General features: G+C 45.7%; 1 protein-coding gene across 1 annotated transcript; it reads left to right on the forward strand.

Moving 5' to 3' along the window:
* Positions 1–4,027: 4,027 nt before the first annotated feature.
* Positions 4,028–58,317, forward strand: LOC142254385 (5-hydroxytryptamine receptor 3C-like). The gene is made up of 9 exons (XM_075325428.1): positions 4,028–4,076; positions 7,540–7,562; positions 18,398–18,441; positions 26,127–26,299; positions 31,390–31,544; positions 37,333–37,540; positions 47,135–47,329; positions 54,502–54,774; positions 58,205–58,317. Exons 1-9 carry the CDS (start codon positions 4,028–4,030, stop codon positions 58,315–58,317), a joined length of 1,233 nt encoding a protein of 410 aa, XP_075181543.1.
* The last annotated feature ends 13,772 nt before the right edge of the window (positions 58,318–72,089 follow it).

Below are 72,089 nucleotides of genomic sequence, written 5' to 3' on the forward strand. Positions count from 1 at the left end.
GCCTTGCTCATTTTGGGCATCAAATCTTGAAAAATGGCCAGAGCTCGCCACTTACGCCTTGGAGATCTTGTCGTGTCCAGCTGCCAGCGTTGTCTCTGAACGTATCTTCAGTGCTGCTGGGTGTGTGCTGACAGATAAGCGCACGCGTCTGTCCAGTGACAATGTGGACAGACTAAAATTCATCAAAATGAACAAGTCATGGATCCGCAAGGACTTTACTACCCCTGTGTCATCCTGGAAAGAGTAAATGCTTGTGTATTTGGAATGTGCTTGATGCAAATGTACCTGTCAAGTTTGCAACTGGGGCACAAGTGCTGCCACCGAAGTGGTGTCTGTGGCCCAATTTTTGGAAAAAAGGGAGACTCCACTTGGAGTAACCCTTGCTGTGTTTTAAAAAATGAGCCAAGATGAACAAGTCATGGTTCAGCAAAGACTTTGCTACCCACCCCGGTGTCATCCTGGGGACAGTTAAGGCTTGCGTATTTTTGAATGTCCTTGATGCAAATCTACCTGTCAAGTTTGCAACTGGGGCACAAGTGCTGCCACTGAAGGGGTGTCTGTGTGGCTCAATTTTTGGAAAAAAAGGGAGACTCTGCTTGGAGTAACCCTTGCGTTGTTTTTAAAAATGATCCAAGATGACCAGATCTGGGATCCGCAAAGACTTTGCTAGACCTTCCCCGGTGTCATCCGGGCGACAGCTAAGGCTAGCGTATTTTGGAATGTGCTTGATGCAAATCTAAACATCCTGTTTGCAACTGGGGCACAAGTGCTGCCACTGAAGTGGTGTCTGTGGCCCAATTTTGGAAAAAAGGGAGACTCCGCTTGGAGTAACTCTTGATGTGTTTTCAAAAATGAGCCAAGATGAACAAGTCATGGTTCAGCAAAGACTTTGCTACCCACCCCGGTGTCATCCTGGGGACAGTTAAGGATGGCGTATTTTTGAATGTGCTTGATGCAAATCAACACATCCAGTTTGCAACTGCGGCACAAGTGCTGCCACTGAAGTGGTGTCTGTGGCAAAATTTTTGGAAAAAAGGGAGACTCCGCTTGGAGTAACCCTAGCTGTGTTTTTAAAAATTAGCCAAGATGACCAAGTCATGGTTCAGCAAAGACTTTGTTACCCACCCCGGTGTCATCCTGGGGACAGTTAAGGCTTGCGTATTTTTGAATGTGCTTGATGCAAATCAACACATCCAGTTTGCAACTGGGGCACAAGTGCTGCCACTGAAGGGGTGTCTGTGTGGCCCAATTTTTGGAAAAAAGGGAGACTCTGCTTGGAGTAACCCTTGTGGTGTTTTTAAAAATGATCCAAGATGAACAGATCTGGGATCAGCAAAGACTTTGCTAGACCTTCCCCGGTGTCATCCGGGCGACAGCTAAGGCTGGCGTATTTTGGAATGTGCTTGATGCAAATCAAAACATCCTGTTTTCAACTAGGGCACAAGTGCTGCTGTCGCGGGCGGGGAGGATGCCGTCGCTGCTCCGCTCTCGCTAACGCTCGGGTCCGGCGCTGCTGCGACTGCTGCTGCTGCTCGGTGGCTCGAGCGGTGGGCCGGATCTGGGGACTCGAGCGGCGCTCCTCGCCCATGAGTGAAAGGGGTGGTTGGTTTGGGGGATTTAGTCCGTGACGCCACCCATGGGTCGTGGTGAAGATAGGCACCACCGCTGCTGATGACGGGGATCCCGGGAGCGATGGTAAGGCGCAGCTGGGATGTTGTTTTCTCCCTCTGTGGGTAGGGGTCGGTGGTCCTGGGGCCCGGTGATGTTGTGACGGGGAGGCAGGGTCGGTGAGGTGCAGGGTTGCAGGGACAGCGCGGCGCGGTGCCGGATGGCACGGATGTACTCACTCAGCAAGAAAGGTACAAAGTCCTCGGTAAACCAAACGGCTGGATGGACGGGTCCCGCAGCCAGCCAGCAGTGCTTCTCCCCGGACAGGTGATGGCGGCTGTCTTTCCCTGCACCTTGATGTTCTCTTTCTGACTACTATGGATTCCCAATGGTAGTCCGCTCCCCGGTGTATGGGTACCGGAGGAGCCCGTTTGCCCGCAGACGCTGGCCCTTGGGTCTCTAGCCTTAGGCGGTAGCTGTATACCCTCACGGTGTGGGCGGTTGCTTTCAATCGTGACTTTTGCTGTTGTGAAACCCCTGGGGTTCCAGTCACATTCGGATCTGACTATTGTCGGCGGCTCCAAGCCTGGTCGGGGTCCGATGGCCCTGCCTGTGTGTGCTGGCTTCACATCGCTCCCCGGTCGGTACCGGCGGGCCGTCGCCCGTCCCCAGTCCTACGGTTCCGCGTTGCTCCACCACTCCTGCAGACGGCCACCACCGTCTGCCAACCTTGCTGTCAGTGCCTGGGCCACAACCCAGACACCCAAGTGCTTGCTCCTCACTCCTCAAACTCCAACACTCAACTACTACCTGACACTTTTCCTACCTCCAGGCTTGTGAACTCCTCGGTGGGTGGAGCCAACCGCTTAGCTCCGCCCCACCTGGTGTGGACATCAGACACTGGAGGGAGGCAACAAGGATTTTGTGTTTGGCTGGTGTCCCTGTCTAATGGGGGTGGGGGTGTTTGGGTGTTATCTGTGACGACCTGGCTAGGCCAGGGCGCCACACTGCCACTGAAGTGGTGTCTGTGGGGCCCAAATTTTGGAAAAAAGGGAGAGTCTGCTTGGAGTCCCCTTGCTGTGTTTTACATGATTTTAGAAGGGCATGCCATGCCTATATCTGTGTCTCCTCCTCTTTTTCCTCATCCAGCTGTTTAGTTTTCGCATGAGTATTTGTCCTTGTCACTTTCCCATGTGTTTGTGTTGTCTTGGGAGTTGTTTGGCACCTTTTGGACAACTTTGAGGGTTTTTTCCAGGTGTTTTTAGATGTTTGTAATTGCCTCCCATTGTTCAATGGGGTTCGAGAGGTTCGTCGAACGGTTCGTCGAATGATGCACCGTTCGACGAACCAAACCGAACTCGAACTCCAGTGGGGTGGCTCATCTCTAATATTAGGGCTGTATGCACCATGCTGTTAGGGCAGCACTAGGCTGTATTAGGGCAGTCTAAACCATACTGCATTAGGGCATTCTGCCCCAGGCTGTATTAGGGCAATATGCTCCAGGCTGTTGGGACAGTCTGTACCAGGCTGTATGAGGGCAGTCTGCACCAGCCTGTATTAGAGCAGTCTGCACCAGTTTGTATTAGGGCAGTCTGCATCAGCCTGTATTTTAGAGCAGTATGCACCAGGCTGGATTAGGGCAGTCTGCACCATACTCAGAACTTACCAGCATGGCAGCACAGCGTATGATCCAGCCTTAATACTTTTGCATGGTGTGCTTGCCAATCACTACCATGCCAATACTTAGCATATCTGCAATGGGTTCGGAAGTGCCCAGAACCGAATTGTTTGTTGATTGGCTGAGCTGCAGCTTTTCGAACAAGCTTTATTTGGCTAAGTTATTTGAACAGTAGCATGGACTTCTGCTTAGAAGTCCGTGTTCGAAGTTCGGCACTGGACATTAGGTGTGTCGTACAAACCCCGAACTTCATCTCTTTTGGCTTTGCTTATGCCTAATTACCAACTCAAAACAGCAAAAATACCAATATTTTTTATAAATACCCCTGACAAACAGGAGATGATCAATTTTCCCCAATTATTTTATACAACTTGTCTATATCTTGTTTACACTGATGACAGAGAGAGACAACACATAGCTTTATAGTTTTATAATCTCCCCATACACAATCTGACGAGAAACAGATTGCTAGAAGACCCAACTTTACATTTAATTTTGGTACTGAGAACCATACGGCATTGAAAAATCTTGATTTTCTCTCTCCTTCAATCTCTCACATTCTATAAATACTTATTTTTTGTGTAAATATTTCCAGCTTTGTTTCAGCTCAGAATTTTTCTTGTGAATTGGCCAAAAATATCTTTTAAACTAGTTTATCCACCTAAAACCTTCTCTCACTAATACTCCCATAAACGCCCTAAAGCACAATACACAAATCGAGAGTAACAGGTTTAGTTGACCATGTCGCTACAAGGAGCTTGCTGCTTATATCTTGCTCTATTCTTATTAGGTAAGTTGTTGTGTTAAATATTTCATGTTTTATATTTTAACTTTTGAATTGTTATATAGCTGATATGTACAGTTCTACAAAAAAAAACATTAGCCCTCCTGGTTTCTAAAATGCCTCCTAAGAATATGCATTGGTTGACATTGACGTTGATCTTTTTGTACTCGGTATTTGTACATCTTCCGCCAGTGTCAGGTTTTGGCTCCTGGGTCCCATTGGAAGTGATACTTTGGAGGATCCATCCTCTGTCTCGATTTGAAAAAATAAAATTGTGAAGTATTTTGTAAAATAGTAGTAAAGTTTTTGAAAAGTTTTTCCCCATATTTATCTAGTTTTTTTGCCTGTCTTTTAGTACAATTTATATCTAAATAGAGTCTGATCTTTGGTTTGCCAGATTTAGTACACATTCAAGAATTTAGAGCCATTTCCGTCATACTCGTCGACTTATAAAAGTGGAGTGAAAAGTGGTCAATACTTGACATTTTTGAACTGTGGCTTCTTCGCACAAACTCTGGCGTAGATGTCATTTTAGCTACTGTAAAACGATAAATGACAGTGTGTGGTTACAGATTTATTCTGTAAGGGCACATGTAGCAAAATCTAAATTTTTAATTCATTATCTAGGCTTTATTGGGAACTTGTAAATCGAAATAAGACAAGAAAAAATGTAGATCCAAATTTATTTAGAAAAGTTGCATATAAAAATACAGGACAGTCATGACTACCCCCTTGTAGGACTAAATGGTCAGTGGGGACAACGCGTTTCGGCCAATCTCTTAGCCTTAATTATGTACATTTCTATTATGACCAAAAAAACAGATATAATAGATACTGACACACTAATGAATAACATGCGAAAAAACTTTAATGTGTTAGAAACTTCCCTATGCCCTATATGAACCGCAAATATTCCACATATATATATTGATTACATTATAAATGGAATTCATAATATTTACATAAAAAATGATAACTATTTAATTTAATATCATCTATAAAGATGTTCTATAATATTACAAAAGTTAGTGTTCAATATTTCCAAGGATACAAAAAAAACACAAAAAAAATAAATAAATATGAAACAAATATAATCTTAATATACACTGTATAATGATTATATTGTAAATGCGAATTCATATTATTTACATAAAAATTATTAACTATTTAATTTAATATTCTCTATAAAAATTGTTAACTATTTAAGTTAATATTATCTATAAAGATGTTCTATAATATTACAAAAGTTAGTGTTCAATATTTCCAAGGATACAAAAAACACAAAAAATAAAAATAAATATAAAACAAATATAATCTCAATATACACTGTATAATGATTACATTGTAAATGCGAATTCATATTATTTACATAAAAATTATTAACTATTTAATTTAATATTTTCTATAAAAATGTTCTATCATATTACAAAAGTTAATGTTCAATATTTCCAAGGATACAAAAAAAACACAAAAAATAAATATGAAACAAATATAATCTCAATATACACCTAACTCACAATATACATAGTTACATAGTTACTAAGGTTGAAAAAAGACCTAGGTCCATCTAGTTCAACCTTCCTCCACCAGTTCTACAGTTGGTCACAAAGTCATTTATAACTAACAATGTTGTGTGTACTGAGGAAATCATCCAGCCCTTTTTTTAAAGCTGTTATAGTATCTGCCATTACTACCTCTTGTGGTCGGCATTCCACAGTCTGACCGCTCTAACTGTAAAGAACCCTTTCCTATTTAGCTGCCGGAATCACTTTTCTTCCACTCGCAGTGAGTGCCCCCTGGTCCTTAGTATTGTCTTTTGAAGAAATAAATCATGTGCCAGTCCTTTATATTGACCACACATGTATTTATACATATAAATGAGATCTCCTCTGAGACCTCTATATTAAATAGATTTTATATTTTTACCAAAGTCCAACTAAATTTTAATTTTGTGCTTGTTTTATTTTTATTTTATATTTTTTTATTATATATTTATATATTGTTGTTTATATTTTGTATTCATATTCATCTATACTCCTCGTCCCAATTCTCCGACTTCACATTGCATCACCATCCAAAAAATGACATTTTAATGTTTGTTCCACGCAAACCTGTTAATGTCCAACATAGTCGTAAATAAATCAAAATCGGTAGTTGGGGAAAAACTCAATCCTCTGGATAACACTTTGATATGAGCATTATTTAAAATATGCGCTGATAAATTCCATACTGGACTGGAAGTAGTTACAATTTCTTCTTGGTGTCTTTTTTAGATTTGTGTTTATGTTTAGATCCTGCCCTTTTTCCCTGTTTTTTGCAACACCATATTTTCTGTATTTTTTGCTGGTATTGGAGGTTCTTGGTGGGCTTTCCGGATCTGTATGCAAAGACATGTCAGTAGTGATGGATGATGCTGATCCCACATATGTATCAGGATATGAAAAATGTACTTTTTTGTTCGTTTTTTTTCAAAATAGACTTATTCTTCTTCCATATATAGGTAGATTGTATTGTTTTCATAATCTTTATTGTCTCGGATAAATGTGCATTTTTTTGGTATCCAATACTTGATTTTCCAAAGATTCAACTTGAGCATTTAATTTTTTCATAAGTCCCAGGTGATTATTTCCCAGGTTGAATCTTTGGAAAATCAAATGTTGGATACCAAAAAATGGAAATTTATCCAAGACAATAAAGATCAAAAACAATACAATCTATACATGGAAGAAGAGTAAGTCTATTTTGAAAAAAACAAACAAAAAAGTAAATTTTTCATATCCGATACATATGTGCATCATCCATCACTACTGACATGTCTTTGTATACAGATCCGGAAAGCCCACCAAGAACCTCCATCTATCTAACATATCTTTCATAGGGAAAGAGATAGAGAGACAGACAGGGAAAGAGACAGAGACAGACAGGGAAAGACAGACAGACAAAGAGAGACAGACAAAGAGACAGAGAGAGAGAGAGACAGAGAGAGAGACAGACAGAGAGGTTACTAACCTCGGGCTTAATGACAGCCATGATTTTTTGACAATTCGAAGCTGTCATTAACCCTTTATATTACCCCAAATGCCACTGCACCAGGGCAAATGGGATGAGCCCATGTAAAGTGCTGGAATTGGCACATCTAATAGATGGGCCAAATTTTGGGCACTACAGGCTGCTACTTTTAGGCCGGGGGGGCCAATAACCATGGACCTCCCCAGTTTGAGAATACCAGCTCCAGCTGTACTCTTTATCTTGGCTGGGTATCAAAATTGGGGTTAACCTCACAATTTTTTTAAAATTATTTAAATAATTAAAAAAAACAATGCATGGGGTCCCTTATATTTTGATACACAGCCAAGATGATGCTCACAGATGGGGGCTGCAGTCTGTAGCTGTCTGCATTATCTGCACTGGGTATCAAAATCCGGGAGACCTGTTCCATTTTTTTTTCCAATTATTAATTTATTTTTAGACTTCACTCTGGGGACCCAGAAAGTTAGTGTGAGGGCAACCAATCATAGACACCTGTGCAGAGGGTGGACGGGGAAGCAGGACTGCAACCAGTCACATACACTGAGAGAGATTGGGCAGGGGAAGCAGTCCATTTTCATTAACTTGCACATGCTATATCGTGTGATCGCTGCCGCAGCGAACATTATCGCTACGGCAGCGTCACACGAACTTACCCAGTCGGCGCCGTCGCTGTGACTTATGAACAATCCCTCCCTCAAGGGGGAGGGACGTTCGGCGTCACCGCGACGTCACCGCGACGTCACTAACTGGCCGGCCAATCAAAGCAGAGGGGCGGAGATGAGCGGGACATAACATCACGCCCACCTCCTTCCTTCCGCATTGTGGCCAGCGGCAGGTAAGGAGACGTTCCTCGCTTCTGCGGTGTCACACACAGCGATGTGTGCTGCCGCATGAGCGATGAACAACATGGATTAACAACCCTTACCGATTTTTGAGTTTGGGATGACCTCTCCATGGTGAACGATTTTCACCATTTTTGAGGTCGCTTAAGGACGCTGGTAAGTGTCACAAGCTGCGATATCATTAATGACGCCAGATGTGCGTCACTGACAACGTGACCCCAACGATAAACATTAACGATATCGTAGCGTGTAAAGCCCCCTTAAGGCTCGTTTGAAATGATTGCTTAGTTTGGCTTGATGGGCAGGTCTAGGAAGAGCTCGGTGGTCCCAAACTTCTTCCATTTAAGGATTATGGAGACCCCTATGCTTTTAGGAACCTTGAGTACTACAGAAATTCTTTTGTAACCTTCCTGGCGTCGCAAACAGGATTGAAATGGACCCAGTCAAACCGGGTGACGTGTACCTTAAAAGCTGTGTTATATGGACTGAACTTTATTGTTTAAAAAAAAGGCCGCCATTTTTGCTGTGAAAAATAACTGTGCCACAGCAGGCTAAAAGGCGCGAACAGAAAACCCCGCCTACGACTCCTGTAAACGCTGGAGGAAGGGGGCAGTAACCTGATCGGGAAGTTCCCGAGGTGCTCGAGTCCCGCATGGTGGTGAAGGAAAACCAGCGGGGCTGCTGCAGAATGCTTCCAGGATGGCAACAAGCAACATGTCTGCACCAGGGGATCGTGCCAGTGTCCCAGTTCCCCCAGGGACCTGGACCGCAGAGAGGCTAGAGGCGGAGGTCCAGCGGCTGTGCTGCACTCTGCGAGCAGAGAACTTGCAGCGAGTCGAGGAGTGGAAGGCGGAGATGATGGAGGTAGTGGCGGCCATGCGGACCCTAGAGAGAGGAGCGCCGCTTGATCAGGCTACACCGATCAAGCTACCGGGATCCATCCTCGACCAGCCATGTCACCACCAGAGAGACCAGAAGCGGTCGCATCACCTTCTCCGTTGGAGAAGGACACAGTGTTTCCAGCTTCCCCATGCCAGACCAGAAGTGGTCACACCACCTTCTCCGTTGGAGAAGGAACAAGCACCATCTTCACCAGTGATGATCACCCAGCCTGCTGAGTCTTCAGGAGCAGCGGAGGAGGCCGCCGAGGGTGGTTGCGATCATCCTCAGGTACCGTGTCCGGTAGTTGCGGTGGACCCGGCTGGCCCGCTCCCCGCATTGGAGTGGATTTCTGCTGCAGATGGCGAAGCTGTTAGCATCGTGCTGAGGAGCTACTGGGTGTCTGGACCCCGGGCGCTAAGGCTGGAGAACATGGGCTAAGGCTGGAGAACATGGTGCGCCAATATGCTGTCATTCCGTACTCGGCTTGGCACGAGGTTACTGCTCAGCTGCCAACAGGAGGCAGTGCAGGTGCACGGAACCAGTGCACACAGACTCTGAGTGCTGATTTGGCCCAGGAGGCCAAATGAACCAGATGGCCCCTACCCAGCACCATGGTAGCTAAAACCTGCTATGCTACCAGTTAAACTGTTTATTGTTGTTAAACTTTTGAACTGTTCCTGAAAAAGTTTAAAAATGCTTTGAAAAATTGAAAAAGTTACCAGTTTTTAAAATGCTTTGATATATAAATGGACCACAGGCTGCAGGACTGGCAGCAGCCAACACAAACTTGTATATTGTACATAGTTGCACCAGTTGTGCCCCACCAGGGTACACCCATCCAGCGGACATTGCTGAGTGCACCGTCACCAGGAGAGGCCGTGTGCAGGAAAGGTCTGCGGCAGAGGCGTCCGAGACCTGGTCACCAGAGAAACCGGTGACCTGCCTCCTGACAAGGTTTCTGCGACCAGAATCTTTGGGTGATGGGTGCAGGGAGGGATACCCAGATAGAAACGTTTAAGTGATGCACCTCCCCTGCGTGGGATGGACCTGTTATGCCTTACTTGTTGAAAATAAAGAAAAAAAATGTGCAACCAGTTTACCTTGCAGCTCGAGGATGTGCTGGAATTAACCAGGGGGGAATGTAGCACCCCTGAGACCATCAGGGTGATACAAGGTTCTGCATCCCCACTAGGATGCGGGACCTACCCCCTTAGGTACCCAGAACCTCAGTGCCGGTACCACCAAAAACCCAGTTAATCCCAATTTTCCCAAACAATCCCCCATACAATGGTACCCAGCTAGGGTGGGAACATGGATGGCCGCCTTGAGTAGAGGTGCAGCCAGTCCACTAGTTGGCCAGGTGGGAGGGGCAGACTGTGGAGAGCAGTCGGAAACACAGAACACAGAATTAATTTTATTTCTCATAGTCTGGGTGTCCTTCATGTGTTTTTTTTGCAAACTCTATGTGGGCTTTTGTGATGCCCTGGACTATCCAGGTCGTCCCAGGTAGACACAACAACACTACACCCCCCCTTCCCAGTTAGGTAACATCAGTCAAACTTAAAAGCCTTGTCACCACCCTCCAGGTTTGATGTCTACACCAGGGGGGTGGAGCCAGGTGGTTGGCTCCACCCACCAAGGAGTTCACAGGCCTGGAGGCGGGATAACAGAGGAGTTGAAGTCTAGCTCAGGCTCTGGAAGAGTCAAGTTCAAGTCCAGAAGCAGACCTGTGCTCAGGCCTGCCAAAGACTACTCCGGTGGCTGGGTTGGAGCCCAGTCACCATTGGCAAGGAGGCAGACGGTAGTGGCCGCCTGCAGGAGACCGGGAATACGACCGGTGGAACCGTAAAGGACCGGGACAGGGTAGTGGCCCGCCGGAACCGAACCGGGGAGCCAACTGGATACCGGAGCACCAGGCAGGGTACTCAGACCCCGAACTAGGCTAGAAGCCACCACCATAGTCAAATTAACTGATTGCTGTCTGGACCTCAGGGGTTCATTCCCACCTAAGTCCCGATTGAAGGCAACAGCCCAAACATTCCGGATAAGTGCCACCGCCAAGGGCCAGAGATCCAAAGGGCCAGCGTCTGCGGGCAAACGAGCTCCTACGACAGATACACGTCGGGGAGCGGACTACCAGTGCCTAGGCACAGGAGTCAAGATTCACATACAGAGGTGCAGGAGAAAGGCGGACATTACCAACCTAATCTGGCAAAAGCTGCAGCCGGCTGCGGGCCCCGTTCATCACTCCGTTTGGTTTACCAGCGACTCCAGTGTCTTGTGTCCGAGTGAGTACACCAGTGGCATCCGGCACCGCACTGCACTGCAACACTGCACCCTGCACCCGGGCCTGGGCCCATTGGACCCCGGGACCAACATCCCCTACCCACGGAGGGGTCAACACCTAGCTGCGCCACTACAACGCTCCCGGGGGCCCCCACACCTTCACCGCAGCGGTGGTGTCTATAATCACCACAAACATGGGTGGCGTCACGAACTATCACTTCAAACCAAACACCCCCAATCCCCGCGTGTAGCGCCAACTCCCTTGCAGAGTGACGTGACCCCTGGGTCCATGAGAGGCTCGAGCCACTACTCGCAGTACGAGCACGGATCCGAGTGGCTCGGCGGTCGCAGCCGAGGACGCGGAGAGGTACACTTTCATATGTCTTACACTGAGGAGGGGCTTCCTTCAGGCCACTCTGCTATAAAGAAACAATCTATAGTATGACATATAGTCACGGGAATATTAGTATAGAAATTAGTTAAAAAGAGGATATTCCCAAAGTGCAAATTTTTATTAATAAATAGCAAACAAGTGCCGAACCCAGCAATTCCAACCATAGAGGTAATCTAAATAGATCTTACATATATAGTATACTCCCTCCAACTGCTCTTGGATACCAGGAGCAGAATGGAGAGCCCTAGATAAGATCTATAACAATAATGTTTCACACAGGTTACCGTTTGATACAAACAAATATATACATAGAACTCGAATAGCCAATACTCAGCAATATTTAGCCAGAGAACAGTAGTCCTGAACAGACTTAAAGGGGGCTTTACACGCTGCGATATCGCTAATGATTTATCGTTGGGGTCACGTTGTTTGTGACGCACATCCAGCGTCATTAGCGACATCGCAGCGTGTGACACATACGAGAGATGACAAACATACGAGCGATCCTTAAACGATCGCCAAAACATACAAATATACGTTGTTTTGGACCCGAGCCCGCCTCTCCAAAAACCAATCCTATCGTTGTCTGCTTTGCCCCCCCTCTGCTTGTAACCGATGTTGTTCTCGTTCCTGTGGCATCACACATCGCTATGTGTGACACCGCAGGAGTGACGAACATCTCCTTACCTCCGTCCATCGGCAATGCGGAAGGAAGGAGGTGGGCGGGATGTTACATCCCGCTCATCTCCGCTCCTCTGCTTCTATTGGACGGCCGCTTAGTGACATCGCTGTGACGCTGATCGCACCTCCACCTTGAAGGAGGGATTGTTCGGCGGTCACAGCGGCGTCGCTGCACAGGTATGTGCGTGTGACACTGCCGTAGCAATAATGTTCGCTATGGCAGCGATCACCACATATCGGCCGTACGACGGGGGCGGGTGCTATCGCACTCGACATCGCCAGCAAATGCTAGCGATGTCGCAGCGTGTAAAGTACCCTTTAGACTCCACTTCTGTGGACAGATGAACATGCTGTTTGGCAAAGATATAACAGTCCTCAGTATGTTGTAAAACCGTGGTGCCTCCCTGACTGCTGCAGGTGGAATCTTTACAATGACTGTGCCGAATGCAGGACTATCCAGGATCTTTACACCATTGAAATGCATCTCTGATGTAGATTATCTTACATTCATCTTCGATTCAGGCCTCCTGAGGAACCATTATATATGGGGAAACGCGTCGAGGCAAAATCACCAGGCTTATCGTCCATTCACCACGGTTTTACAACATACTGAGGACTATTATATCTTTGCCAAACAGCATTTTCATCTGTCCACAGAAGTGGAGTCTAAAGGCCGCTTTACACGCCCCCATCGGTTGTGCAACACGGGCAAATCTCTGCCCGTGTCGCACAACATCGCCCGGACCCGTCACACTACTTACCTTCCCTGCGACGTCGCTGTGACCGGCGAACTGCCTCCTTTCTAAGGGGGCGGTTCGTTCAGCGTCACAGCGACGTCACAGCAGCGTCACCCAATAGAAGCGGAGGGGCGGAGATGAGTGGGACGAACATCCCGCCCACCTCCTTTCTTCCGCATTGTGGCCGGAGGCAGGTAAGGAGAGCTTCCTCGTTCCTGCGGTGTCACACGGAGCGATGTGTGCTGCCACAGGAACGAGAAACAACTTCGTTACTGCCGCAGTAACGATATTTGAGAATGGACCCCCATGTCGCCGATGAGCGATTTTGCACGTTGAGCTGATGTTTTTAATTATATCATATTTGGGTAGAGGCGATGTTTTAATCACCTGTTATTGCATTTTATTGCAATGTTACGGTGACAAAAAAAACGTAACTTTGGTGTTTTGATTTTCTCTTCTCGCTACGCCGTGTACCTATCAGATTCATGTATTTTATACTTTGATAGATCGGATGTTTCTGAACACGGTGATATCAAATATTTGTATTTTTTCAATAATTTTATTTTTAATGGGGCAAAAGGGGGTATATGAACTTTTGTGTTTTGTTTTTTTTTTCTTCATATTTTTAAAAACTTTGTTTTGTAGTTTTTATTGATTTTACTTGAAGCTGGCACTGTCCAATTACTTCTGCATCCTTCTAAACAGCTGAAATACTGTTCTCCTATGAGTGCCAATGCTCAGCCGGCATTCACAGGAAGTGAGTCATGACAGCTGACTCCCGGCTGTCATGACAACACTTTAGCACCCCGTGATCTCGGGATTGACAGCAGGATTTATCTAATTAACAGGCGTGGGTGGATCATCGGCTGATCAGATCAGCCAACATGTGTGGGGAAAAATGCAGGCTCGCTGAGGGAGCCCGCATTAAAGGGACAGATATGGCCTTGGACGTACAGGCACGTAAAAGGTTGTGAAGGGGTTAATGGGTTAAGAGGGGTGCTCTAGGGACATCTTGTGAATTGTCTATGGCATCACATTCTGTATGTATGCTCATAATATATTGCTAACTTTTTTGACATTGTTCTTGAGAGTGTATATTTGCATATATATGTCCCATTAATGTAGTACTTCCTACAAAGGGTTTTTCCCAGTGACTATCCTCATTGTTATCTGTTTTTGTCATGATTGACTCCTGGCTCAGCTGGAGCTGAGCCTTTTTTTTAGTTTCACTTCTGATGCAAGTCACGTTAGGGGTTAATCCTTTCTGCCTCGTTCTGGAGGTCAGGCTGCTTTATTAGGGCACTGTTTCTCTTGGACTTCGCCAGTGATATTTCTGGCTCTGCTGTGTTCTGCTCTTGAGTGACCTGTTGTCTGCCCTGCCCCCTCCTGACCTCCGTGTTCACCTGACCTGTTAGCCTCCTCTGTTGTCTGTTTCCATCAGTGTCTCTCCCGCTGTCTCCCTGTTCGTTCCTTATCTGTTTACCTTAATTCTGTCTTGTCTTCCCACTCCCCCTCGCTTCTAGGCTCTGATTTCCCGGCTACTGACTATTTGCTTCCCTCTGACTACGTTTAGACTTTGCCCTTGTGTACTTACAAGACCTCATGTTGTGACACGGCTTTCTGACGATTCTACTGCCACCTGTTGGGCTTGACTAGTATTACCTCTGCTAGGGAATTCCCTGCTCATACGTTTCCTCCACCTTTACGCCCCCTAGTGGTTTACCAGCTAACTACCTTCTCAGATAGTTTCAGGAATCCTCTCAGTCCCACATTACTGCGCTGTACTGCTATTGTACATCTTAGAGTACAGCGTGACAGTTTTTAACTTTATTTCAATAAAGGCATTTTTTATATATATATATATATATATATATATATATATATATATATATATATATATATATATATATATATATATATATACTCAGTATGTATATTCAAATTCTGGCTGATTACTCGTGTCTTGTAGGTTGTAGGTTGTTCCACTCTGCTACTTGCAACAGGTTTTACTTCTGCAAATACTGGATTTGTGCACATAACCTATGGTAGTGGTGAAACAGACCAAATAGTTTTCATTATATACTGATGATTAAAGGTCAATGGGATCTACACACTTACCAATACTCAATCCCAAATAGAAAAACATGTGAAAGTCCCCCCACCTTTTGCACAGGAATGTCAACACAAAGAGTAACACTCCTTTAAATGCATGTTTTATATAAACCCACCCCCATTTTAAAACCTGGGCACTCCAGGAAACAGTGGGACCACGGCAAGTATGGATGTGTAAAATAGAACCCATAACATCAGTTTCATGACATTGGTTTCAAATTTTTAATGATTTAAAAATCCAATTACATATTTTGTTTTTCAGGACACAAAAAGAAAAAGTCTAACTACAATTAATCAGTTAATAATGGTAAGGGACATATCCTAAACTTTCAATCATGGTAACATTTGACTGTTTGTAAATTTCGAAATGATAACATTTGAATAAAGAACAAAAGTACAAAAGGAAAATTGGGAACTAACCCCTTCCTTTTTGCACTTATTCCAAGAGCCATAATTTTTTTTTTGTCCATTGACATGTCCATATGCAGCCTTGTTTTTTGTGGGACGAGTTGTACTTTTGAGTGACACCATCCATTTTATCATGTGGCGTAGGGTACTGGAATTTGTAAAGAAACATTTTTTTTGCTTCTGACTAAAGATGAGCAAACCCGACGTTCGGTATTCAGTGTACATACCAAACTCAGACTTTAAAAAAACCCAGAGATCGGGTGCTTTACGTATGAACACCATTGGTACGAGCATCGCTGTGCTCGAATACGCTTGGTGCTCAGCCCAGTGCGAGCCACTTGCAGTATGTTATCGGTTCGCACTGGGGGTAACAACACCATGATCGTATATTGTGTGCACCAAACAAAAATAAAGGAAAAAACACGTCTACCCACCCCCGGAAGTGTGCTGGCTGGATATGGGCAGAGATTCGAACTGCCTAATCAGTGACTTCCATTGGGGTTCAGGTCAAGTCTGGGACTTCATTTTCCAAGAGCCGTGACGTTTCCAAGTTTCGGAATTTGGAACTGTGCAAGGGCTTGTTTTTTTTTGCGCCCTGAGCCAATGTTTTTATTGATATGATTTTTTGGTGGATACAATGTTATTACATTTTTTGATTTGTGTCGACCCCAAAAAATGCACTTCTGATGTTTTGATTTATTTCTCCTTACTCCGTTTACAAATCAGATTAATTATTTTATATTTTGATAGGTCAGACTTTAACAAACGCAGTGATATGAAATATGTATTTTTTTTTTCTTTCTGGGGGAAAGTGTGTAATTTGATTTTTTTACATAGATTTTTTTTAAAACTTTTCTTTACTTTTCACTGTATATGTTAATCCCCTTAGGGGACTTAAATCTGAGATCATCTATTTGCTTGTACCAAGCAAAGCAGTGCTACAGTATGGCTGTGTATGACGAAAATCACAGTCTCCTATAACTTCAGCCAAAGGTTGCTTTTCACAGAAGTACCACAATGATCGGCACAGGGGTCTTCAACAGACCTGGTTTTCATGTAAACCCATGATCATGTCACGTGAGTAGATAGAACAGTGTGCTCTCCTACCGGTGTGCTGTAAATGCCACTGTCACAGTTTGACATTTGAGAGATTAAGAGCCTTGGGTTGATTTCTGCTCTACTCGTAGCCGTTAAAGGCTGATGATGGCTGAATAAATCCACCCTCATCTGCAGCAAAAAATTTCTGACACTGTTAATCTGCAGGTTCATAGTGCTGTGAAGCTGCCCTGCACCAACACTGAGAGCTGCACTGCCTGGAGGAAATTAACTTTATTCCCTCTGGCAGCCTCCAGCTTTCAGTCATAGGGTTGCAGCGTCTGTCACTGTTCAGGACATAACCAATAGATTTATAGTTATGTAGAGTATGTGCTGGATTTTATGACACTACTTTCTAAAATTGAAAGTTTATTTGAATTACAAAAAGGGTAGTCTGTTTACCGTAGAGTCTAAAAGAATTTGCCTTATAGCTGGTTGATGGGCTTAGTTGCGTCTGTGAGCGAAATACTCTGCTTCTATACCCTTGGAACTCCAAATTAATAAGATTTATTTTACAAGCGAGTGGAGAAATCAATACAGCACACACCATCTATGGTGTACTGAAAGTTTCTGCTTTATTACATCATGTGACCAGCTTACCATATTTTTCGGATTATACGACACACTTTTCCTCCCAAAAATTTGGGAGGAAAGTGAGGGGTGCATCTTAAAATCCAAGTATAGCTTACCAGGCGGGACTGTCTGTGCAGCTCTGTTTGTAGGCAGGCGGCTGGGTGTGTGCGGGCGGCCAGAAGCCTATTGGTGCCGGCAGCCTCTCTGTCCTGGCTGCCTCTCTGTGCGGGCGGATGGGTGGGTGGCTGTGCGGACTGCGGTGGCTGTGTGGCGAGTGTCCCAGTCTGTCCGCGGTCCTGGTTTCAAATGATGGCAATGGAAGCCAGCGTGTGCGCAGATGGAGCTCTTGAATGAGAGCTCCATCTGCACAAGCACCGCTCCGGGAGTTAGTGTGTGCACAAATGGAGCTCTTGGATGAGAGCTCCATCTGCGCACGCGCTGCTCCAGGCGCCATCATTTGAAGCGGGACTGCGGACAGACTTGGACACTCACCGCACCGGCCTGCTCCACCAGTGACTCGCCGCTTCCGCTGTCACTGATCCGCCGCTGCCACCACTCACCCACTGCTGCCGCTGTCACTAACCCGCTGCTGACTCCACGGACCCGCCGCCGCTGCTAGCACAGCCTCTGCTTCCTGTAACCCCGCTCCAGCACCGCTGCGACCCCCCCTCCAGTAAAACAACACCAGAGTATAAGACGGACACCATTTTAATTTTATTTTTTTACCTTTTTTTATCTCTAAATTTGGGGTGCGTCTTATGAAACTAAAAATACAGTATATAGTACCTCAAACAAAGAAATTACCATGTCCCAATAACAGCCGCAGGAGTGTGCGTAGAAATGTGAAACTTCCCGGCTCATCAGTGGTATCTGAGCCATATGTCATCATTCACTTATAAGACAATAAGGTTTCTACACAATACAAAATGGCTTGTATTCTCTCACACGTCTATTGAAATATCCGCTAAAAACCCCTCCCATCTCTGCAAATAGCAAATCTGTGTTCATATATTCTAAGTGCTGTTAATTTGTATTTATTAGGCATCATTTAGACATACGGTCTGTTTTATATCATGTCTGTTTAGCACCTCACGCCATACTTCTGGGGATATATCTGGTTTAGAAGCAAGTTTAAAAGAGACATACAATATGTTTAAAAAATTCACAAAAATGATTTTCCTGCTTATCTAACTATGTTAACATCCACTTTTTTTATTGCAGTTTTGGGACAATGACTTTATATCATGGGATGATAAACAGTTTTGTGGTATTCAGAATCTTTTTTAGGAAAAGGAAAAGTTTTGGAGGCCAGACATCTACATATATGAAAAGTAAGGGTTGTTTTTTTTTTACATTTTTTCTTTCTCTCTGTTCTCAACTAGGAACAAAGACATAACTATTAGGAGACATTAAGTTGGCACAAGCCAAACAATTAAGTTCCTTCAGCCTACACTGTGACAGCACAGCTTTCTTACAGTACAAACTTATTGTTGAGAGGCCAATGTAGAGGTCCAGTCAACCACTTATTTGTGATATTTCTAGACATGTAATATGGAATGTAAACTCTACAATGGGACATAATATATGAGTTTTAACATATAATTAAATTAATTTATGGGGTTGTCTGGTGAAAACAAATTATCCCCGATGATAGAACAGGTGATAACTTGTTGGTCCGACTATTAAGTCCACCGATCAGCAGGACAAGACACTTCTTTACCCATTAGAATGGAGCACAGTGCACATGCTCAACTACTGCTCCATTCATTCCCTATAGGGGTGGCGGGCACTGTGCTTTACTTTTTCTGGCTTCCCCATAGAGAATGAATGGAGTGGTGTTTAGCAGAGATGAGCGGACCCATAGAAGTTCAGTTCGTCGGGTTCAGCCAGAGTTTAGATAAAGTTCGATTTGGGACCCCTGACTTAACCTGAACCCTAATAGAAGTCACTAATTGGGCATTTCGGGTCTCCACCCACATGCAGCCATCCATAAACAGATCACTTTTGGGAGCGAGCTGGCAGGGTTTTTCCATTTTTTGGGGGGGATTCACACTACATCCGAGCATAGTGTTGTTACCCCCAGTGTGAGCCGTTCAAACACTTCAAGTGGCTCACACTGGGATGAGCACCGAGCGTACCCGAGCACAGCTACCAGATTGGTCCAGCCCCCAGCAGTCAAATAGGGGATAACTTGTTTTCACTGGACAACCCATTTAACCCCTTAATGACTTCTGACTATACTATGTAGTAGGGATTTGAGGTTCTTTTTGCCTGATGTACTGATGAAGAGAGCAGAGTACTCCTGAAACGCATAGACCTGTGATGAAAATAAAAGGCATTAATTAAACATACAGTTGCGGACTGGTGAATAGCGTGGCATCCAAACCGGACTTCTTCGTCCTATCTATCTATCGTCATACTATGTCCGTCATAAATTGTTTCCCTGCGTTTGATGCGGGCTCACACGTTGAGCCTGCATCTTTCCCTGCAGATGATGGCTGCATTATTCAGCCTTCATCTGCATCTAACAGCCACAGGTGGAGCTGAGCTCAGCCCACAGCTGTTAAGCTGTTATATACCTCTTTAAATTTCTGACAATGGCATTTAACATGATCCATCATGGGCTCTCCCCGCTACGAAATCACAGGACACTGATGTGTTGTTATGATAGCCAAGGGTCAGCTGAAGAAATTTTTTAAAAACAGACAGGGAAATGTTTTACCTCACAAAAAGATTAATCTATAATGCCATGTTGTAATGTCTTTATACACTTTAGCCTCCTCCGCTGCTCAGGGAGCTGTGGTATGATCAGACCATGTCCCTGTATGGTCAGACACGGCCATTACACAACACATAGTAGGGGCACCTATATAAGATTATCTCAGCACAGGAACATTTTAAACACATTCAATTTCAATTGCGGAAATATTATTATTCCAAGATCTATTGGTTAATATGAACTGTAAAATTAATTTTGTTTAGGCGAAAACCCCTTTAAGGGATTAAAAGGCCTGCTCCCACGTAGAGTACACTCTTTTTTTACGTCTTTTTCTGCACCAAAATCCATCATAAGGAATCTGCTTATTTCATACATTATCTCCCTTTTTTGGTATGTTTTTGTGCAGATGGTAAGCAGTTTTTTGTATGTTTTTTTTTAATGGTTATAGTTGGGATTCTGCACTTAAAAACACAATTGCGTTTTTTATACATTCGTATTGTTCAGGATACCCATAGAAGACAATAGGAAAGACAGTTGACACGCCCTACTGGGGCCTGGGAGCATTCGTTACCGGGCCTGCTCTGTTTCTGCTTGGAGGATGTCACAGCGACAGAGCCCGGCTCCGTAACCCCGGCGGTGTCGTTAAAATGAATGACGTGGGGGAAATATTTACAGGGAATATGAGTTTGTGACACCACCTATGGTATGCGGCAAGATAGGTGCCGCTGCTGCTATTCAGTTCCCTTGGGGTCGGTGGTGACGCAGCTGAGTTGGTATAGCTCTTCACAGGTAGAGCTGGGCCCCAGGCTGTTGATGGTGAATGTTGGGAGTAGTAGTAGTCTTTAAAAGGGACAGCACGGGGCTGGCGAAGCCGATAAAGAATTCAGTGGTACAACTGAGGCTTCAGTCAGATCCCCAATCCACTAGTGGCGGGAACCTGGCACAGGAGGAGCAGCCACAAGGAGGAGTCAGGAGCCAACACAACAGTTAGGAGTTCTCCAGCAGGAGGGAATGGAAGTGGATGTGTCTTACTGGTGCTCCAGTGGGACATAGGAGTTGTTCTTGCGGTTGCCGAGATGAGAGCTTGATTGTTCCCTTGGAACCAGCGCCAGTGTCCGCAGATCCTTTTTGTGGGTGGCTTTCCTGCCTTGTCCCTTTGTCTTATGTTGCCATCTTTTCACTGGATGTGTGTGGATGTGGCTTCGGTACTTGCAGTAACTTGCCGAGATGAGGGCTTGATTGCTCCCTTGCAACCGGCGCCACGCAGGGTGCAGGACCCTAGGGAAGATCACACTTCAAGTTGGTTTTCCAGAATCTGCTAGGATGGGTAGGTTGCAAGCTTCCTCGGCCACACAGAGCCTGAAAGCACAGTGCCACATATGATCCGGGGCCTTAGACTGAATCAGGCCCTATTGCGGAACCGCGGCACCTGCAAATAGGGACAAGAATACTACTCGAGATGAACCGGGATCCCCAAGTAGCTTCAAGCCACAGGAATCCAATACACAGGCCGCTAGGAGGAGGGGGCCAATCGAGCATCACACTGCACTGACCTCTAAAGGAATCCGGGTTCAACGGGGCCCACCACAGTGAGTGACCAGTACTACCCAGGCACAAAGAGTGAGTAAAGACACCTGGAACCGCAGCATGTGACTCAGACTCTTATTACCGGTGCTGCTGCCTGGCGCCTGGGCGCCAAAGGCCTTTGCCATCACTACCCCCCTCATCATCCTTCCCGGGGCCCGCTCCACCTGTGGGGAGCAATACCATGTTCGGCTTCTATTACCATCCACCCCAGAGGACAGCGACAGCAGCGGCGGCTAATCCCTGGCCACGTACCACAGGTGGCGTCACGACTATCTTCCTACTACATTCCCCATCATCCTCCCTCCTCATTGGTGCACACCTCAGAGCACAAAGCCGGGCAGGCCACCGCGACATCCCAGACTACCACATCGGCCTGGCGATGAGTAAAGCAGGTACGAGACCCATTCCTGACTACCCCCTGCCCCCTGGGTGCAACAATTCCAAGACACAGGGGGTTGCAGTCCCAAGTTCTTTTACTCACAGTTTGAGATGCTGCCCTCGGAGCACTGACACCTGCTGTGATGGGGCTTCAGATGATCCCGGGTAGCTCGGAGGCCAAACCGATGTTCCCTTCCCTGGTTGTCTTCCTGCGCTGGCTTCTCCCTCCTTCCCCATGTTTCACACACAGAGCCCTGAGCCAGTGTCTGCAGATCCTTTTTGTGGGTGATCTTAAAGGGAACCCATCATGTAAAAACATCTTTGGACCAAACGTTATTGAAAAAAAAAGAGCTGAGAATACAGTAGGTTTGTTGTAAAATATTTTGTATAAGTTGTCATTTTAATTCCTGCTTACTCATGGCTTAGGAGTCCAGTGGGCGGAGCCGCGGAGCAGATATTGTTACCAGCCTTTCCTGTAAAAATATTTCGATATACAATAGCTGTCAATCTGCTTACTTTACTTGAAACATGTATACTTGAAAAACTGATGATATACTTTATGTTCCCTGCATAGCTTAATGGGAATTTATCACCTCTATTATTTTTTACTATTTATCCAGTTACTAAACTATATCATTCACTACATTGTTTAGATTTTGTTTTTATTTTCTGGCTGTAGATTTTTTTTCTGTTCAGTTTCTATGTAAGGCCAGGGCCACACGGGGACTACTGTGATCCTCATGTCGCGGGCGGAGGAGGGGACGCCGCGCTCTCCCTACTGCTCGGGTCCGGCTGCCGCTGCGGCTGCTGCGGCCTGCTGCTGCCGCTGCTCGGTGGCTCGAGCGATGGGCCGGATCCCGGGGACTCGAGCGGCGCTCCTCGCCCGTGAGTGAAAGGGGGTTTGGGTGTGGGGATAGTTTATTGTCCGTGACGCCACCCACGGTTGTGGTGATTAGGTGTACACCACCGCTGCTCTGGCTGGGGATCCCGGGAGTGATGGTATGGAGCAGCCAGTTGTTGTGTTGCCCCTCCGTGGGTAGGGGTTGGTGATCCCGGGGCCCAGTGATGGGGTTGGATGGTGGACAGGTGTGTATGGGGCCTGGAGGTGCAGGGGCGCAGGGGCAGCGCTGTGCCGCACGGCACGGAGGTACTCACTCAGCCAGTAAACACGACACAGTTCTCGGTAAACAAACGGCTGGTTGGACGGGTCCCTCAGACGGTTGCGCTGCTGATATTCCCTGCAGTTGACGGTCTCTTCCCTGCACCTATGTGTTGTTGTTTGGTAGCGATGGGTTCCCACCGGTAACCCGCTCCCCAGCTTAGATATGAGCCGGAGGAGCTCCACTCTTGCCCGCAGGCGCTGGCCCTGGGAAACTGGTGCCTTGGCGGTGGCGGTGTCTCCCCTTAACGGTCGGACTGTTGCCTTCAAACGGGACTTGGTTGTTGGGAGACAGACGTCCCCTTCACTGATGGATTTGGCAAATTCGGCGACTCCTAGCCTTGCCGGGATCCGAAAAGCCCCTGCCCTGGTGCTGACTAATCTTCGTATACCGCTCCGGTACCGCCAGGTCACCACCCGTCCACGGTCCTTTCGGCAACCTCCAATCAGTCTCGCCTGCAGACGGTCACCGCCATCTGCCAACCTTGCTGTCTCAGTCCGGGGCACACACCCGGACTAACTTCAGGCTTCTTTCTGTCACTTTCTCTGTTACTTTTCCTTTAGCTCCTCTACCACTTCCTCTCACTTTGAACTTCCACTTCTATCTTTTCTCCTTCACTTCCCTAGCTTCACTCTACTCTAGCCCTCAGCTAGACTTCAACTCTGTTCTTCCTCCTGTCCAAACTCTATCTGCCTGGTTCCTCCCGCCTCCAGGGCTGTGAACTCCTTGGTGGGTGGAGCCAACCGCCTGGCCCACCCTCTGGTGTGGACATCAGCCTTTAGAGGAAGGCAACAAGGATTTGTGTTTTGAGCTAGTGTGTACCTGCAGGGAATGTGGGGTGCGTGTGGTGTTGTGACCTGTGACCCCTGGCTTGCCCAGGGCGTCACACTCACATGACACTCGGCTCACACTGGCAGCACAGCAGGAGCCGAGTGTCATGCGAGTGTCCCTGCAACTGAGGTCCGATCATGCGATTGGACCACAGCTGCGGGTGGCGGGCCGGCACTGAGGAGGGGAGGGCCAGCGCTGAAGAGGGGAGGGTTAGGCGCTGAGGAGGGGGGGGGGAGAGATTTATCTCTCTCTATCCTCCATTGCCGGCTATTGCCATTCTCGCCCTGCACTCGCATTACACCGGTGTAATGCGAGTGCAGTGCGATTTTTCTCTCGACCCATAGACTTGAATGGTGCGAGAGAAACAAGGATCGCATTACACCCGCAGCATGCTGCAACTGTTTACTTGGTCCGGTTAGAGCTGAGAAAATAATCGCTCATGGGTGCTGGCACATAGGGTAATATTGGTCTGAGTGGAATGCGATGTTTTATCGCATTCCACTCACTCAGATTTTCTTGCCGTGTGGCTTAGGCCTAACACCTCTTTTTTCCGCTGCCAGGGCAGGGTGTTTGGTAGTTTTCACCTTGATATGACGCAATGCCTCCACCAGAATCTTGCTAGGAGCTCCAGAGGAATGCAGAAGGGTCTTTGTCTTTTACTAGGGGTCAACTCGGGAAACCCCTACCCATGCTCCATACCTACTCACAATAACTGAGGTTAGAAATATTAACAGGTTTATTTGCAGGAGGATGAGAACCAGAAATTGCAAAGAGAAATAGCAAGTAACAGTGAACAACCGGTAATGAATATTATACAGTATTCTACAGGGGTGCTTTGCAATAGACCTGAAGGTTAGGGGTAATGCTTCCTCTTTAACCTACAACACACTCTCAGCTGCCTAACTACAATTTACCTACTAACAGCTGCAGCCTTCGCAAATGACACAGTTCCAAATTGGGGACCCAGTTGCCGCTGATGTTGGCGCTCTTGCTGTATGTTGGTGCACTTAAGGTAATGAAGGCAATATTCCCCCAGGGCTGGTCCTATATAAACTCCTAATTAGTTCAATCAAAAGTCTTCTTTAGCAAGGCCTTGTAATTTGCATCAGCCCAGTTCTCAGACTATAGAACTACAAGTCCCAGGTACAGTCCCTTATGAGTAACTTTAGTTCACTTTTCCAGTAGTAAAACTACAAGTCTGTTCTCTCATACTATCCCACACTGGAGCTTCCGGATCCAATGGCTTGGAGAGGATGGGGACATCAGGCAAAATCCTTCTTCTGAGTTGGAAACCCGGAGGACAGCAGTTCCTATCCATAGTATGTCCTGAAGCTACAGACATCATTCTCTTGTCACACAGAGCCGCAGCTTCACCCCGGCAAGATGGATGAACCTCCTCACACCCCACAGTCCAAACCCTGCCTCCCTTCTTCTTCCCCATGTTCCACCAATCCATCTTAGTCTCTTCTGCTGCTCCCCCTTCCCCAAATTTGCAAGGTACCTTGAGAATTGTAGTTTTCTGCAGTTCAAAGAAAAAGAAGCAGCATCCGTAGAGGTGAATGTGGGTGGAACTCTAGCTCCCAAAGCTGGTGCCACATCTATATATTATTATGGGGTTGGCCCCTCTTGATTAGGCTTCTGTTAACAGCCTTTTTTTCCAGCACCAACTTGGACCCTAATAATGCATAATCTTAAAATGTCTGTAAACTTCTATACAAGTAAAATATATCTTTGTACCGTGTTAGCCAGTAGAGATAAAAAAAATTGTTTAAAAGAACAGAGAGTCCTCAGTGGTTGATACCTTTTAATGGCTAACTGAAAAGATGGTAATAATTTGAGTAGTCTCGAAAGCTTGCAATTATTACCATCTTTTCAGTTAGCCATTAAAAGGTATCAACCACTGAGGACTCTCTGTTCTTGTAAACTTCTATAGGAGATAGTTATGGGCGTGCTCTGTGACCTGTGCAGAGGTCATTGGAAGGTGGAGAAGGTGAGCTGTATCCATCACCTATTGTGAATAGTGTGATCTTGTGTTATCTAACGAGATGTATCTGTCTGTGATGATAATGGAAAGCCTGATGAAAACTCATCTCTACAGAACAGGAATTATGTGTCAGTCTAATACGTGTTATCCTATTAATATATTTTAATATATTTAAAGAATTTCTTAAGATTTTTCTTGTTTTTCTTGGCTCCTGACGTTCATTTTCTACTTTAGTGGATTTTGAATACTTTTTAAAAATTCCGTTCGAATCTATAGTTTTTAAATGCTAGAGACAAACTCTCAGATTTATATATTCTTTTTTTAGTCATTATGTAACTCTACATTTTATTTCTCTAGTACTGAAATCGATGATAAATCTCAACCCGTTATCTGCAACTTACTGATGTACGATGGAACGGTGGTTGATTTCAAATTGCTGAGACTAGTCACTTCTTGTGATATAGACATTTACAAATTTCCCTTTGACAAACAGACATGTAATATATCTCTTGGTTCCTATATTTACCCAGGTTTGTGACATTAATAAATTTAAATTTGATGATAAACATGCTTTATATTGCAGAAGATCACATAGGTCCTCATCTAGTAGAATCATATGGCATTAAAAAAAGGATAAGATGAGGATAATACTGTCCAATAAATAAAATGGTGACACTGCTTCCAGGTCTGCTCATTAAATCTTATGAATATTCACTGCTTCACCCGCCCACCCTCTGTGACAGCATCTTTGATTGGTTGCAGTCAGACTGCGCCCCATCCCTCTGTGCCGGCATCCCATGTGTGATTTGTTGCCCTCACACTAGCAGTCTCAGTCCCCGAAGTGGAGTGTAAAAATAAACAAATAATAGGAAAAAGTGGCCTAGAGTCCCCTGTATTTTGATGTCTACTCATATAAAAGTAGACAGCCTCCAGCTGTGTGCTTCACCTTGGCTGTGTATCAAAATATGAGGAACCTCACGCAGCTTTTTTTTAAATTATTTTAAATAACTAATTAAAAATAACGGCGTGGAGTCCCCCCAATTTTGATACCAAGTCAAGATAAAACAGACAGCTAAAGGCTGGTATTCTCAGAAATTTCCAAATCCAAATCTGCTTCTCCTGGCAGTAAAAAAGAAGAGAAAATGCATCAATAGCGCATTGCATGTTTGGTGTGTTTTTCTGCCTGGAGAAGCAGATTTGGTGCAGAAATTTTTGCAACCAAATACTGTACTCAACATGTGCATACAGTCTAATCTATTAATCCAGAGGTGAGTTCAATGAATTCACCTGAGGTGAGTTTGACTCGCCCCAGGGCTATGGGGTACTTGGTCCCGGGCCGTATATTTACTGGGACAGTGCACTGGGTGGTCATTGCCCGGTTCCGTGACAATGGGGCTCGCTTGAAAGGGATTATGTACAAGTGAATAATAATAAAGTTTTTGTCGTGACGCCACTTGCGGGTTTCGGCAATTTGGATGGAGCTGCCGCTGCACAGTCTCTCAACACTGGGGCTGATGTTAATAGCAGCCTGGATGTTGGGCCCTCCGCAAGTAGGGCCAGGTTCCAGGGGGTAGGTGATGGAGTTATACACGGAAAGAAGATAGGCCACACAAGGGATTGCAGTGTAACTGGTTTCTTTACTCACAGCGTTGTTATGGATTGCAACCCAAAGTCCTCACCACTGGTCCCCTTAGTCCCAGTGCCGGTGTGGTAACCTGGTGGCTTCTTTCTCCTACACCTGTCTCTGGTTGGTGGGTCCCCATGGCTTAGAGCATCTGGGGGTCCCCTCCTGGTAGTCTTTCAGTCTTTAGTCCGTACGGCAGGCAGTTTGAACTCTGTAGGGTCGGTGTTTTTTTCCGGTCCCTTTGTCTGCAGTCACTGCTGGTGCCCCGGACTTTACGGTCGGTGAGGTCTTGGATGGTCCCCTACACATGCAGATTTTATCAGGTCTGCCTGGAGCGTTTGCCTGACCTAGGGCTCTTTACCCAGTCAGTGCTATGGTTCCGAGAGTACTCCACCGTACTCCTTCAGCAACCACACTCCTGCACCTGACAGATCACTGTTACACTCTCCCATCAGTGCGGTTACTTCTGTCTCCTTTCACTTCCACTTACTTACTGTCTGACCCCTCCTCCCTGGTTTCCTGGTTTTTGTCTAGTGGACTGGCTCCACCTCTAGGTGGCCATCCATTGGGTCCAACCCTTACCTGTCACCAGTCCTTAGGGAAGGGAAAACAGGGAATATATATGTGTTTTGGTGTTACCGGCACTGGTCTTCTGGGTCCCTGGGGGTAGGCCCTGCATCTTTGAGAGGATAAAGCTCCTTGTAGCTCTTGATGGCTTCAGGGGCACTACAAGTTCACCTGAGGTTACAACTGAGGTACCATGGGAACTGCCAAATATGACCTCAGGAACTCACTGGTGTCACAGCTCTCACACCTGCGACTCAGTCGGTGTGTCCCAGACGCCGCAGTGATCGGTCATATTTTCTAATGTGAGCGCACAGTGCAATCTCAAGATGTAGCAGTGACGGGATCATCGTGGGACGTCATGGTGTGGATTACTTCGCACCTGCAAGGGTGTTTGGGGGTTAATAAATCTGAAAAAGAGTGTGTTTTTTTTATAAAGGATTTTTCTTTGTGTTTTGCATTTATCACTTTTTACTTACACGATTAGTAATGGGGGTTCTCATAGACCTCTACTCATTATTAATCCAGGGCTTTGTGGCAGCTGTATTTTTTGACAAATCACAGTATTACCCTGATTACCACCACTCCAGGACAATGTGGATGAGTAAAATAAAGTGCCAGCATTTGCGCATCTAATGAATTCACCAGTTCTGGGGTGGCAGCCGGCTGCTATTTTTAGGCTGGGTAGGGCCCAATAACCCTGGGCCTCCCCAGATTGAGCATATCAGCCCCCATCTGCCTGCTTTATCATGACTGGATATTAAAATTAGGGGTAACCTCACTTTTTATTATTATTTATTTATTTAAATAATTTAAAAAAGCCACAGAGGGTCCCTCGTATTTTGACACACAGCCAGGAAAAGCACACAGCTGTGACTGCAGCCTCCAGCTGTCTGCTTTATCTGCTCTGGGTATCAAAATACAGGGGACCGTATGCCTTATTTCCAATTATTTATTTATTTTTACAATCCACTTTGGGAACCCAGACATCTAGTATGAGGGCAACCAATCACAGACATCAGAATAGAGACTGGGGGTGCAGTCTGACTGGAAACAATAACAGACACTATCACAGAGGGTGGGTGGGTAAATCAGTGAATATTCATAAGATTTATTGAGTGAACCAAGAAACACTGTGATAGCCACTCAGAAACTCAGTAAATATAATTAAAATGCTTTAATCCCCATTTTGCTATCTTTTGTAGCCCCTTAGCCATTTCTACCACCATTTTTTAGCACTTAATTTCGGGTCCTGATAAACTTATATGGGGTTCAGTGTCCTGGCTCAAGATCAGGCCACGTTCTGTCTTGAATCAGACTTTTCTTTCTTAAGTCTGGCTGGACCCACCTAACCCAAACATCTGCAGGATCGCCCTTCTCTAAACCCTATCTATCAATTCAGTCCAGAGTTCTACATTGCAGCTATAGAAAGAATTAGGCAACCACAGCCAAAGTTCTTTTGAAATCACTGGGAAAAGTCACAGAACTGTTATTTCCCTATATGTGAGAATAGTTTTAAGAGAAGGGGCCATAGCAATAAACCTATTAATTCCTTTGCCATCCCTTTAATTTAGAATTATTACTAACATTTATGGTAGGGCAGTGAAGGGCTCCATGAGGAAGGCTATGTTGGTTAACGGTTTGGCCCCCAATGTCTACTGTTGGGGACAAAAATAATGTTAGAATTAAGTTTATTCCTTTGTTCCTTGGAAGATAAGCATTACCAGAAGTTTTGGCAGTTCACTTATTTATCTGTCCTATTAATATAAGCATATGTGTTAAGCTGATCCAAACATTAATGTTGTCAAAATCAAAGAGAAGAGTTGTCAGACAAGTTGTCTCTTTGGAAAATGCTGTTTATCAGCAGTTATAGGGTCCTTCTGCATGTAAATGCCATTAAAATCCTGCCCAGCTGATTACTGAAAGTGCAGCTACTGGGAGAAAATTACATTTCCTCCAGGAAGCTGCTGGCTTTCAGTCATTGGGGCTTTCACAAATTGGCTGCAGTCAACTCTCATTATTCTGTGAGTATCCACCAGAACTTTGAGTGACAGCTAGCTCTACAGTGCCAGGTGTTATGATCCGGTAAACGTGGTAGATTACAAAAAACTCCCATTGGTGAAAAAACACCAAGAAAACAGGAGTAGTTGGAACCTGGGCTGACTGCAATCTCCTAACTATCAGACCACACTAGTAGCTGTGGAGCGTTCCTAAAAACCTAGACACCACGTCACAGCTAGAGACACTAGCTACACCTCACAGCTAGAAATGAGGAAATCTACCTTGCCTCAGAGAAGTCCCCAAAGAAGTAGATAGCCTCTCCACACATAAAGATTACGGTGGCGTAGGAAAACACAGTACACAGATAGGAAAAATAGATTCAGCAAAGGCGAGGCCCAACTAACTTGATACAAATAAAATGAAAGGAAACTGATTGTGGTCAGTGCAAAAATCCCTATAGAAAAATACCAAACTCCTGATAGTAAAAATGGCCCTGGAGGTCAAACGACCTCACCCCTACTATATCAGGTACTCCTGTAAATAATGGGAAAACAAAATACCAAAAACACAAAAATACAGAAGAGCAAATAATCAAGTTAAACAGGGAGAAAATCCCTTTTCCTGCAAGAGAGCTAGCAAAGGGGGAACCCCCATGCTCACAACACAAAAGAAACCAAACTTAACCTGCAAGAAAAAAGATGCAAAACAAGGAAAACAACCACCCTAAGGTGTGAACCAGGAATCAAGGAAAAAACTGACAACATATCTGCAGAAGTCTTGCTCAGGAAAATAGGGATGGACAGAACTCCAAGCCAAGAACAGAGACAGAGGAATATACAATTATAATCGGCGCCAGCAAGGCAAAAAGTGCTCTACTATATAGACCTGACTTGTCTGCAATAGGACTTCCCTAATTCCCAATTAACGCCGACATCTGTCTGAGTCACAGGCTCAGATTCAGCTCCACTACCATTCCTTGCCACCAGAGGGAGCTTCAAAACAGCACCCACACAGACGACATTCACAACAGCCAGGATGTGCTCACATCCACTGTTCACAGTACAATGAGCAGTACTGAGTGCAGCATCCTTAGCACTGTTCCCCATGTCTTAAAGCCAGTGGCTCCTGGAAGGAAAGAAGTTCATTTTCTCCCAGTAGCCGTAATCTCAGTAAGACTGCCAGTCAACCAAGGAATCTGTAAAGCGTTTTCCAAGATGACCAGTTCCCTTTCACTTTCCTGCAGAAAACGCATCTAGATATTTGTGCAAAATTGTATCTATATTTTGTATTGAATATTCTAAGTTTCCAACCCCTGCTACAAGCAATATTCCACCCAATCTGACCTTACTGAAATAAGTCTTTGGTAATCTTATAATGCTGCTGCAATGTCACCACCTTGTCATGAATAAAACACATTTCATTTCTTTCCAGCTTCTGAAATCAAATTCAAATCAGCTTCTACAGACACCTATAATCTTTCCATAAATAACTATGATAGCAAAGGTGCCTGGGAACTACTAAACGTCACTGCGGTCGAAGATAATTATACAATGGGAATAAAAGTATATAGCAGACTTGTATTTATGGTAAGTAATAAACTCATTAGGGCTCGTGCACATGATCATATTTTCGGTCCGACTGCGATTTGACAAATCAGTGGACCAATATTATTCTGTGGGGTCGTGCACAAATCTGAGTTTTTCCTGAGACCGAGTCGATCCAATAAAAACAATTGCGGCATGTCTGAGTTGCCTCCAATTGGATAACACTTGGCCATGCAAGTCAATGGGTTTGCCAAAAAAATCAGATGACATCCAAGAGCAGTCCTGGACAAACACAATGAAAAAGATGGGGAACAAATATTTTTTTCCCATCTTCTACACATCTGAGAAAATCGGATCCCACTCTGCTCATAGTCTGATCAAACGCTTTAAAGAGTTTAACCCCTTCACGACCTTGGACGGATCTATCCGTCATAGATCGTGTCCCGTTAAGCCCCGCCCCCTGCCGCGGGCAGGCGGCGTGGATCGGCACACATATCAGCTGTTTTCAACAGCTGACATGTGTGCCTGCTAGCCGCGGGTGGAATCGCTTCCACCCGCGGCCATTAACCCCTTAAATCTTGCTGCCAAAGTCTGGCAGCAAGATTTAAATGCGCGCGGCCATGTTTGTTACTTACCGCCGCCCCCACCGGAAGTCACGTGTGTTATCACGTGACTATCGGTGGTTGCCATCGTAGCACAGGGTCATGTGATGACGCCTGCTGCTATGATCTTTCACTTTCATTTTCCCTCGGCCGAGAGCAGAGGGAAAACCAAAGTGAGTGAATCTGCTGATTACAGCGGTATTGCTGTGATCAGCAGATAGCGATCAGCGATCGGATTGCTGATTGCTATAGCCCCCTAGGGGGACTAGTAAAATAAAAAAAAAAAGTAAAAAAAAAAGTTTTAAAAAATAAAAAAAAAAACAAAAAACCTAAAAGTTCAAATCACCCTCCTTTCCCCCCATTGAAAATTAAAGGGTTAAAAAATAAATAAATATACACATATTTGGTATCGCCGCGTTCAGAAATGCCCGATCTATCAAAATATAAAATCAATTATTCTGATTGGTAAACGGCGTAGTGGCAAAAAAATTCCAAACGCCAAAATTACGTTTTTTGGTCGCCGCAAGTTTTGCGCAAAATGCAATAACAGGCGATCAAAACGTAGCATCTGCGCAAAAATGGTACCATTATAAACGTCAGCTCGAGACGCAAAAAATAAGCCATCACTGAGCCATTGATCCCAAAAAATAAGAACTCTACGTGTTTTGGAAAATGGCGCAAAACGTGCGCCACTTTTATTGGACAAACTTGTGAATTTTTTTTAACCCCTTAGATACAAGTAAACCTATACATGTTTGGTGTCTACAAACTCGCACCGACCTGAGGCATCACACCCAGACATCAGTTTTACCATATAGTGAACACCGTGAATAAAATATCCCAAAAACTATTGTACGATCCCACTTTTTTTGCAATTTTTCCGCACTTGGAATTTTTTTGCCGTTTTCCAGTACACTATATGGTAAAACTTATGATTTCATTTAAAAGTACAACTCGTCCCGCAAAAAACAAGCCCTCATATGGCAAGATTGACGGAATAATAAAAAAGTTACGGCTCTTGGAAGAAAAGGAGCAAAAAACAAAAACGCAAAAACGGAAAGTGCCCGGGGGCTGAAGGGGTTAACCAGAGTGTGATTAGCATAATCTGACCGATTTTCTCAGATGAGAGAAATTATGGTCATGTGACCCTAGCCTTAAATCACATTGCGAACACAATACGATTACTGTAGTAAAAAGGTTTGGGCACCCCCAGTCAAAATTACTGTTCTTGTGAACTGTTAGGGTATGCGCACGTTGCTTTTTACCTGCTTTTTACCTGCTTTTTTGCTGCTTTTTCTTCTGCGCTGTTTAATGCCAAAATGGATGTGTTCTTCTATTCAAGCAAAGTCTATGGGAATTTGGGTTTCTTGTTCTCACTATGTTGTTCAAAATGCTGACTTTTTGTGGCAGAACTTTGGTCAAAAACTCAGCTTTTCAAAGAAGCAACATGTCAATTGTTTTTGCCATTTGGGTTTTGCACTGCAAAGCTGAGTTTTTGACCAAAGTTCTGCCACAAAAAGGCAGCATTTTGAACAACATAGTGTGAACAAGAAACCCAAATTCCCATAGACTATGCTTGAATAGAAGAACACATCCATTTTGGCATTAAACAGCGCAGAAGAAAAAGCAGCAAAAAAGCAGGTAAAAAGCAACGTGCGCACATACCCTTAAGCAAGTTGAAGATAAAAATGATCTCTAAAAGGCATAAAGTTAATGATGACACAACTTTATATTTTACTCAACATTTTTTTTTAATCTTTTACATTTTATTTTTAAATTAATAAAAAAGGAAAATGGTCCGATGCAAAAGTTTTTGCACTCTGCATTGTTAGTGCCCAGTAGCACCCCTTTTGGCAAGGCTTGTAAACGCTTTTTGTAGCTAGCCAAGAGTCTTTCAATTCTTGTTTGAAGGACTTTCTTCCATTCTTCTTTGGAAAAGTATTCCAGTTCTATAAGATGCCCGGCTCATCTTATATGCACTGCTCTTCTTTGGAAAAGTCTTCCAGTTCTGTAAGATTCCTGGCTCATCTTACATCCACTGCTCTTCTTTGGAAAAGTCTTCCAGTTCTGTGAGATTCCTGGCTTGTTTTCCAGTTCTGTGAGATTCCTGGCTCGTCTTACATGCACTGCTCTTTTGAAGTCTAGCCATGGATTTTCAATGATGTTCAGATCAGGGGACTGTGAGAACCATTGTAAAACCTCCAGCTTGCGCCTTTTGAGGTTTGTATGTTGTATGTTGTGGTTCAGCTTTTTTACAGATGGTGTTATGTTTGCATCAAGAATTTGTTGAAATTTCATTGAATCCTTTTTTCTATCGTCCTGTAAAATGTTCCCCGTGCCATTGGCTGCAACACAAGCCCAAAGCATGATTGATCCACCCCCATGCTTAATGGTTGGTGAGATGTTTTTTTCCTGAAATTCTGTGCCTTTTTTTCTCCACACATACCTTTGATCATTCTGGCCAAAGAGTTCTATTTTAACCTCCTCGATCCACAAGACTTGTTTCCAGAATGAATTAGGCTTTGTTTAGTTAATGTTTTGCATACTTCTGACACTGAATTTTATGGTGAGGATGCAGGAGAGGTTTTCTTCTGATGACTGTTCTATGAAGGTCATATTTATGCAAGTGTTTCTGAACAGTAGAACAATGTGCCACAACTCCAGAGTCTGCTAAATCTTCCTGAAGGTCTTTTGCAGTCAGGTGGAGGGTCCGATTTGCCTCTTTAGCAATCCTATGAGCAGCTTTGACAGAACTATTGCTTAGTTTTCCACACCTTATCTTGACCTCCACTGTTCCTGTTAACTGCCATTTCTTAATTACATATTGAACTGAGGAAAGCGCAACTTAAAAACGATTTGCTATCTTCTTATAGCTTTCTTCTGCTTTGTGGGTCTCCAACATTTTTATTTTCAGAGTGCTAGGCAGCTGCTTAGAAGAACCCATGGCTGCTGTTTTTTGGCACAAGGTTAGAGGAGGCTGGGTTTTTATAAAGCTGTGATATTTGTGTGGCGCCCTGGACAAGTCAGGGGCCACAGGTAACAACACACACACACCCCCACCCCCAGCAGTTTCACAGCAGACATCCCCAGTGAAACTTGATTCCTTTCCTCGGGCTCAGACTGACACACCAGGTGGGCGGAGTCAGGAGATGGAGACGCCCACCCAGGAGTTAGCTGGCCTGAAGCAGGAAACAAGCCCAGTCAAGTCCTAGGAGAGGAAGAGAGAGGAGGTCTGCAGAGAGGCAGATGCAGACTGGGGCCTAGGATTGGAGCCTAGGGCCCTCATGCAGCAGAGAGTCAAGCAGACGGTAGTGGCCGTCTGCAGGGAGCCGGGGAGACAGTTGGTGGAACCGTAGGTAGCCGGGGCTGGGTGGTGGCCCACCGGTACCGAACCGGGGAGCCAGCTGGAAGCCGGAGCGCAGGAAGAGCGTGCACGGAGGTGGAAGAAAGGACTTACACCACCAAACTGGGTCAGGGGAGAAACAACAACCGCAGCTGTCTGTGGGTACCCGTCCATCTAGCCGAGTGTTTTACCAAGGCCTGTGTCGTGATTACTGGCTGAGTGAGTACCCCGTGCCGTGCGGCACAGCGCTGCCCCTGCGACCTTGCACCTTGCCAGGCCCCGCAAACCGCCTGCCATCATCCCCAGCTTCCCCATCACCGGGCCCCGGGACAACCAACCCCCTACCCACGGAGAGGAGGACTAACATCTAGCTGCTCCATACCATCACTCCCGGGATCCCCGTCCAGAGCAGCGGTGGTGTTCCAATCTCACCACAACCGTGGGTGGCGTCACGGACAATATCCCCAAAACCAAAACCAATCCCCTTTTACTGTGGAGCCTGGGATCCCAGACCGGGTCACGCCACCATGATATCCACAGAAGTGACCTCGTGGCCCGAATCTGAGTACCCCTGGTCCCCGGGCGACACATTTGCATCACCTGGCCTTTTCTAAAGATGTTAGTGAGCAAGCCATATCCCTAACATGCTTCTTCTTATAGCCTTCTACTTCTTTGTGGTCCTTAATGATTTTCATTTTCAGCTGCTTAGATGTACCCATGGCTGCTCTTTTTTATATTCTTTTGCACAAGGTTAGAGGATTCTGGGTTTTTGTAAAGCTGTAAAATTTGCAATACTTGGTGTCACTAAGAGATTTTTGAAAGTACATTAGGCCGCCTTCATTGCCAGTTGCAGCTGGATTCTTCTTTGTCAAAAAGAAGGATGGGGATATATGGCCGTGCTTGAACTTCCGGGAGCTCAACCAAATAACAGTTTTGGATCCTTAGCCTCTTCCACTCATTCCTGACCTTTTTAGTCAGATTGCCAGTGCTAAATGGTTCTCTAACTTGACCTTAGGGGGGGGCCTATAATCTGATCGAGGTCAAACAAGGGGATGAGTGGAAAATGGTCTTTAATACTCTGACAGGGCATTTCAAAAACTTGGTGATGCCTTTTTTGGCTTACCAACACACCTGCTGTATTCCAACACTTTGTTAATGATGTTTTTACTCATCTTTTGGGGAAGTCTGTCATCATTTACCTAGATGATATTCTAATATAATCATGGGATTATGGGTCTCATCATGCCAGACAGGTACTACAAATTCTCAGAAAGAACAAATTGTATGCTAAATTTGAGAAGTGTGTATTCACCATACAGGAACTTCCTTTTTTGGGGTATATTATTTCTGCAGCAGGTTTTTGGATGGATCCCACTAAATTACAGGCTATGTTAAAAAGTCACACCACAGCAACCCATGATGTCTGATACCGGCGGCACCCCACAGATACCCTTGAGAAAGTCAAATTGTCTGACGAAACATTGAGTTACTGTCTGTCATCCTCTTATGCCGGAATAATAAAATTACCGGATTTCTCACTCCAAGTGATGATGTCTTCACAGTATTCCATGGTGTTCACCTGTATGCAACCACATTATTTTAGTTCTTAATCTTTTTGCACCTTAAAAAGTTTAAATTATTTCTCAGCTGAATTTTACAGGTTATGGGAGACATTAAATGTAGAAAGTTCTGAAATGAATTTTTTTGGAATATTTTTTTTTTACATCACAAAAACCTGACATTTTAACAGGGCTGTGTAGACTTTTTATTTCCATTGTAAATAGGTTCCTAGATTGTCTACAGTAGTATGCCCACAAATACACACTCATATGTTGTATTATAAGGTATATTCTTGTACTAATTCATTGTTTGCTAAATAAACTAGATCCAAATACAAAGAATTCCGCAAAATTGCATTGTGAGCTTCATCTTGCCGATATGCTTCATGGTGTTGCTGGATATTGCGAGTATGTTCATCGAAATGCCGAAAGATGACCGTCTGGGCTTTAAGATCAGCATTGTGCTTGGATTCTCAGTGCTTCTCGTGATCCTGAATGACATTCTGCCTTTATCAGCTACGCCACCAGTATTAGGTAAGACATAATATCTGCAAATAATAATTTGGCATTACAGACCTTGCCACACTTTATATGCTTTTGTGTCCTTCCTTCAATGAGGCACTATATTCTTCCAAGGATGAGTCATTAATTTGTTAAAGCATACTTGTGTAGAGCCAACTTTTTGCAGGATGGCTAGTAAAGCAAATGGTATGGCAGTTGATGTGACTTTTTATGGTGACATTTCTAGGTTCCTCGATACAATGCTATTAGTGATGGGCAAGCATGCTTGGTTGAGCATCTGGGTGCTTGAGACTTTCAATACTCTATTGTATTCTGGTAGTTGGGTGGCATTTTCCAGTCTGCACCCCAAATGTTTCACAGCTTTTTTCAGATAATAAACATGCACAGATTACCTGCCAATCATGGTAATGCCGTAGCCATGTTGACAATGTTCTTAGCCTCATTTAGTGTAGGGCAAGCTGCTGGAGAAGGGATAGTGTATTAGAGGCATGTAGCCAGTGATTCTAACCTTACAGACCTTGCTGCTGAAACGTAAACAATCTATTCTATTCTCTAGCAATATCGCTCTTTGCTGCATTTAGTGTAGTGCAAGCTGCTAGGGAAGTGACAGTGTATTAGAGCCTTGTACGCAGGGATTCTAGCCTTGGAAACCTGCTGCCTAAAAGAATTATTTTATTCTCTAATAATACCACTTTTAAGGGTGCTTTACACGTTGCGACATCGCTTGCGATTGCTAGCGATGTCGAGCGCGATAGCACCCGCCCCTGTCGTACGTGCGACATTTGGTGCTCGCTGCCGTAGCAAACATTATCGCTACAGCAGCGTCAAACGCACATACCTTGTCAGCGACGTCGTTGTGACCTCAAAGGGGAGGTGCGTTCGGCGTCATTGCGATGTCACTGCGGCGTCACTAAGCGGCCGGCCAATAGAAGTGGAGGGGCGGAGATGAGCGGGACGTAACATCAAGCCCACCTCCTTCCTTCCGCATTGCCGGTGGACGCAGGTAAGGAGATGTTCGTCGTTCCTGCGGTGTCACACACCGTGATGTGTGATGCCGCAGGAACGACGAACAACATCGTACCTGTGGCAGCAAAGATAATAAGGAAATGAGCGACGTGGTAACGATCACCGTTTTTGAACAATTTTTCTATCATTGATCGTTGCTCATAGGTTTTACATGCTGTGATGTCGCTAACGGCGCCGGATGTGCGTCACTAACGACGTGACCCCGACGATATATCGTTACCGATGTCGCAACGTGTAAAGCCCCCTTTAGTTTGCAATTAATGTCGAGTCAGTTTCTGTAGTAGGGATAGTGTATTAGAAACCCGAAGACAAGGATTTTAGCCTTACAGACCGTGTTGCTGCTGCTGTTACGTAAAAAATGTATTCTCTAATAATATCGCTCTTAGCAGCATTTAGTGTACAGCAAGCTGCTGCAGTACGGTTAGTGTATTAGAGGCCAGTAAGTAGAGAATCTAGCGTTACAGACTGTGCTGGTGCATAAAAAATGTATTCTATTCTCTATTAATACCACTTTTAGCTGTGTATATGTGACGCCCTGGCGCCGCCAGGTGGTCACACACCAAATAGGCCCCCACACAACACCTTCCCTCACAGATTACACCAGGCCAACAAAACCTTAGTCACCCCCCCCAGGGTAGGACAGGCACACCAGTGGGTGGGACCAGGTGGATGGAGAACGCCCACCTAAGGGTCTAGAGAACACGGGGCGGGAAAAGAGTGAGTTGAAGTTTGAGTCAGTTTAAGTCTAGTTCAAGTGAGAAGCAAGAGGAGAGGAGAAAAGTGCAAGTGACGTCAGAAAGGAAAGGCGTCGGGGTTGGAGCCCCAGCGTGCTGGCTAGGAGGCAGACGGTGGTCCGTGTCTGTCAGAAGAAGGGAAGATGGCTGCCGGAGATCCAAGGTGGACCGGGACAGGGTAGGAGCCCGACGGTACCGACACCGGAGAACCGACCCGGAAACCATGCACAAAGGGGGTACCTGGACCCTGAAGCAGAGTCCGTAACCACCGGCTTTGTTAATTGACCATTTGAGGACAGGATTACAGGTCCTGTCCCACCCAAAGTCCCAAAAAGCAGACAACAGCCCACCCCGGGGGATAGGGCATCCGCCAGGGCCCGTTAGATCCCAAGGGTCAGCGTCTGAGGGTAAGGCTCCCATCCGTAGTTCTGGGAGCGGACTCCCGAGTTCCACACCGAGAAGTCCAAAGAGAACTCAAGTAGTGCAGAGGAAAGTGACACAGACCATCACCCCGGGTGAGGGACCAGAATACACCCGGCCGCGGCGGCCGGCCACCGACACCTTGGTTTACCAATGGACTCGTGTGACTTCTTTTTTCTGTGAGTAAACTAACATCCCCCAGTCTGACCGGGCGCGCCGGCCCCTGCAAGCCACCATCCTCAGCACAGAGACACTGGGCCCTGGGGCATCCATCCCTACCCACGGAGGGGTTAATATCCAGCTGCTATCCCATCGCCCCCGGGTGCTCCCCAACAGCAGCAGTGGTGCTACATCTCACCACACACCGTGGGTGGCGTCACAAAGTACCTACGGCAATCCCCGTACATAAATGTCCCCCTTTTATTCGAAGTGTCCGCATGACCCCCGGGTCTGGAAGACCCCTCGAGCCACACTGCGGGTCCGGATCCAAGCACACCTCGAAACTTGGAGTCACGAACAGGATTGTGACCCATCCACCTACCTGGTGGAAGTGCACCTTGTTCTGGACTGTCAGCTGTGCTCCGCTGCAAAAATCTTGAAAAGCCGCCATTTTGCCGCCATTTTTGGGCGCGAAAAACGAAAACCCAGCGTCTTCTTCCTCGAGAAAGAGGAAGAGGAAGCCTCGCCCCCTGGGAACACGGGCGGAAGTGACTCCAAAAAAACCCCCAGTAAGACGCGCTGAGAGACTGCTCCTGAAAAACCAAGGGGGAGGACGGAAGCTGTGGCATGTGATCCAAGGAGATAAGAAGCAGGGACACCAGAACTCTGCCATCTTCTGTTCCTGGACACCACCAAGAGAGGATGTCTCACCCGACCGGCAACCCGACAATGAAGGAGCCTGCTCCTGAGACTGCTGACTGGGTGGAAACCCAGACCGCATGGATGTGCCATAAAATCCAGGCCCAGGCCAACTCCCTGCTGGCAAGATGGACGGCCGAGATGAGGGACCTGGCTGCAGCCGTTCGGGCACGCGAAGAGGAGATGGCCTCGGAGGAGCGGGTAAGCGACCCACGCCCCTATGTTCCACCAGAACCGGCCCAACCGGCTGAGAAGCTCGGTCTGCCCCCATCCACCACGTCGCCTCGCTCGCCGCTCGCACCTGTAGCTAGCGCCCCAATCGGTCACCTGCCCCGAACTACGAACCTGTTGCATCTACCTGTGAGGATCCGGCAACGGGGATCTCGGGCCACGAGCAAGCCTCCTCTCCGGCACCCGTACCAACCCAGCACCAGACCGAAGCCCAGAAGACATCCCCTCCGGCCCCGAGCCCGGCCGCGCCTAAGATGACATCACCCCCGGCCCCGAGGATGGCCGCGCAGATGACGACACCGGCCCGGCAGCTTGCCTGGCCGCATCAGAGGCAGAGCTGACCCGGAAGTCAGCTGCAGCAGCGACCCAGACTACCGAACTGTATCCGGTCCCGGCTGTGGGACAGCCAGGATACACCTGCAGGGGAGCAGAGCAGGCTAATGTGGAGCGGAGCCACCAGCCGAGAATGGAGCCAGTAGTAGCCAGCAGTGAGGGCATCCGCGTGAGCCAAGCTCCCGAGCAGGGGGAGGAGCCCAAAGACCGCACTCTGTACTGGGAGCTGCAGCAGAGGCAGCTCAAGAAAGAGATAGCTGCCCGGGAGAAAAGGAAGGCAGAGGTGTTGTCCCGGACATATCAAGAGAAAGACCACCTCCGGCAAGCCACCTTCCGGGTGCGGGGCCCGACTTACCTTGGGCAGGTCCGCTATTTTAACCCCAAAAAGGATGGAGGTTCATTTATGAGCCGGACATGGATGCGGAAATCTTTGTGTCCCGGAGGGATGTAGCCCCTCACCTGCCCACAGGACACCCGGACCGAGACCTGGAACCCGAAGAAATGGTCTCGTACACCCGACACTGTGGAGAGAGGGGGTTGTTCGCCCTGGATGTGAAGAAGTGGGTGAAGGTGGATGGGCAGCTGTGGCTCCACCCCCCTCCATCATCTCCAGCTACAAAGAGGGAGTAAGGTAGCCATTTCCCGGCTACCCCAGTTGTTCACTCCCCCTTATAAAGAGATTCTTCAGTTTCAAAAAAATGGACCATGGGCGAGAACTTGTAGGCCAACCCAAAAACTATTGGGCCTTGTAAATACCTTCCCTAATATCTTGTTGTGCACAGCACGGCCTCTGGAGAGGCTGGTTGGAGGAAGAGCCTGCGGTGGAGTAGGCCGAGGCCCAGTCACTATTGCAATTGGTGACTAACCTCCAGGCCAGGGGTCCCCGGACTATGGGGCCCTTGACAAGGACAGCTGGGCAAGGAACTTTTTACCCGGCCCGTGTGGGCGTCACCCGGAACTGTTCTTGGACTTTGGGTAAGGGGTGTCCACCAGTTTTAGAGGTCGCACCAGGGAACAGGTTGTTTTGGGTGGCGGGTGCAACAGGGAATGTATTTCTGTTTCGGTTTTTGCAACGTTTAAGAAAAGTGCCTCCCATAAAGGGAAGAAATGTCCAAATGTTTGAATGTTTATTATGTTTTAAATGTTACCCCTTTTCTACCAACAGTTGCAGTTAAAATAAACGCCGGTGGTCGGACAGCCCATGGATGGTCTGTATTAAACCAAGGGGGAATGTGATGTTTTGGCACTGCCAGATGGTCACACACCAAATAGGCCCCCGCACAACACCTTCCCTCACAGGGTTACACCAAGCCAACAAAACCCTAGTCACCCCCCCAGGGTAGGACAGGCACACCAGTGGGCGGGAACAGGTGGATGGAGAACCCCCACCTAGGGGTCTAGAGAACACGGGGCGGGAAAAGAGTGAGTTGAAGTTGAAGTTTGAGTCAGTTCAAGTCTAGTTCAAGTGAGGAGCAAGAGGAGAGGAGAAAAGTGCAAGTGAAGTCAGAAAGGAAAGGCGTCGGGGTTGGAGCCCCGGCGTTCTGACTAGGTGGCAGACGGTGGTCCGTGTCTGTCAGGAGACGGGAAGACGGCTGCCGGAGATCCGAGGTGGACCGGGACAAGGTAGGAGCCCGCCGGTACCGACACCGGAGAACCGACCCAGAAACCGTGCAGAGAGGGGGTACCTGGACCCTGAAGCAGAGTCCAGAACCACCGGCTTTGTTAATTGATCAGTTGAGGACAGGATTACAGGTTCTGTCCCACCCAAAGTTCCAAAAAGCAGACATCAGCCTACCGCGGGGGATAGGGCATCCGCCAGGGCCCGTTAGATCCCAAGGATCAGCGTCTGAGGGCAAGGCTGCCATCCATAGTTCTGGGAGCGGACTCCCAAGTTCCACACCGAGAAGTCCAAAGAGAACTAAAGTAGTGCAGAGGAAAGTGACACAGACCATCACCCCGGGTGAGGGACCAGAATACATCTGGCCGCAGCGGCCGGCCACTGACTCCTTGGTTTACCAATGGACTCGTGTGATTTCTTTTTTCTGTGAGTAAACTAACATCCCCCGGTCTGACCGGGTGCGCCGGCCCCTGCAAGCCACCAACCTCAGCACAGAGACACTGGGCCCTGGGGCATCCATCCCTACCCATGGAGGGGTTAACATCCAGCTGCTATCCCATCGAGCCTGGGTGCTCCCCAACAGCAGCGGTGGTGCTACATCTCACCACACACCGTGGGTGGCATCACAAAGTGCCTACGGCAATCCCCGTACATAAACGTCCCCCTTTTATTCGAAGTGTCCGTGCAACACCCGGGTCCGGAAGATCCCTCGAGCCACACTGCGGGTCCGGATCTGAGCAGCCCGGCTGCTGGCGTGGGGGCGGCACATATATAATTTAAAATGCACAAGGTAAGGGATGTGGAATTGGACATCCCGCTGATGTTGCACGCAGAGAGCGTGGCCATGAATCAGGGCAAACTGGGCCTGCAGTGGCAGCACTTCAAAAACACCATCAACTAGACCTAGGTTTCAGTCTGTTTTCAGCAGGGGATGCAGGACACCACTTTTGAAGTTAGAACAGTGCGAGCAGGTTGTGGGCTAGATGACAGATTCATCCAGTCTGTTTACGAGCACCACCTATTTTTCAACATGGAGCAATCTTATTGGCCGATAGTCTGGACCACATAATTCTCACTCTCAGTCTCCTTCCTCCCACCATGCCAGGTCTAAGGAGACAAGTGACCCCAATACCCTATTTTCCTTTCCATTTATGGCTTCTTCTGGCCTCTCACCATGCACATTTCAAGAGTTACATGCGGACATCTGTGTGTTGATGCCCAAATATTTGTGCAGCCATGGTCAGAAGCCAACAGTGGGGATCGACAATTACTGTCTCAACAGGTTGATGATGATGAGACAACGTTGCCAAGAAGTCATATTACGTGAGCAAGTCAAGAGGAGGACCAGAGTGCAGAAGTGGAAGATTAGGTGGTGGACAATGACGTCAAGGCAACCTGGGAAGGTGGCATGCAGAGGGAATACAGCGATGCAGAGGGGGAGGGAACTGCAGCACTGCAACAGGTAGAAAGAGGCAGTGGGCATACCAGAGGGAGAAGGATGGATAACTCTTCCCCAGAGCACCCACACACAGCCAGATTCCAGGCCAAGGGATTAGCTGTTCCCCAGTTGGTGCTTTTTTACAGGAAGTGCAGAAGGCAAGAAAACGGTCATTTGCAACCTTTGTCGTACCAAGGTCAGTAGGGGCCAGACCACTACCAATCTGACCACCACAAGCATGCTCAGGGACATGTCGTGCAAGCACCCAACAAGGTAGGCCAAACGCCTGGGTCCACAATATTGTCTGCAGGTGACCCTACTGTCTCTTCCATTTTGCTACATGTTGGTCAATCCACTGTCCAGGACGCAGATGCCTCTCACCCTGAACCTTTCTTTGCACATTCGTAAACACCATCAGCAACCACATCCATTTTCTTGTCCCAGCGCAGCATCCATCTATGTTTACCACAGGCCTTGGAAGGCAAGCAGAAATACCCAGACAACCAATACCCAGACAATACCCAACCTGTAAATGGCCACATTTCTAGGCTGCTTGCCCTTGAAATGTTGCCTTTCGATTTGAGAACACTGAGGCTTTCCGCAACCTTTTGGCCATGGCCGACCCTCTCTAGTCGGTCTCTTTCTGTGTGTGTCTCTTTGTCTCTGTGTCTTTCTGTCTGTGTGTCTCTTTCTGTGTGTCTCTTTCATTCTGTGTGTCTCTTTCTGTGTGTGTCTCTTTCTGTGTGTCTCTTTCTGTGTGTCTCTTTCGATGTATGTGTCTCTCTGTCTGTGTCTCTTTCTGTCTGTCTGTGTGTCTCTTTATGTCTGTATGTCTCTTTCTGTCTTTCTCTTTTTGTCTGTGTGTCTCTCTGTGTATGTCTTTCTGTGTATCTTTATGTGTGTGTGTCTCCTTATGTGTGTGTCTCTATGTGTGTGTGTCTGTTTCTGTGTGTGTGGGTCTCTGTGTCTCGTTCTCTGTCTCTATAATAACAGATCCGTTCCCAGCTCCATTGACTTTAATGTAAGCAGGTTTTTTTTTGGCGCATAACTGTAAAGCGTAGGGTTACATTTTCCCCTCAAAACATAGTCTATGATGTTCCCGGAGTCACGTGATGTAGCTCTGCAAAATGTTGTGATACAAATGAGATGGTGTGGATTCCTTTAGTGGCTATACACACAAACCTACATACAGACACACATACCTACATACACTCAGCCTTATATACATGCATACATACATACATATAAGATCAACTGCGTCCCCCCGGAGAGGGTTATAGTATCATGGTCCGTTTCATCTGGCTGCTAATAGTCAGAGAATTCCTCACTCACGGAAAGGTCAGTGCACCCTCAGTTAGAAGGGTATTGCTGGATGACCTGGGCACGAATGGGAGAGCCCCGCTCGCTAGTTGCGGTCCTTCTTACGTGTTAGCGTCCCCTGTGGGTGGGGTGAAGTGGCTCAACGGATTTTATGACCCGGTTCGTGCCAGTGTGAAGTTTTGTGAAGGAAGGGGAGGCCTAGAGGTGACAAAGTGCCCAGGTGCCAGAGATACGGACTGCTGCTAAATTATGTATGAAGAGGAAAAGATGTAAGGAACCTCTATGGGAAAAATACTGGTGACGGCGAAGTTCGGAACAAGATGATGCGGAAGATAATGAAAAATAACGTTGGCTTGTTTTGAGAAAAGGAACTTTGACTGCACTTTATTTCTTGAGAAGGTGAATGTGGTGTCACCTGAAACTGAGATGGAGTCCTCCTGTGTGTGGGGAGGTGACATGGTAGCGAAGGGTTAATGACAGGCTGTGCTGTGACCTGTTGTTTCCCCTGCATGCACGACTACTACAATCACTGCCTGTCCCATGCCCCCCCAGCACACCTTCTGAGTGAGCACAAGAAACATGCTCATCCACGAGACCTACCTTACTATCCCAATTTGTAGGGTGCGTGAGACACCACTCCTGAAGGCTGAACAGTGCAAACAGGTTGTCTTCTGGTTGGCAAATAATTCCCAGTTTAGGATTTAGAATTTTTTAACAATTGTACCAGAATTGAATGAATCGGTGTCTCATCTATGGCTCTTGTGGGCTGTATTTCCATTCCTCTTAGTCATTTTAGCTAGGACTTGCACCGAATGTATAGCCTTTCCAGTTTGGGAGTCAGAATGTTTTCAAAATTGTACTAAAATGAAATGAGTCTTTCCTCTACATCTCTTGCTGTGTGTATTTCAATCCCTCCTGGGAATTTTTGCTTTACCTTCCACTGACTGCATAGGCTTTATCAGAGAAGGAGTCTGAATATTCTTAAAATGTACACAAAATTTAGTCAGAAGCCTACCTCAACGTCTCTTGTTGCGTGTATTTCAATCCCTCCTTGGAATTCTTGCTAATCTTGCTAGTCCTTCCACTCAGGTTTTACCAGAGTAGGAGCATCTGCAGAATTTGTACATCACGTGTTGTGATGTTGTGACGCCAATCACTAATGGTACTCTGGTCCTAAGTATCTTCCATATGTGAACTGTTGATATTGGAGACTACTTTGAGGCTAAGAGCCATGGTATTCTGTGCAACATAGCCCATGCTGAAGCTAAAAGGTGGAATTACCTAAACTTACCTCCACGTAATGGCAAATTTTCAACCGAGTGGGTCCAAATCTACTGAGCTTGTCCATAGTGGGATATTTAGTAGAAGTACTGTGTAAAATTTGAAGGGTGCTTAGTGAAGTCAGGTCACAACAGATCAACATCCAGTTCAGTTGTACAGCAAAAAAAGCTAAAGAATGGAGCTGGTATAAGTGGTCCCTCACACTCCTATTTGGGTAGCTGGCAATGCACATAGCAGGCTTATGGCAGTCTTCTGTATTGAATGTGTTGACACCTTTATCTTTATTTTGACATTTGCCATTGGATAGTGATGTGTGGTTAATACAATGTTTTTTCATGTGTTAACAGGTATTTTTTGCAGTTTGATCATGGCTGCCATGGTGGTCAGTATTACTGAGTCCGTATTTACAGCCTACATTTTAACGTTGTCTGAGACTCAAACAGAAGTCCCCCATTGGGTAGAGATTGTATTTGTTAAATATCTATCAAGAATCTTATGTTACAAAGTGAACATTTCAGACACCGACCAAACGCTCCACCCAGGTGAGTTTTATGAATGGATTTCCTTGGCATTGGGCAAGATGAGAACTTCAAGTAATATTATTTAAACATTAGCAGGGACCAAGTGATCAACACACTGGTGATCCCAACCCATCCACCTGAATATAGATAAGTGGTGTCCAGTCGGTGTCTTTCCAGTAAGTACTGACGACCTAAGGGAGTCAGTGCATACATGGGTTTGTAGTCTTTTAACAAGTGAAGAGCATTGGAGATGTTCCTTTTTATATCTGTTTATTGATAAGTTTCCTTTAGCTCAGTACATGTCATTTGCTCAGTTCCTATGTTCACCATGAGTATTCTACTTCCCTACTGGCCGGCGTGTGTCCCGGTGAAGATTGACCACAAAGAAGCCATAGACGCCATTATAGTTAAAGGCGTGGTTCACCCATTTTCATTACTGACCATATCGATATTATGTTGAGAAACAAGGATTCTCTCAAATACTCTGTAGCGGAGTTTCATCGCTCGTCGCAGCCCAGCGTCACATCCGGCATCTCCTTGCTCTCTCCTTCACTAGAAACAAAGAAGCGGAGTATTCAAAGGCTGAATATACAAAACATCAATTCTTTATTGAATACAAATATTAAAAGAATCATTTTTAACAAGTATATAGTGGTGCTAATAGTGAAAAATAGGTGAAAACCCACATGTTGATGGGGAGCAAGAGGCAAAAAACCACCGTAGGAAAAGAGGGGTAGTCTGAGAGGGAACTAAATAAAGGAGCAATCATAAGTGGCTGAAAGGTAGGGAGCCTCTATTCACAGCATAATATATGTGGAATCACACAGGCCTAATCCATGTCCCATAGTCAAAGCAAAGAAGAGGCACCAAACGAGTCAGTCACATAGTATAAATAAAAGTCCCAAGACTTACACATAATAAAGGTGGTCACCAGAGCATCCCACACCAGCAAGAAATACCCTCCTACGCGCGTTTCGCGACAGAAGTTGTTGTAGCTTCTTCAGAGAAGGTGTATCGGATAATGCCGTTTAAGGACCTTAAATAGGCGGTCACATGACCGCATTGGATCTGCAAGGACCTACTTTCTGAGTTCAAGCTAATCGGATCTCCGTTCAGGCGCATGCGCACTGCGCGACAGGCATCACACGCCCCCCGGCCGTCCAATGGGAGGAGGCGCCCAGAATCCATGGTAACCTGGATGCCAAGTCATCTCCGCCCATCAGAATAGAACAGCCAGGGGGGTGGACGAGGCCAGCGGGCGGTGCGCACGGCTCACAGAGATCAGAGGGCGGAACACAGCTCCTAACCAGAGCTCGTACATCGGCCAATCAGGTTGTTTAAAACGGCGCATGCGCATAGCGCGGCGAGAATCCGCATCTGGTCCCCGACAATCCAGTGGGGGGGGACACCAAGAGCCCCCGGGCCCAGGGACTCCCAGTGTCCCCCCCCCACCTTCTAGGATGCCGGGCAAGCAGTGCGGATGAGTCACCGCGAACGCGCACAACAACCAGAGGGCGGGACAAGCTGATGGCTGGAAGGGGGTAAACAGGCCAAGAAAAAGTGGCAATAAATATCATAAATACTTTTATATCACATTCAATTACTGAAGCAGTATAAGTCATAACATAAGAAAATTCAAATAATACAATACGATCAAGGAAAAGAAAGAAAAATGAGTAATCTTCTTAAAGTGACAGTGCGTCCATTTAGTAAAGGAATCATAAATGGAAGATTTCTGGTTCAGGTGTTGATTCCAGGTCCAATAAGTAATCCATTAATAGATTTAAATATCAAGAGTCCTATAACGGTAAAAAAGATAATTTCAAAACACTGGGAAATAAAGAATGGGGGGGATAGATAAAACAAAAAAATAAGAAAATTAAATTAAAAACATTTTTAAAAGAAAAGAAAGAATGGAACAATACCAGCAATTGTCAAAGATCTCTCTAAAGGAAGGGGGCAAAGTTTAATGTCTCATTTAGGCCCTTCGGTGTCACTGTGTCTAGAATGGTAATCCATTTCATTTCCCGTTGGGCCAAGAGCTTTTTAACAATTCCCCCCTTATGCCGCAATGGATCACATCTATTCCCTTGACCTTGAATAATTTAGGGTTGCACCCGTGAACCAATTTAAAATGGCGCGGAATAGTTTTTAATTCTGCTACATTGGTCACTGTGACTGCCGCCCCAATATCCCTCACATGTTCCCTCACTCGTACCCTCAATTCTCTCGATGTCATGCCAATGTAGACTTTATTACAGTCACATGTTGCATGATAAATGACGTTCATAGTGGTACAAGAAATATATTCTTTAATTGAGAAGGTTCTAGTTCCATCACTGGCATGGAAGGAGGAACAGCGAGAGATATTCGGGCAGGAGACACAGCGGCCGCAAGGGAAACAACCTTTAATGGGTCCAGAAGAACCAAATGGATTAATAGTCATAGGTGGTATGTAATGACTTCTGACCAAATAATCCTTGAGGTTTCTGCATCGTCTTGCAGTTTTCAATGGTACCGGGGGTAGATGTGATTTTAAAGCGGAATATGATTGTAGGATTGGCCAAAATTTTGTTAGAATTCCCCTCATCTGCTGCCATTTCACATTGAATGTGGAAATGAATCTTATATTTTGTACAGACTCAGTTTCACCTCTTCTCCCGTGCAACAGATCGTTCCTAGACACTGATCTCGCTCTCTGATAGGCTTTTTTGAGAGTACGGTTACTATAACCTCTATTTTTAAACCTCATCCTCAAATCGTCTGCCTGATGTTCAAATACATTGTCCTGAGAGCAGAGTCGTCTCACCCTAAGATACTGACCAACTGGGATGGCGCGTACAGTGGAGTTGGTATGGGCAGAGGTGGCATGAAGTAAAGAGTTTACAGATGTTGGTTTTCTATGGACATCCGTCTGCAAAGCACCAAACTCATCAGCAGTAATCTTAATGTCCAAAAACTCAACTCCACTGTCGCTATGATTATATGTAAGTTTGATGTTAAAATTATTTGTATTGAGCTGGTCCATGAAAAGCCTGAGTTGAGAGATGGTACCCTGCCAGATGATCAGCAGATCATCAATGTATCTCACCCACATAGACACCATGGGGGCGGCCCATGCACCTCCATCAACGAACAAACCCCTCTCCCAGTAACCGAGAAAGAGGTTTGCGTACGAAGGCGCACAGGCCGCGCCCATAGTGGTACCCCGCCTCTGCAGATAGAATCTATCTTTGAAGACAAAGAAGTTGTGGGTGAGTACATAGTCAAGAAGTTCAAGAACCACCTCACAAATTTGTCCATCCCAGTTGCTCATACTCAGAAAGAAACGAGCTGCTCTCAGGCCATCGTCATGACTAATGCACGTATATAGGGATTCTACATCAGCCACTACCAAAAGGGTCCCCGGGTCCACATGGACCCCATCAAGCCTGTTTAAAACCTCGGTCGTGTCTCTAACGTAGGATGGAAGGGTCTCCACCAAAGGGTTTAAATAATAGTCAATGAATTGACAGATGGGACTGCATAACCCCTCCATCCCTGAGACAATGGGCCGACCGGGTGGGTTGATGGGGTCCTTGTGGACTTTGGGCAACAAGTAAAATGTTGGAATCTTAGGATATTTTACAAATAACCCATCAAAGACCCTCTTGGTAATAATCCCGTGGTCTAAGGCATCATTGAGGATGAGGTATAGTTGGGCAGAAAACGAAATCAGAGGGGAGATATCCAGTCTACTATATGTCTCTCTGTCTCTCAGCTGCCTGTGAGCCTCCCTCTCATATAGTTCAACCGGCCTGTAGAGAGCTGCAAGCAGGAGCGACGCTGGTCTGTGATGAGCGGTGAAACTCTGCCCACAGCCCAGTTACTCGGAAAGACTGCGGGCCGCCTCAGTTGACGTGACATCACCAGACATTAGAGGTCACAGAGCCCGGCGGTCACGCGAAGAGGGTGAGTGGACCGCAATAGTGCTGCTCACAGGCACTATTGGCGATGCAAGGTATTTCAGAGAAACCTTGTTTCTCAACATTATATCGATGTGGCCAGTAATGAAAAGGGGTGAACCACCTCTTTTAATTTACTGTAGTTTTGAAAGATGAACAATCATAATGGAAAATGGACATGATTCTTGCTTCTTGTTACTGTATATCTGACCATGACAGAGGGTTTATTTTAACGGACAAAGGTAGCTGCACATCTTGAAGTGATACTGTCATAATGACTGGGGCTCCTAGGCTGTCCCTCAAGCTAGGGGGACCTATGCTATATAAAAGGAAAAGTCCAGCTCACATCATTGTGACAAGCCCTTTTGTTAGGAGCACGGCCCTATGCTATCCCTAACCTCAAGCTTACTACTGATGGTCGAGAGACCTTAGTTTCCTTCCTGGCCCTGCTCCTCATCAGTTCTGATCTGATTTCCCCTCCTTCCAGGTAGGAATGGGACAGGAGTGTGATGAAACCAACAGAAAATAAAGACAGGGGAAAACTACAATAAGAGGTTCAGGAAGAAAAACAAAAGCAGGAAAGAAAATACAAAACAACTGGGGTAAACTCCACAGCCACACCAAGCAATAAGCACAACTTTCACCAGTAAGTCTGGGACATCACACCTCACAGACCAACATAGAATAAACTATAGCTGGCATGGGTGGAAGGTTTCAACCAGCATAAATAGGAGGGAAGCAGATGTGATAGGCCTCTCAACAATTTGTGACCAAAGGAGCAGGGAGACCAGCAGAGATTAACTCTTACTAGCCTGCCTATGAATCAACACATAGCAGGTTGACGACTGAGTCTGCCTGTGTTGATCCCAGACACCAGAGAAACCATTGGGCGGACTGTCAGAATCTGTCATCTGAACAGCGCCTGATGTCACCATGACAGCCGGCGAAGTTTGTGCAAAACTCCATGTGACAGATACAGATTTCTCACGCACATGTCACTCCTTGACAATACTAGCAATCCGGCTGCAGCAGCTACTTTCTCAGTTGATCTCATGAGAAAAGATTTAGATTTTCTTACTAAACATTCCCACCAGATTGGCAACTACCAGTCCACTCACTGTTACAGGATAAATAAGGGATGAAGAGCAATAAGTTGGTATAGGGAGTCTTATAGTACATGCAATGCTTTGCTGGGAATCTAAATATGCAAGTAGCCTCTTCGGAGGAGAAAAGGATAGGAACTCAAGTGTCACGTCTTGGATGTAGCAATCCTAAAAGTCAGTATGCTCTCCTTAATGGGCTTTGGCACTGTTTGATACAGACCCCAAAGCATAATAAATATAATATGTTAAAAATAAAGGGAATCATTATACTCATCTCACCGATCACCTCCCTCTGCTCCTCACTGTCTCCTGCCTGGTTCTTGTTGTATCTTCTGATCCCCACCACTCGGAGGGTTCTGCACAACATGGGAAAGGTCACAACGTACTCTGTGCCTTTGTGTATGCCTACGTACAACTGTCCCGGGCCACCCATAAAACCAGAAGTCCCAAATCCAGGGATTTCAGTTTACAAAGGATTGGAAGATGCTGTAAGGACCAGATGGGTGATGATGAGATGTGGAGGGGCTGGAGAGGTGAGCTGTAAGATAAGTATAAGGATTTTATGAGACCACGAGAAAGGTCACGTGATTGAAGACATGATCGGAAGACCAAAAACTATAAATTGATATTGGTCAATAAAGATGATTTATTTTTGTATCCATATTTTTGTAGGTCACACCCTTTTTCTATATAAGATTTGTCTTATCTTGTTGACATTGAGTTTCTATTTAAAATTCACGAGCTCTGACAAATCTATAATTTTCTCAGTTTGTCATTCTTGTATCATCATGTATCTATTCCTGCTAGCTATAACAGGTTGCATGAGTACATAGCAGAAAGTGGCTCTATTGGCAAGCTCACTCCTACTCACTCGGGCCATGACAGTTGGCAAAGCTTGTGCAAAACTCCATGTAACTTTTATCTCTGTTTTGATGAAAGTTCAGCTTTGATGTGGTCATAAATTAGACTACAGAACTTTAGGAGAAGAGAAAAATGGGTAACAGACCCTACCGTAGTAAGGATTTGGCTGATAAGGCTGGGTTCATATCAGGATTTAGAATTCCACTTTCCTGTTCCATATTAGGTAGAGAAAATGGAATTCATGCCAAGGATGGACCCATCACATGGTGTCTACAAGGGTTTCCAGTGTCTCTGGCATTTTGTTATAAAAATATAATGCAGCATGATCAATTTTTTGAATCTCTGACAGATGTAGACCTTGAAAAAACTGAGGACCAAGCCTTTTCTATCAGTTGCTATACCTAGAATCTGTAGAAGCTTAAAGCGCACCAATCACCAGGATTTTCCTTTATAACCTAAAGCCAGTGCTATACTGGCACTATCAGGCTGATTCTATGCATACCTTTAGTTGTCAGCTAAGATGTATAGGTTTTGAAAAACAGACAAGTAAAGTTTGTAAAATGAGCAGCTTTTTGATTGGCAGCAGCTGCCGATCAGCTGATAGCTGTAGTGGGTTTTGATAGTGATTCCCACCCCCTTGCCTGTTGTTCCTACCCTATCTTTTATTTATGCTAATTCCATTATATAAGCATTTTACTAATGGTTGTGGCTAGAAGGATATCATACCCATGTGACTAGAAGGGGCGGGGTCTCAGCAAACAGAAAAATAAGCTTGCTTCCTGGTATCAGCTATGTTGGCTGAGGCCCTGTCCCTTCTGGTCACATGGGTATGACGTCAGCAAGCTCCTTCTAGCCAAAACCATTAGTAAAACACTTCTATAATGGAATTAACATAAATAAAAGACAGGGGGAGGAACAACAGGCATGGGGGTGGGAATCACTATCAAAATGCAACCCAACAATCAAAAAGCTGTTCATTTTACAAACTGTACTTGCTTGTGTTTCAAAAACCATACATCCAATCTCACAACTAAAGGTATGTCTAGAATCAGCCTGATAGTACCAGTATTGCACTGCCTTTAGGTTATATAGGAAAATCCTGGTGGTTGGTGCATTTTAACGTATCAAAATTAATAATGGAATGCCAATCTGACTGTTGGTTTGGATCTGAATTAAGCCGACAGGACGATGAAACACATTAGATTTAGCACAGAGGGTCTTAAATGTTCATATTAAGGAATAATGTAACAATAAGTCTTATTTTCTACTTTTTTTATTATATCAGATGCATATAATAAGACGGTAGAAGCAAAGTTCAAGTTTCTGCTGGAGAAGATAGAGTCGGCAACTGCAAATGAGGAAACCGAGGAAGTGATACAACTGAAGAACTTATTGCTAATTAAAATAAACATTCAAAAGTTAATAGATGCCAACAAGAAACATCAAAGAGACAAGACAGCATGGAGCATTACCGCCCGGGTTATAGACCTCTTGTTTTTCATACTATATATACTTTATATAACAGGTGTATGTATCTTTGTTATTGTCAGTTGGGCAAGTAAGGATCCTTAAAACAGTCTAATCGTAAAAAACTTTATTCTCTGGTTATCTTATTTGGAATTTCTGTTAATTGAAGCCTTTCATAACTTCACCACCCTTTAAATAGTATAACATAACTCATAAATAACATAATGTATTGTTTGATCTCCACTGTAACTTCAATGGTAATGTACCATCTTAGACTGGATTTTTTGGATCACTTGACGGATCTTTTTCCTATAGACTAATAGTTATATGTTGCATATAAAGATATTTCATTTTCTTGAAGGTCACTGTTATTTTACGTTGTGTACAAGCTTAATGGTTACAGTCTTTAGATGAGGCACAAAGCTTGGTGGTTGCCCTTAAACTTGACAGCACAGTCTTCTGAATAGCAGAACAGAAACAATGTTACGATTGCACCAATTTAACACGGACCTTGGTTGAGGCCAACAGTTACACTTCTTTCGAGAGTGTTTTATTACACAGCATAACACTAATTTAGTAAGGGGGTAAATACGGGTGCTTGCAGTGCACCCCTTAAAAGGAACCAACCAGCAGGTTTTTCCCATATAAAATAAAGGCAGTGACATATTGGCGCTAGGATGCGGATTTAAATCATACCTTCACTTTAGAGGATGGATGTTTCATAAATTACATCATTGGTGCAGTGGTTTGAGCAGCGGGGTGGTACTATGTGGGTCAGTTCTTGGGCAAATATTCCTCCCTTGTGTGCTTAGCTGGCCATTATATAAATTTCTTCGCTCCGTTGCTGACATTATAGTTATGGCCGATGCATGTGCAGGAGAATCTTGAAGTATTATGGAATCAGTGCATGCGCATACCACTATCTCAGACACCATTTTCTTGAAGACACTGTCCTCCTGCTTCTGACTTGTTGAATTCTCATGCTGTGGGCTATTGTTACCGCGCATGTTCCTGCATTGTTGATGAGGGCAGAGGATGCATGCGCACATGCGCCATCAATGCTCTAGCATTCATCAAGTCAGAAACAGGACTACAGGGTTTTCAATTAAGTTGCGCTGGAGATAGCGCATGTGCATACTGCTATTTCCGGCGCTATTTTAATGAAGACACTGTCCTCTTGCTTCTGACTTGTCGAATCCTTATGCCGTGGGCTATTGTGATGTTGCACTCTTCCGCAGTGTTGAAGAGGGCAGAGGATGCAAGCACATATTAATAGGTATGGTAGGGTAGAAATTTACATAATGGCCAACCAAGCAGAAAGGGAAGGAATTTTTACACAAGACCTGACCCACATAGCACAGCCCCAATATTCAAGCCACTGCCTGTGTAGCGCCCCACAGGGCAGGCGTGTTAACATACTCGTTGCTGGGTCAGGGTGCAGATCCTTTTGGGTCATCATGGGGTGGCCTGCTCGGTTCCGTTGCCCCGAGGCGTACAGGAGGAAGGATAGGAGAGTGTCAGGGAGGATGGAGGTAGTAGTTGGAGTTTAGGAAAGTCTTTTAAGGTGATTGTGACACTACCTGTGGTACACAGCCAGGAATGGGGGCCGCCGCTGCAAAGTCTCTCACTGGGGTAGATGTTAGGTGCAGCCGGGATGGTGTCACTCCCCACAGGCGGAGCAGGATTACCCTGGGAGGATGATGGAGGACAGTGGTGGTGGTAGTCCCTGTTGGCGCCGACTGCTGGCGCCGGGTTAAAGAGAGGCAGAGACAGGGGCAGCAGCTCCAGGTGTTTTTACTCACAAGTCTTTCAAGTGCTGCCCAGGGTACCGTTCTCTGCCATGATGGGCTGCAGCCGATCCTGGAACCGTGAAAGGTCAAGTCTGGTGTGTGTGTCAGCCAGTGAGCCCTTCGCTCCTTTGGTGTGCTAAGTATCGGACCTTCGTGGCGTGAAGCAGTTGAGGGTCCCGGTGTCAGTAAAGTGGTCCGTTCTGTATGCTGATAGCGTGATTCCATTATGGGGCCGGTCCTCAACCCCAGATCCTATATGCTATTTGCTGCAGACTCATGGGACGGATCTAGTGGCTTTTCATAGTCATTCCCCGCGACCCTTGCAGAGTTGGTAGACAACATGAAGTATATCTGGCCTAGGATTCTGTATCCTGACAGCACCAGTCCTGTGGAAGCAGCTGCCCTGCTTCACACTAGTCACTATGTTGAATGCCTTGGCCCAGAGAGCTGTGCGTGGCACGTCCGCTCTGCTCTGTGTCTGAAGCTAAACTCCCTCTAGTGGTCGTGTTGCGTGTTCTGAGCTGTTGCCCCCAGCTGCTGCCACCGACTGGTTCACTACTCCCACTAGGTCAACCTGCTCTTCCCACTGTGCTCCTGACTCCCCCTAGTGGTTGTTTCTCCCTGACCCTGGGATTTGGGAAGCCCCTGGTGCGGTGGCGTCCTGTAAACCCACCGCTGTAGTGACCCCCTACTGTGATCCGACCCATGCCTGGTCCTCATTGGGGAGGGCAACCCAATGAATGTATGTGTGTGTATATGTAAACCGGCCTCGACCTTCCTTGGTCCCAGGATGAGTACTACATCATAATGGGGAGCAGTACCCTATGCCACACCTGCACCAATGGTGTAATTTCAGAAGCTTTGATGAAGGATTTTTCTCCAATCAAGCATCCAATCTCTAAACTGTAGATGTGGTTTGAATCAGCATCCTAGCGCCAGTATGGCACTTCCTGTACTTTCTATGTGAAAAACCTGCTGGTTGGTTCCCTTTAAACACTATTATGCACGATACAGTTTAATAATCCCGGAGGTCTCCTAAAGCAGAATCAATAACTGTAGTGTTCTGTGGTGATCTACATTCCATTCAGAAGCAGCACTGAATTTTATGGTAGCTGTATGACTATCTAAAAATCTAAAACTGGATTAATAAGTCACCAGACACAATATTTGGAAAGTTGGCACCAAAGACACATACCATATGCAAAATGGAAATCCTCACTGGAGCACTTACTGTAAATACATGCTTTAAGGTGTAACTAAATGTTTAAACAGTGTTTTATCAAACCAAATGGCAGAAGCACCAGGCTTATCCTCAAATACATGCAGAATGGTATATTGACTCATGCTCGGACTGGCCCACAGTGGAAGCGGAGAATCCCTGGGTAGGCCCCCTTTAAGGAAGAATCCACTTACAACGCAACATGACCAAAAGATGGCACAGTTCAACGGATTCACCATGTACAGAGAAAAGCAACATTTCATCATTTAGTTAATAAATTACCTAGTTCATTACTATATAGAAGCAGAGGTAAATTTGTGAATGAGGGTAATGTAAGATTAGCATGTAGATGAACAGCTGGCCCCCAGTGTCAATGTTATTGGTGGACCCTTGTCACCCCAGTCCAACACTTTATAGACCTTTCAACTCTCTATTGAGCCAGTCAACACTTCTAGACAGAGGCTATCGAAAAAACTTATTTTATATTTTTTTTTCTAATATTACATATACAGCTTTTCCTTCTATATCAGGAACAACATCTAAAGACTTGAGGACCAACAGGTCTCACCATGTGACTGCAGGTTCTAATCACACATACCGTATGAATTACCATATTGTGAATTAAAGGAAACTGACAGGTCCCCCGTGCCTCCAGAACCACCAACAGTTGTGTCTGCTTTCTAACAATCCCTTTATTACATTGCACACATAGAAGGATCACCACGCACACATCACCAGGCCCTGATGGCATTCACCCTCGGGTATTAAGGGAGTTAAGTAATGTGATAGACAGGCCTCTATTCCTTTTATTTAAAGACTCTATAGAAACTGGGTCTGTTCCACTGGATTGGCGGCTAGCAAATGTGGTACCAATATTCAAAAAAGGGTGCAAAAGGGAACCTGGAAACTATAGGCCGGTAAGCTTAACATCTGTTGTGGGTAAAATGTTTGAAGGGTTTTTAAGGGATACTATTATGGAATGTCTCAATGTTAATAACTGTTTAACTCCATATCAACATGGATTTATGAAGGATCGCTCCTGTCAAACTAACCTGATCAGCTTCTATGAGGATGTAAGCTCTCACATGGACCGAGGAGAATCATTGGATGTCATTTATCTCGACTTCGGTAAAGCATTTGACACTGTCCCACATAAAAGACTGCTAAGTAAAATGAGAAAGCTTGGGCTCGGGGAAAATGTGTGTAGATGGGTAGGTAGCTGGCTTAGTGGTAGAAAACAAAGAGTGGTTATTAATGGTGCATACTCAGATTGGGCCAGGGTTACTAGTGGGGTGCCACAGGGGTCTGTATTGGGCCCCCTACTATTTAATATATTTATTAATGATCTGATGGATGGTTTACAGAGTAAAATATCAGTATTTGCAGATGATACAAAACTATGTAAGGTAGTTAACACAAAGGAGGACAGTTTGCAACTACAGATGGACTTGAGTAAATTGGAGAATTGGGCTGAAAAATGGCAAATGAAGTTTAACACAGATAAGTGTAAGGTTATGCACATGGGAAGGAGAAACAGATGCTACGATTACTTACTAAATGGGAAACTGCTGGGGAAATCAGACATGGAAAAAGACTTGGGCATCTTAGTGAATAAGAATCTAAATTGGAGTGCCCAGTGTCAGGCAGCAGCCACCAAAGCAAATAGGGTGATGGGATGCATTAGAAGAGGTCTGGGGGCACGAGATGAAAACATCATTCTCCCTCTGTACAAATCACTAGTCAGACCACACTTGGAGTATTGTGTGCAATTTTGGGCGCCGGTGCTGAAGAAAGACATTACTGAACTTGAAAGGGTTCAGAGGCGGGCTACTAAAATAATAAATGGAATGGGTGCATTACAATACACGGAAAGGTTATCAAAATTAGGTCTATTTACTCTAGAAAAGAGAAGACTTAGGGGAGACCTAATGAATATGTACAAATATATCAGAGGGCCATATAGAGATCTCTCCCATGATCTGTTTGTACCAAGGACTATGACAAGAACAAGGGGGCATTCTTTTCGATTGGAGGAAAGAAAATTCCTACATCAGCATAGAAGAGGGTTCTTCACGGTAAGAGCAGTGAGGCTCTGGAACTCTCTTCCTGAGGAAGTGGTGATGGCCAACTCACTGAATGAATTTAAGAGAGGAATGGATGCATTTCTTGTTAGCAAAAGTATAGAAGGTTATAAATAGCATAATCTTACAGGTAGATAGAAGAGCGACCAAGATTATTAGAGGAATGGGTGGGCTGCAATACCAAGACAGGTTATTAAACTTGGGGTTAGTTAGTTAGGAAAAACAAAGGCTTAGGGGGATCTAATCACAATGTATAAATATATGAGGGGACAGTTCAGAGACCTTTCCAAAGATCTCTTTACACCTAGGCCTGCGACTGGAACACGGGGGCATCCGCTACGTCTTGAGGAAAGAAGGTTTAATCATAATCACAGATGAGGACTCTTTACTGTGCGAGCTGTGAGACTATGGAGCTCTCTGCCGTATGATGTTGTATTGAGGGATTCACAAGTAAAATTTAAGCAGAGCCTGATCGCATTAATTGAAAAATATAATATTACCAGTTATGTATATTGGATTTTATGACAGGGTGTTGATCCAGGGAACTAGTCTGATTGCCGTATGTGGAGTCAGGAAGGAATTTTTTTCCCCATTGGAGCTTATTTGACACATTGGGGTTTTTTTGCCTTCCTCTGGATCAACATGTTAGGCTACGGGTTGAACTAGATGGACTTAGAGTCTCCCTTCAACCTTAAAAACTATGAAACTATGAAGGATCTTTAGAAAAACTATTCCTAAAGTGTGAAAATGACTACTTTTTGGCGACGTAGTCATGGTCAGTGTGTGTCGTGTAATCCCCTGGCCCTGCTACAGACAGATTATTGAGCTCATGAACGTCTGGGCTTCATCCACTTACTTGCCACCTGGGGATGTTTCGTCTCTTCTATCTTCTGGTTCAGGGACAATCAAGTGGACGACATAAACGGCTTCTCATTTCTTAAACATAACTTTACTGTACTTTTGTGGCAAGGTTCTCATGCAAAATGCAGTCACTTTAAAATCCTTACTTACAAGCTATCCCTTTCCTCCTGTGCACACTGGCACTATAGTGCACTTCTGTCTGGCTTTGATGCTGTCACTCCTTTTGGCTGCGCTCTGTTCCCAGTCGACTAATCTAAACCCGTCCTTCATCTAGGGTCCTAGTTTGGCTAATTTCCTTGTGTCTGGCGGTTCCCGCAAATCCGCTATGTCGCCCAACAAGCAAACCTGCTCATAGGGGGACCAGTTTACCCCCGGCACCACAACTACCCAGCTCCTCAGGCAGCAATCTTCTTCACCTTGAACTAGTGATGTGTCGGTCTCGAACGATCCAACACAAAGATCCGGCTCCCTGCTGTGACTGACAGGAGCCGGATCCCCAGTGAGAGCCACTAAATTCTCCAAACGGTTGTTTTCACCGCTGAAACCCCGCCCACCCATGGCTAAACCTCGCTCACTCAACACTCTAATTGGTCCCTTGTAAGTGGGCGGGGTTTAGCGGCAGGTGGGCAGGGTTTCATCGGCGTTACTATAATCTTAAATATGTGTTCACCTGGGGTGAAACACATATTTACTAGGGAGCCATGAATGAGCCAAAAGAGCCGGCTCTTTTTGGTGAGCGGAGCCATGGGAACTGGATCACCAAATAGAGCCAAACTGCCCATCACTACCTTGAACATATCCTTCTTCCCAGGGACCTAGTCTCAAAGCTCCTCCCAGGGAATAAACCTTGCCTTAACCCCTAGTGTACCTGCTGTGGAATTGCAACCGAGCTACCCGGCTATATTGCATCCCACGAGCACTGTTTTCTACCTGCACTTGTAAAACTGTGCTACATCTGTTCTATCTAAAATATCCTTACTGAACATAATACAGTATTTACATATAAAAAATACACAATACATTACACATTAAAGGCATAGAAACACACATTTAGCATTACAGATGGAGCATTAGTTTCCCCAAACTAGTCAGCCAACTTAGCATGTGCATTTTTGGGTGTGATAACATGACTTGCAAGAGGCGCCATCATCGCCAGAGCTATGCAAATGTGCATGTCCCCAGCTTTGTTGCCTCACAGTAAGCCTGTGAAGTTGGGTGTAAATGACCCAGAAGTCTTCTAAAGATCATGCACAGTGCATCTCTCTGAAACGAGAATGCGTACACACGGCTTCAGGGGCTGTATGTCCGTATGTATGAGATTTCTAAAGCCCTGGTAATGATGTCGAATCTTGTAAGTCATGTTATCACTCCCACAGAGGCGCATGCTTAGTGGGCCAACTATTCGGCGGAAACTAACGCCCCATCAACTAGTCAAAGGGTTAATTTACATATCATAATAAGGACATTAGAAATAACCATCTGCTTGCATGTGCCCAATGTAATAAAGGGACTGGTGGGCAGGGAATTTATATAAGTACACACAGTTACTGCCGGAACTCGGGTCATGGGGCCCTATACTACTCCTTATACTAGTACTCATTTCAGATTCTTTAGACTTTACTCAAGTAATCAAATAACAAATTGAAGGCTCAAGACTTGATGCTGATTTTTAATAAAACTATGACTTGGGTTATGAACAACTACTTGCTAAATTGCCTTATAGCTATAGTCAGAAAGTTACAAAGAGGTAAAATATAGAAAACTACCAGTGCATTTACAATAACAAAAACATACAAAAATTGCAAAAACTGTTGCATCCTCTACAAACAGTGCTACTAACTCTCTTTCATGATTTCTTCACTCAGTGCATCTATGACACAATAGGTGACTGTTTGCTGTAACTATGGAATCAGGGTGTACCGAGCTGTCAGTTTGGTGAGTGACAGTGCAGTTATCCTATTTGGTACTGGGGCTGCTGAGCTGTCGGTGAGTTTAGTGACAGCTGAGTCTGTGAGGTTCTCAGTTGTTCAGATATCCCCTGTTCCGACGGATCGCCCAGCTACTTAGCTGAGCAGTTTCTCCCACAACTCTGCCAGTTGTAGCATTATGTTCAGTGGCGCTTGTTGGCATGTATTCCTGTGCACTGTTTGATTGATCTATTGATGCCTGACCATAGACCACGTTCTGGCCATCCATTTGTTTAACCCCTTTGCTTTTATTCGCTACCCTGTAGGTATTCTGACTCTGCACCGTGACATGACTACGCCTCTGTTTACGACCTCTGCCGGCACCTGCCCCTGAAACACTTGACTAACCTGCCTCACGACTTGTCATTAGTGATTAGCGTCACGCTCCCAACTCTCTATGACCACATTCCATCATTATTAGCCAAACCTATACCATTCTGGTCTTTCAAATTGAACAATCTGCTGCAGAAATGTAAAGACAACCACAACTTCTAAACTAAAATCGATGACTTTGAATATAAAAAAGAAATCTCAAGATTTATTTGAATTCCTAAATAAAAAATGATGTTTTGGTAAAGTTTTCACAACAAACTTGTGAGCCATCCTCTGACTGATGTTCACATTGAAGTAATCTATTGATTGAGAAATACTCTTCTAAAGAAAACCAACAGGTCCAAACTCGCAGATGCCGAATTTAATTCTTCTTTAAAAAAGAAAAAAAATTGTCCGAGTATACCTCAGGCAACTCATGGTCAATGTCATGTGTCATCGCATATTGATCATCAAAGACTTCTCAACAAAAGTAACTAGTGAACAAAAATTATTTTAACCTATTTGTGAATACCTGTTCAAAGGAAACCCTACAATTACAAAATCTTCAATATCGGGTCAGACTCAAAGGGATCAAAAATAGCCTAAGTAGTGCAGCAATATGTACAGGTCTCGCTTAAGCAAGAGCTCATTTTCTCCTACATTGTCTTCATTGAAGGAAGAAGCCTCGGCATAATTATTAACTCACAGCAGCAGGACCTGTTGGTTCACATGTTTAAGTACTATGTTCTGTTATATGTCATTTGTTACGTGCTTTCTGATACTAAATATCTCCAGACAAAGTTATTTCACTTCACCCTGAGGACACTGAGAGCACAGCCTTAAGGCTACTTTACACGCTGCGATATCGGTCCCGATATCGCTAGCGTGGGCACCCGCCCCCATCGGTTGTGCGACACGGGCAAATCGCTGCCTGTGTTGCACAACATCGCCCAGAGCCGTCACACATACTTACCCGCCCGGCGACGTCGCTGTGACCGGCGAACAAACTGCTTTCTAAGGGGGTGGTTCGTTCAGCGTCACAGCGACGTCACAGCTGCGTCACTGATCCGCCGCCCAATAGAAGAGGAGGGGCGGAGATGAGCGGGAGGTAACATACCGCCCACCTTCTTCCCTTCGCATAGTGGCCGGGAGGCAGGTAGGAGAGCTTCCTCGTTCCTGCGGCGTCACACGTAGCGATGTGTGCTGCCGCAGGAACGACAAACAACTTCGTTACTGCTGCAGTAACGATAATCGAGAATGGACCCCCATGTCACCGATGAGCGATTTTGCACGTTTTTGCGACGATGCAAAATCGCTCATCGGTGTCACACGCAACAACATCGCTAATGCAGCGGGATGTGCGTCACAAAATCCGTGACCCCAACGACTCCGCATTAGCGATGTCGTAGCGTGTAAAGCCCCTTTAAGTCAAACTACTCAAAGTATTCTGTTCGCTAATGTCAAGGTGTCTCAATCCATAATTATCCTTTGGAATCGTCATGCTGGCATCAGATTAGAATGCTTTACCCACACCGTTGATCCTGAACAGCTTATCCATATTGTTACAAAATGCGTCAGAACTAATCTACATAAAATGGAAATGTATCCAAAGACAGTCATGGACGAAAGTGTTGGCACCCTTGAAATTGTTCGTGAAAATGAAGTTTTCCTCCCAGAAAAATAATGCAAATTACACGTTTAGTTATACCCATGGTTGTTTCTTTTCATGTATTGGATCAACACAAAAAATAAGAGAGAAAAAAGGAAAATTGGATAAAATTTCACACAAAACCCCTAAACAGACAAAATTGTTGAAACCTTCAACTTAATATTTGGTTGCAGCCCCTTTACTCTTTGTAATAAATACCTGCAATCAATCGCTTCCTATAACCGTCCACAAGCTTCTTACTCCTCTCAGCTGGAATTTTGGACTCTTCTTTATAAACTGCTCCAGGTCTCTCTTACCTGAAGGTGTCTTCTCCCAACAGCTATTTCAAGATCTCTCCAGAGGTGTTTGTGGCGCCCCTGAGGCTTCCGTCGCCACAGGTCATTGCACCCCATCCAGCGGTGTGATGCCCATTCTGGGTGAGGAAGGGAGTGAACACCGGTTCCCTGGTAAATCCACACTACACCCATTGCTAGGAACACACTGGGACCAGGGATAGTGGCAGTTACCCTCCCATGCTGCATGCTGGGAGGGGCCGTAAGACCCATCCCTGCTCCTATAGGGTAGATCAGAGCAACTGGGGAGGTGGGAGGAGCCACAAGAGTGCAGACAAAGAAAGGAAGGTCAAGTTTAGTCAGTCGAAGTTAGAGAGAGTGTGGGGAAGGAGGAGGAGGCAGGCAAGGAGGAGAAGTGAAAGGAAAGAGAGCTCCAAGTCAGTCAGGAGCTCAAACGAAGAAAGAGACGCTTCCTGGTGAAGATCCTGGGACTCAGAGGGTCCAGGTGCCACCAAGCAGGGAACAGAAGGGGTCCCAGGGCCATGGGTAGCTGTAGAGCTGCGGTGGCCTGTTCCACAGGAACATCGGTGGAGGGATCGAGCTGCAACAGGGGACGGTCCCTAGAAACCGGAGGAGTGCAAAATCATCTCCAAACAGTAAAAACCGAGGCCCAGGGAAAGTTGTAAACTCCCCGGGCCACAGCCCACAGCAGCACCTCTAGAAAAGGGGTAATCAGCCGACAGGTGACCCCCCCAGCCTGGAGGCTGTTGTGGAGGCCAAGCCAGGTTTACCCTACAAAAGGCAAGGCTTAGGAAGACAGCGGAAGACAGAGACACTTAAGAGAAGGGCACCGGGTTTTGCTCCAAGAATCACCCAGAAACGGCGGAGGTCCCTGACAGTGGTCCCAGCAGTCCAAGAGTTCCTGCCGGCCTTGACAAGAATTGTGAGTAAAGAACTTGAACTGCACCCTTGGAGTGGTCTCTGTTATTTTATCTGCTTAGCCTTCCATTACACCATAGACTCTCACGAGCACCAACAGTGCCCCGGGGCATTGCTCCACCTGTGGGGAGCAGTATCATCATTGCTGCCACTTCATCACCCCGGAGGCCTTACACAGCAGCGGCGGCTTAATAGCCGCATACCACAGGTGGCGTCACGAACACAAACTTTAATTCACTAAGTCACTGAAGCCATATTTAACTGACACCCACCAGGGCCACGGAGTCGGGCCCCGCCACCACTGACGACCAGCGGACTAGTCCGGCCCGGCACCGGGTGTCCCATAGCCCTGGGGTGGGCGAGTCATGTTCAATGGGATGTACCTCCGGACCTATTGCGGCCACTTCAGAACTTTCCAGGGCTGTTTCCATCCATTTCTGGGAGCTTTTTGAAACATGTTGGGGTCATTGTAAGACTCATGACCTGGAACACACACCCGGCTTTCTGACACTATGCACTACATTGCTACCCAAAATCCTCTGCTATTCTTCAGATTTCCTGATGTCTTGCACACAGTCAAGACACCCAGTGCCAGAGGCACTAAAACAACCCCAAAACATCTTTGAAACTCCACCATATGGGACTGTAGATAGTGTTTTTTTCTTTTTAGGCCTGATACCTTTTTCAGTAAACAGTAGAATGATATGCTTTACCAAAAAAGTTTATCTTGGTCTCATCTGTCCACAAGAAACTTTCACAGAAGGATTTTGATTTACTCATGTACATTTTGGCAAACTAGAATCTTACAATCAACCTTTTTATGTGTCTGTGTCAGTGGAGGGGTCCTGCTAGGTCTCCTCCATAGCGTTTATTTCATTCACATGTCATTGGAACGTTCACGCTGACACTGATGCACCCTGAACCTTTAGGACAGCTTGAATTTCTTTGGACCTTGATTGGGGTGGCTTATCCACCATCTGGACTATCCTGTGTTGCAAACTTTCATCAATATTTTCTGCTGTCCACATCCAAGGAGATTAGCTACAGTGCCATGTGCTGTAAACGTCTTATGTTGCACACCGTGGACAAAGGAACATCAATATCTCTGGAGATGGACTTATAACCTTAATATTGTTGACAACTTTCAACAATTTTGGTTCTCAGTTCCTCAAACAGTTCTCTTCTCCTCTTTCTGTTCTCCATTCTTAGGCCGGCTTTGCACATTACGACATCGCATGCCGATGCTGTGATGTCGAGTGCGATAGTCCCCGCCCCCGTCGTACGTGTGATATCTTGTCATAGCTGCCGTAGCGAACATTATCGCTATGGCAGCTTCATATGAACTCACCTGTCCTGCGATGTTGCTCTGGCCGGCGAACCACCTCCTTCCTAAGGAGGCGGGTCGTGTGGCGTCGCAGCGACGTCACACGGCAGGCGGCCAACAGCAACGGAGGGGCGGAGATGAGCAGGATGTAAACATCCCGCTCACCTCCTTCCTTCTCATAGCAGCCGGGACGCAGGTAAGGTGATGTTCCTCGCTCCTGCGGCTTTACACACAGCGATGTGTGCTGCCGCAGGAACGAGAAACAACATCGTACCTGTCGCTGCACCGGCATTATGGAAATGTCAGAGACTACACCTGCACCTGCGATGTCGTAGTGTGCAAAGCCAGCCTTAGAGTGACACATACAGACCAATAATGTAAAGATTGAGCCCACTTCTCCCCTTTTTATTTGATTTCATGATGACATTCATTGGTAAAAAAAAAAGATGAATAGAATTTGTGAAAAAATCTGACACAGAATTGGAAAAATTGTCTGAATCATATATCCACATAAAAAAAATATCATAGATAAATTGTTACCAAAAATTATGTTATTGATATTGGCTGGTTCATTGGTCACAGAAAACCATAGTCTCCTCCTACCAGCCCAAGAGCAGATTAGCATAAGAGGGAGTACAGGGGCTCTCCATTGCTGTGTCCCTGAGCTGGTCTTTGAGCAGCTGAATCTCTCTCTGTGTTCTACTACCTGCGGGCGGAAATTGCATGTGCGCGTCACTACCATGCATTCCAAAGACTGGATAGTTTTATGGTCTTTGATGATGCCCCCTTTTTTGATGATCCTTGCGTTCCACAGCTGCCAAATCTTTGGGATCCACTGTCCGTCGGCAGCTGTGATATGTGCGCTCCACTGCGATCACCTCCATGCACTTCGAAAACTGGACATGTGCAGTGTGGCATGTTCAAGATACGGATCTGTCTGGGGAACAATGTTTAAATGACAAGCGTCTATGGTGGTCCCCCCCCCCCCTCCTATCAAAAGGTCTGGGACAGTTTTAAGCTGTGTACAGCTGTGGGGGTGGCAGGGGGCCGTAGTCATGGGCAGAGGAAAGCCCCTGCCTCCAGGCAGTGTCTCTCTTTAGTGCTGCACTCCCACCAACTCCACAGTGCAACAATGAACACCACAATCCTAATTCCTAGGGGTTAATTGAGAAATAGATCCAAGGATAATGTTTAACATAACTTTACTGAGGAAATCACACAGTTTCTGTGGAGCACATCCACTGCGGGCACATAGCTGGAACGTTACCGACATGTTACGGTTTGGTTTCATTTCCCATTTTCCTGTGTGGCGCCCTGGACAAGCAAGGGGCCACAGAGCACAACACCCACACACCCCACACTCCCAGCAGGCACACCAAAGCCAGAACACAAAACCCTTGTTGCCTTCCTCCAGGGGCTGATGATCACACGAGGGGGTGGGCCAGGCGGTGGGTCCCGCCCACCAAGGAGTTCACAGTCCTGGAGGTGGGAAAATCAGGCAGATAGAGTTTGGTAGTGAAAGTGAGCAGAAGGAAGTAGTAGTTGAGCAGTCTGAAGTTGGTCCGGGTGTGTGGCCCGGACAGATCAGCAAGGTTGGCAGACGGTGGTGACCGTCTGCAGGAGTGGCTGATTGGAGTCTACCGTAAGGACTGTGGACGGGCGGTGGCCCGGCGGTACCGGACCGGTACACAAAGAGAAGCCGGCACCATCTGGCAGGGGCTTTTCGGACCCCGGCAAGGCTAGGAGTCGCCGTGAATTTGCCGAATCCGTTAGTGAAGGGGACCTCCTGGGTTTCCAAACAGTCAAGTCCCGACAGAAGGCAACAGTCCAACCGAGTGAGAGAGAAACCGCCACCGCCAAGGCAACCGTTTCTCAGGGCCAGCACCTGCGGGCAAAAGGGGCTCCTCCGGCCAATATCCAAGCCGGGGAGCGGGTTACCGATGGGAACCCATTGGGACCGTACAGACATCTTAGGTGCAGGGAAAGGCAGTTGCCACCAACCTGCTGGGAGCAACAACACCGCAGCCATCTGTGGGACACGTCCATCCAGCCGTATGTTTTACCGAGAACTGTGTCTTCATCATTGGGCTGAGTGAGTACCACCGTGCCGTGCGGCACAGCGCTGCCCCCGCGACCCTGCACCTCCTCAGGCCCCGTAACCTGCCTGCCATCCATCCCTACCCCATCACCGGGCCCCGGGACAACCAACCCCCTACCCACAGAGGGGAGAACTAACAACCAAGCTGCTCCCAGTCACCGCTCCCGGGTATACATAGTATATATAGTTACAGGATGGGTATTATATATGAAGTCTCGCTCCCTCTTACCTATAACATTCCGCAACAGTGCATCAGCAAGCAAGGCATCCAACTTCTTATGGAACACAGAGGTGGGATCGGAGGGTAATACCATATAGAGAGATGTATTAAGAAGCTGTCTTTTGGCTTCCTCCACATACAGATCCGTAGGCCAAAGGACTATATTTCCGCCTTTGTCAGCTTCTTTGATGACAAAAGCTGTGTTGTTCTTAAGGGTGACAATAGCATCTCTCTCGTCCTGGGTAAGGTTATCATGGGCGGCACTCCTGATCTTAAGTGTAAGTATATCCTGTACCATGGTGTTAAAAAAGACGTTAATAGTGGGGCAGGTACCAAAAGCAGGTGTTTTTTGAGATGGTCTGTATATGGTAAAGGGCTTCCTACCTGAGGGATCCTCAATCTCCTGTAACAGATCAATCAAGTCCTCAAAAGCTCTTTGTTCCAATTCAGGTAAGGATTGTAAGGATGAAGGATGGAGGTGGTAGTATTTGAACATGAGACTTCTACAGAAAAGATAAGTATCCTTAATCAAGGTGAATTTATCTAATTTCTGTACTGGTGAAAAAGACAAACCACGTTTCAGGACAGTCTCCTCTGCAGGGGATAAGACATGATCAGACAGGTTGATTATTTGAAGTGTATTCTCACCAACTATTTCTGATTCTTGTTCTTGTATCGAGTCTGCATGTATACATTCGGTGTCCGATTCCATGGTATTCTTTTGTTGGTTCCTCTTCCGGCCACCTCTTCTCCCCCTCCTTCTGCTTCGCTTGTATCTGTAGATAAAAAATCAGTGGACGAGCCTTCACCCGGATTAATTGAATGGCTCTGTTTATGTGAGGCGAACCGAGATCTTCTATTTCCCTGATGGCTCCACCTATAGGCATGATTATCCTCAAAGTCTCTTTTATCACGAACAAATTTTCTCTTTTTTCCAGCAATAATATCCTTCTCATACTTGTCAATATTTTCCTTCAATTTGACTAAAAACGGTTGTACCATTGTATTTTTATCAAAGTTGTTAATTTTAAGCTCAGTTGCCTTAATGCTATCTTTGATCTGTACCAGCAAATTACGATCATGGCCTATCAACAGGTCAAGTAATATACCAGAGCACTGAATGAGACCCCCTTCCCAAACACCTTTGAAGTGTTCATCCACCTCCCAAGAGGGAAATATCTGAACCCTCAGTCCACGGTGTTTGATCTTCAACTTTAGATACTGTTCTAAGCTCTTAATATTCCAGACAGTTGAGTCAGACTATAATAGTGTGCACAAGTCCCCAATGGTAAAAAACCATAGAAAGGGAGATCAAGAACCAAATGGGGACGGCACCACCTTGAATAAATAGATTATGGAAGTGTGCTCCAACCCATAAATAGAACATAGAACACAACACATGGGAAAGAGTGGGCACAACTACACCAAACATGTACTGGAAAATCCAGAATAATGGAATGAAGCAAGAGGAGTCCCTTGTTGCATGCAAAAAGTTTATTAATAACACAGAGAAATATTATTAAGAACACTTAAAACTGGGGAAGATCAAAGGGGTGATCCACCCATGAACAGTTTAGCACATCACCACTGAAACCTCATGGAATAATACAGATGGAATAAATCACATAGGCTCAAAAATAACAGTACCAGAGAACAGTATACAGCAATACATAGTCACCAAATGTAGGACTAACATAAATATGGTACAGATCAGAGAGAGCCAATACAATACCAGATGAGTAAATAATGAGAGAGGAAGTGTGGGTGCGCCTGCCCCACGCGTTACGCCACCATGTGTGGCTTCATCAGGGGTAAATGAAGGAATGACCAGAGCCTAGATATATATAGTATCTGCTATTCAGGGTCTTATCTGTGGTATCCTTAGTGATACCAGACTCTGAATGACGCTGAGATCTGCTTCCGCACTCCACAGGAGCTGCGGGGCGGGGCTTGACGTCACTCCGGTCACATGACCGGACCACATGGTGCTGCATTACACTGCTGAATGCACGCCCACAGCCTGGTTCCAGCTTACATGGAGGTTACAGAGGATTCCGCCCTCCTTGTTTGTTTGGTGAGCGGTATATTCAACACACCGGTCAGTAATTATCTATGGTCCTTCTGTATATATATATCTAGGCTCTGGTCATTCCTTCATTTACCCCTGATGAAGCCACACATGGTGGCGTAACGCGTGGGGCAGGCGCACCCACACTTCCTCTCTCATTATTTACTCATCTGGTATTGTATTGGCTCTCTCTGATCTGTACCATATTTATGTTAGTCCTACATTTGGTGACTATGTATTGCTGTATACTGTTCTCTGGTACTGTTATTTTTGAGCCTATGTGATTTATTCCATCTGTATTATTCCATGAGGTTTCAGTGGTGATGTGCTAAACTGTTCATGGGTGGATCACCCCTTTGATCTTCCCCAGTTTTAAGTGTTCTTAATAATATTTCTCTGTGTTATTAAAAAACTTTTTCACACTTTTTGCATGCAACAAGGGACTCCTCTTGCTTCATTCCATTATTCTGGATTTTCCAGTACATGTTTGGTGTAGTTGTGCCCACTCTTTCCCATGTGTTGTGTTCTATTTATGGGTTGGAGCACACTTCCATAATCTATTTATTCAAGGTGGTGAAGTCCCCAT

The sequence above is a fragment of the Anomaloglossus baeobatrachus genome, chromosome 10, assembly GCF_048569485.1.
Source record: "Anomaloglossus baeobatrachus isolate aAnoBae1 chromosome 10, aAnoBae1.hap1, whole genome shotgun sequence".
Lineage (NCBI taxonomy): Eukaryota > Metazoa > Chordata > Amphibia > Anura > Aromobatidae > Anomaloglossus > Anomaloglossus baeobatrachus.

Coding starts and splice junctions, on each gene's coding strand:
- LOC142254385 (XM_075325428.1), top strand. CDS start 4,028: ATGTCGCTACAAGGAGCTTGCTGCTTATATCTTGCTCTATTCTTATTA. Junction 26,300..31,389: donor TGGTTCCTATATTTACCCAG/GTTTGTGACATT, acceptor ATTTCTTTCCAG/CTTCTGAAATCAAATTCAAA. Junction 31,545..37,332: donor ATAGCAGACTTGTATTTATG/GTAAGTAATAAA, acceptor TAAATAAACTAG/ATCCAAATACAAAGAATTCC.